Here is a 72,089-nt window from a genome sequence, read left to right on the forward strand (position 1 = left end):
CTACTCTTCCACATATTTGATTAATGTCAGGTCTCATCCTTTGGGGTCCCAAACAGCTTCTCCCTTTGTTATATGATGCGTCCATCCACAGAGTGGCTCCTCCGGTACAGGTTTCTTCTTCCATACAGAAACTGTCCCTTGTTCCCCTGGTTCTGTTAGAATTTGTGGCGGAACATGAAACTTAAACCTGTCAAAAAAAATCCTGTCTTTTCATCTTGTTCAACAGGTTCCTCTCTTCTCTTCCTGTTTTTATCATTTATCTTGATCGTGAGTGCATGCATCATTTCCATATTGTCCTTAGTTGTTCTCACTCTACCATTGTCACTGTTCTTTTGTGTTCCTAATTTCAATTGTTCATTATGGAGACCAAGTAAGGGCTGAAAAGTCAATTGTGGGGAAATCCCCATTTTCTTCAGCTTGCTGGATTTTTCCTCCTCTTTGTGGGGTCTCTCCTCCTCTTTCTTCCCCTGAGGCTCCCTCCTCAGGCCGGACTGGGCTTCCAACTGGAAAGCTGTCCATTTCAGAGAAGAGATGTTCCCATTCTTTAGGCAATACCTCGGGGTCCCACTGTAGAGGGCTTCCATCAACAAGGTCTGCCCCAACCGGTATATCATCAGGAGTAGCAGACATGTTACCCCCCCCCATTTCTGTGCTTTCTGGCCATACTGGAGGAGGCTTTGGTTGTTTGTCTTTTTTCTTTTCAGGCTCTTTTCCCCTGGTGCTTCTTCTGAGTGCGTTAGTTGATGCACTTGTCGTATCTTGGCTTGTAACTGGTCTGCCATTTTCTTGATTCCTCTCTGGTGCTTTGATCGTTTCCGCTGCTCCTGCTCCCTCTGGGCTCCCACCTGGTGAATCAGCATCCTCTGTGTCCTCATCTCTGTATGGTTGTATCCTTCTCTCTGTCAGGACTCGGGTGCAGTGGTTTAGATGATACCACGTCTTGCTTCCTTTCACTTGGACGGCCGTGTTTGTGGCTGTTGCCACCTCGTAGGGTCCTTCTCTCCTCGGCTGATCCCACTTCCTTCGGAACACTCGAACGTAGACTCGATCCCCTGTTATCACTGGGAGAGGTCCTTCTGGTCCCCTTGGATCATCAGATGTGGAACCTCTCGTCCTGGTTCAGGTTTCTGCCTTCTTTCTGTGGGGCATTCAGACTTAGAGACTTATGGCCTCTGTTCTATGACTACACCATACATTCTCTTACTTCCATCACTCATCACACAAACTGACATTCCAGCTGAAGCTGGCGAACCCTTCTCCATCTGGTTTCCTAAACATAAGACATGGAAAACAAAGGACAAAACATAACAGTATTGACAATGTTATGTGTTATGCATGACTGTATTCATGAATACTGAAATCTAAGACCATGACAATTCCCACTCTCTCTTCACCTGACTCTATGCCTCCAGGATTCTTTTCTGCTGGACTCCACAAAAATGGAAGCCCTAATTAGCTTCCTCGTGATTTTATCCAGTCTTCCCCTTTCGGCCGCAGGTTCTGAGAGGTGTTCCCAAATCATGTCATTTTTTACTTAGTTCCCCATCTGCTCTATTTCAACTGATAAGCATGTGCATAACCTTAATCAACATTATTTCTTCTTGAAGTAATTCAACACTGAATGGGCTTTCACATCGAGCCTTCAACATGATGTTTAGAGTACAACTACCCTAACATCTATCCTTTTTCACATGATACATTAACAAATTAAACAAGTAACCCCCAAACTCAACCCAGTATGTCTACAGTAGAATCTAGTCTCTCTCTCTCTCTCTCTCTCTCTCTCTCTCTCTCTCTCTCTCTCTCTCTCTCTCTCTCTCTCTTTTGTTTCACGTCCTCTGTCATGGTGTTTTCAAGCTCACCCATTATTCAGCTAGACCTTACTTCTTGTGAAACTTATGCACCCACCAAAGAGGGATATGACGATCTTTACCACTGCAGGTGCTGTAAGAAGTATATCCCCAGCCTGGTGTATCTTGATGTACACTCAGTCTCCAGAATTCAGCCCATGCCCTTCCATCTGGCTTCTTATGTGCTGTCTTTTCCTGGGGACATACACACTAACACATGGGTTATTTCCTGACAACAGACTTTCTTCTTATAGCAGGATCACTAAATCTTAATTTTAAATAACAGCCCTATGTAAACATTCTGTTATGTAAACATTCTGTCTCAAATACCTGGCCTCTTGCCACAAAAATATTCATAATGATAGCCAAATTATGGTCCCTACAGCAACTGCTGTAAGAATAACATGTAATCAGTCAAGTGTCTTCCAGTTGGAAGAATATCCAATCCTAACAAAACTAAGTCCTAAGCTTCTCAAACTTTTGCTCTAGTGTTGAAAATGCCGCTACTTATTACTTTTACCATAATCTAGGTATGTGTAATGTTCTATTTACTTTTAGAATTGTCCCTATATTTTTACAAGACCAACTGTCCTTCCTTTTCTGTGAATTATCTTGTCTATTAATATACATTGTTTCTAGAAATAACACCCCCCCGCTACCATAATCTTTATATGAGCCCCCAATGTAGGTACAGTTTTTCTAACCCATAACACATAAGTCACTACTCCTAATTTCCTTCCATATTTTGTTACATACTTAAATACTCTCTCTCTCTAAACATTCTTTTCGTTCTACGCCCATATTGGTCTCTTTCTTCTTCATCCTTGGGTGTTATCGCACAACAGACAATACCTTTTATTCAATTACTTATGTCACTCCAATGTATCACTCCAATTACAATGATATTGTAAAACAAAAGAAACAAAAACCTTTAATCTAATATTCTGCAAGTTCTGTCAATCAACCTGTCTCAGGATTAGTTTCCAGAGCTTCCTAGGCCTAGTAAATTTAAACAGTCCTATATCCAAAACATAACTAAATGTTGTTTATAAATTGTCCAACCCAATATAAAGGATAACAGTCCTTAGTGCTTACTTTAACTCAAATTTGACCTTCTCAATTCAATACATCATCCCTTTAATTATTAACATTATACTAAAAACTTTAAGTACCAGTAATATCTATTTTACCATGCGCCTTTTTTGCCTTGTTTTTCTGTCATGAGTGGCCTGGTAATAAAAGGTCATTACCCCAATCCCCTTTAGTCTTTCTTCTCCCAGCACATATCATTCCAGATACAGTTCACAGGTCATCAGACACAGTTACCCTTCACTATTCAGCCAGTAGGGTGGGTTTAAGTTTCACACACACTTGTTGTGGTGATAATCTCTCCCAAGCATTAATGCATTCTGACATCACATTCCATGATAACTCCCTTATTCTACTGGTGATCTCTCAGATGAGTTTACAGATTATGTAGTTATCAACATAACCCTTGCAGAGAACCCTACTCCAATAAACTATTTGGAGTAACTGTTATCCCTCGTTAACATATTTTTCCATTCTATATTTTATATGCAGAATGAACAAAGCACATTTACCCAAAGACCATAACCCCAGGGAACTGATAATTTCTCCTATGAACCCATGTTAAATAAAAATAAACCTATTTGAATAACTAGTCAATTCATGAAATAATAGAATTTCAAAGTGATGGTACACTTTGAATAGAGACTGTTGTTTCTCAATCATTTTATAATTAAATCCCACCTGTTCCAACAATTTCTAGTGAAGTTGATCAGTCTTCACGGGAAATTCTTAGGGTTCAGGGCATTTGACTCCATTAAAATGTTTCCACTCTCTTTTCTTTAGAAACAACTTAAATACATTTTCAAAAACATTTCCATCCTTCTGCATACCCAATTTGAAACTGAACTGAACAAAAACCCTTCCAAAGGAAATCCACTATTGCATATAGGCCAAGAACACACACGAGCTGGCCTCACTTATCCGGAACTCCAGTTATAGCCTTATCCAGATACTAAGACTTTTTAAAGTGGCCGAATATCTCTAACTGCGTTCCTCAGTACCACGGTCTCCAATGACATTTTGACCAGAGAAAATGTAGCCCTTTTTTTCTGGAAAAGAAATGTACATTTCGTTAACATTCCCAATGTTACCTTTTAATTCAACAAGCTAATGATATTACATATACTAAAATCCCCTTACTTTTCCTGAGCATGCGATAAAAGTTTTAGCCATGCACAGAACGCATAGTTTCTTCCTGGTCGGTTATCGGTATCTTACCCGTAGAAATTGAAAACACCCTTATATTACAATTTGCTTTTCTTCTAACTAATTTTACCACGTTTGCGATTTCTCATATACGTTTATTTTCCGTCTTTTGATGCTAATAATAACTTCTCCACGTATTTTATCGCCACTGAAACTGTTGTTTCCGTGCGAAATGATTCCAAGTGTGGCTATTTGTAAATCACATCTGTACCTTACTAGAAGTTTGGTAAAACGTAATCTAGTACGTATTTTATCACATATAAACTGTACTCTCTATGAACCACTTATTGATCGATCAGATTCTATACACCGCTTGGTGAAAATTCCATTCTTACTAACCTCAAAACGATTAGTTGTTGCTCTTTTGAAAAGGGTGCAAACTCCTGTATAGCAGCATTCTCTGCTACCGCACTAACTTCCAGTGTCATCTTACACTCATTTTCCCCCTTACTTGTTATCTCCACATCTGTAACTTCTTACGCTTAGATATTTTCTGTAGCTCTGTTAGACCACTCGCACGTCTGCAAGGGCAAGCAGAATCATATCTGTCCCCCATCGTAATGTATTTCTGATGATAGAATGTTAATTAACATTAAAACGCTGGTAAGTTAAGCTTCTCGTTATTGTTTTATGTGATTGTTCCAATTCATTATCTTATTTATCCTGTTTATCGGGTAATGTTGCCCTACATTATACGGTTTGCTCTTTCATATTCAAGCCGAATTGGTAGAATTAACGTGTGCTTCTTTCAGAGACTCTATGGCTTTATTAAATTTCGCTATCTCTACATTCCAGGGAGAAACAGTCCATTTGTTTCTATGCCACTATTTATTTTCCTAAACACTCCCTTTTATTAACTATTTCCCAAGGTAGGGCCACCCACTTTCCCAGATAATAATTCATTAGTCACAGCACTTAATACCTCCTATTAAAACCTACTCTATAATGTCTACAACTGTATTACTGAATACTACAGAAGCCTTAATGTCTTATTCTATTACAGCACCTCAAATATCACTGTGTTTCCCCTTTCACAGATATCATTACTATCATCATTTTATTATTTTGCTTATTCTATTACTTTACCTTTATTCAGTGCATTTTACTTTGATGTTCCTTAATTTCGTTCCCTCTGCCTAATAGTAGTTAACTGACTTGCCTAAGTAGTAATTTAAAAATATATATATGTTTTTAAATTAAGTCAGTCAGCAGCATTTAAGTCTTTGAATGCCAAGTCAATTAACAAACAGATCACTGGCCATTTTGAATCCAACCGTACCTTCTCCGCTGTGCAATCCGGTTTCCGAGCTGGTCACGGGTGCACCTCAGCAGCGCTCAAGGTACTAAACGATATCATAACCACCATCGATAAAAGACAGTACTGTGCAGCCGTCTTCATCGACCTGGCCAAGGCTTTGGACTCTGTCAATCACCGTATTCTTATCAGCAGACTCAAAAGCCTTAGTTTCTCTAATGACTGCCTCTCCTGGTTCACCAACTACTTCTCAGATAGAGTTAAGTGTGTCAAATCGGAGGGCCTGTTGTCCGGACCTCTGGCAGTCTCTATGGGGGTAGCACAGGGTTCAATTCTTTGACTGACTTTTTTCTCTGTATATATCAAGATGTCGCTCTTGTGGCGGGTGATTCATTAATCCACCTCTACACAGACAACACCATTCTGTATACATCTGGCCCTTATTTGGACACTGTGTGAACAAACTTCCAAACAAGCTTCAATGCCATACCACTCTCCTTCCGTGGACTCCAACTGCTCTTAAACGTGAGTATGGACAACTGCAAATACCTACAACTACAAATTAAATTGCTGGATTGTAAACTCTCCTTCCAGACTCATATTAATTAAACTAAAATAAATCCAAAATTAAATCCAGAATCGGCTTCCTATTTCTCAACAAAACCTCCTTCACCCACTGATAAGGGAATTTATATGTTTAAAGTAATGACTAAAGAATTCCACCCTGAAACGTATAAGACTATATTCCAGTAATACATGTGTGGGACAAGTTAAGAGGGAGAAATATGTGGAGAAAACAGAGACTACACATGATAACTCTGAAGAAGCTGACAACAGGAGGGCCCTTTCAAGGCCCTTTCAAGGAGAGTACGGCGAGAAACTGCCAAGGCTGGTAGAAAATTGATGTCTGTCAGTGTGTGTGTGTGTGTGTGTGTGGGTGTGTGTGTGTGTGTGTGCGTGCGTGCGTGTGTGTGCGTAGAGGGAGTTATAAAGACTGTTCAAATTTTGGTTGACTTGAGATCTCTCCTGAATAAACTACAACGAACCTTTTGCAGTCTTTGCCTAATTCTTATCAACCCTACCTTTACAACCTAGGGGGAATTGGTCAAAGCTATAGTGATTGTTATCATCATTGGGATTGAAAATTCTCGTGACACTCACACTGCCAAACATACCCTCGTAAAACTGACTATCCTACCGATCCTTGTCTTCAGCACTGTCATTTACAAAATAGCCTCCAACACTCTACACAGCAAACTTGATGCAGTCTATCACAGTGCCATCCGTTTTATCACCAAAGCCCCATATACCACCAACAACAGCGACCTGTATGCTCTCGTCGGCTGGCCCTCGCTACTTATTCGTCGCCAGACCCACTGGCTCCAGGTCATCGACAAGTCTTTGCTAGGTAAAGCTCCGCCTTATCTCAGCTCACTGGTCACCATAACAACACCCACCCATTGCATGCGCTCCAGCAGGTATATCTAACTGGTCATCCATAAGCCAATTCCTCCTTTGGTCGTCTTTCCTTCCAGTTTTCTGCTGCCAATGACTGGAACAAATTGCAAAAATCTCTGTTGCTGGGGTCTTATTTCTCCCTCTCTAACTTTAAGCATCAGCTGTCTGAGCAGCTTACCAATCACTGTACCTGTACACAGCCCATCTGTAAATAGCACACCTGACTACCTCCTCCCCATATTATTACTTACCCTCTTGGTCTTTTGCTCCCCGGTATCTCTACTTGCACATCATCATCTGCACATCTATCTCTCCAGTATTAATGCTAAATTGTAATTATTTTTGCCTCTAGGGCCTATTTACTGCCTACCTCCCTACTCTTCTACATTTGCACACACTGTACATAGATTTTTCAAGTTTTCTTTTATTTTGTGTTGTTGACTGTACGTTTGTTAATGTGTAACTCTGTGTTGTTGTTTTTGTCACACTGCTTTGCTTTATCTTGGCCAGGTCGCACTTGTAAATGAGAACTTGTTCTCAACTGGCCTACCTGGTTAAATAAAGGTGAAATAAATAGAGGAATTGATTGGCGAAAACTGCATGATGTAAGTGTCCATCACATTACACTTTTTTACATGTTATCTCTGTCCTGTAGGTGACAGGAAATCCACATACTCTTTCTACCATATCCTATATCCCCGACATGATTTATGTTACATGATTATTTTCGACTGAACGTTGGTGGAACGCCGCAGCGATGTGTCTCTCCAACAGCACCCTGGAGAGGCGTACTGGGAATGGACAAGCAAAATGTTTTGCGCCCCTGCCTTTGTCAAAGTGGGCACTGCTTATCATAGGGCTGCATCGGCGCTCACCTAAAAAGCCCATATGCCACTGGCTGAGAGAAATGATCATTGTTTTTGGGCAGAATTATGGGAGGTTTTATGTGTTGCTGTATGTGTGTCTTGGTCAGTTTAGCTCAGAAAATGCCGCCTCGTCAATCTAACGCCATAGGCGGCCACCTAATCCTGCCTAATGAGCGGGCTGGCCGTGCCAATGATCACTGGAAGGTGGAAACTGACTGGTTTCCATGGATATCAATATGTTACCATAGCACTAATAAACAGGTAAAGTGATATATGTTCAGAAGTTACATGATATATGACTTTTAATCATTATAGTTTTGTCTTACTAAAAAACAACCAATAACCAATAATAGCATTGTATTTATGCCCTTTTTATTCATGTAATTGAACAACACTTGAAAGTTACAATCGCTTCAGGCTCCCAATGCACTCCAAAAATCCCCAAATGAACTTTACAATCAGCTGTGGAAATCCAATGGATGTGATCATCAACAGTGGCATATTCACTTTTTTCATGAGTATGTTACGTACTGTGAGCTCTGTGAATGAGACCTGACGCTGGATTCAACATGAGACACATGTAAACTACTTGTACATAAACTATCATCATAAAGTATAATACCCATTTTATCTGTCATTCATTACATGGTGGCATATCTGTTATGTCTCCCTTCCTGAATCCACCATAGAGGTGAAAACCAGTCACTCCCCCATATCTGTACCAGTCCAGGGTATTTCAGACAGTGAAACTGTTCATCTGCTCGACCGGTAGCTGTGGGAGTGAAACTGAGATTTGCATAGACAGGGTTGGGTGGTTCTGCTTGTTCCAGAATAGAGCAGCGCTGTCACCAGATGTTCATTCTGTTCCCAGGGGGTTGGAGGTAGAGAAGACTATCTTGAAGATGTGATACATTTGTCCACATAATATTAAATGTTTTGCAATTAAGCAAAATACAGGAATGATCACATTGGTGAGAGTCCGACATATCGAACAAATGTTCAATAGCATTAGACTAAGTCTATAAATCAAGCAGGTTAAAAAACTTTCCAAGAAAGATGAATAAGGAGTACCATGTACTACATGTGTCTTGACTTCTCCTGTTAATCTGTTAACATTGTAGTATCTAGACCTCTCCTGTTAATCTGTTAACATTGTAGTATGTAGATCTCTCCTGTTAATCTGTTAACATTGTAGTATGTAGATCTCTCCTGTTAATCTGTTAACATTGTAGTATCTAGAACTCTCCTGTTAACATTGTAGTATCTAGACCTCTCCTGTTAGCATTGTAGTATCTAGACCTCTCCTGTTAATCTGTTAACATTGTAGTATCTAGACCTCTCCTGTTAATCTGTTAACATTGTAGTATGTAGACCTCTCCTGTTAATCTGTTAACATTGTAGTATCTAGACCTCTCCTGTTAATCTGTTAGCATTGTAGTATCTAGACCTCTCCTGTTAACCTGTTAACATTGTAGTATGTAGACCTCTCCTGTTACCATTGTAGTATCTAGACCTCTCCTGTTAATCTGTTAACATTGTAGTATGTAGACCTCTCCTGTTAATCTGTTAACATTGTAGTATGTAGATCTCTCCTGTTAATCTGTTAACATTGTAGTATCTAGAACTCTCCTGTTAACATTGTAGTATCTAGACCTCTCCTGTTAACATTGTAGTATCTAGACCTCTCCTGTTAATCTGTTAACATTGTAGCATCTAGACCTCTCCTGTTAATCTGTTAACATTGTAGTATCTAGACCTCTCCTGTTAATCTGTTAACATTGTAGTATCTAGACCTCTCCTGTTAATCTGTTAACATTGTAGTATCTAGACCTCTCCTGTTAATCTGTTAACATTGTAGTATCTAGACCTCTCCTGTTAATCTGTTAACATTGTATTATCTAGACCTCTCCTGTTAACATTGTATTATCTAGACCTCTCCTGTTAACATTGTAGTATCTAGACCTCTCCTGTTAATCTGTTAACATTGTAGTATCTAGACCTCTCCTGTTAATCTGTTAACATTGTAGTATCTAGACCTCTCCTGTTAACATTGTATTATCTAGACCTCTCCTGTTAACATTGTAGTATCTAGACCTCTCCTGTTAATCTGTTAACATTGTAGTATCTAGACCTCTCATGTTAACATTGTATTATCTATACCTCTCCTGTTAACATTGTCTTATCTAGACCTCTCCTGTTAACATTGTATTATCTAGACCTCTCCTGTTAACATTGTAGTATCTAGACCTCTCCTGTTAATCTGTTAACATTGTAGTATCTAGACCTCTCCTGTTAAACTGTTAAGATTGTAGTATCTAGACCTCTCCTGTTAAACTGTTAACATTGTAGTTTCTAGACCTCTCCTGTTAAACTGTTAACATTGTAGTATGTAGACCTCTCCTGTTAAACTGTTAACATTGTAGTATCTAGACCTCTCCTGTTAAACTGTTAACATTGTAGTATCTTGACCTCTCCTGTTAAACTGTTAACATTGTAGTATCTGTACCTCTCCTGTTAATCTTTTAACATTGTAGTATCTAGACCTCTCCTGTTAAATGTGCAACAAGAGGAAAAAGAACTCTGGACCACATACAGTATTTTGTCAGCCAACAATTGTGCAAGTTCTCCCACTTAAAAAGATGAGAGGCCCGTAATGTTCATCATAGGTCCACTTCAACTATGACAGACAAAATGAGAAATAAAAAATCCAGAACATCACATTGTAGGATTTTTAATTAATTTATTTGCAAATTATGGTGGAAAATAAGTATTTGGTCAATAACAAAAGTTTATCTCAATACTTTGTTATATACCCTTTGTTGGCAATGACAGAGGTCAAACGTTTTCTGTAAGTCTTCACAAGGTTTTCACACACTGTTGCTGGTATTTTGGCCCATTCCTCCATGCAGATCTCCTCTAGAGCAGTGATGTTTTGGAGCTGTTGCTGGGCTACACGGACTTTCAACTCCCTCCAAAGATTTTCTATGGGGTTGAGATCTGGAGACAGGCTAGGCCACTCCAGGACCTTGAAATGCTTCTTACGAAGCCACTCCTTTGTTGCCCGGGCGGTGTATTTGGGATTATTGTCGTGCTGAAAGACCCAGCCACGTTTCATCTTCAATGCCCTTGCTGATGGAAGTAGGTTTTCACTCAAAATCTCACGATACATGGCTCCATTCATTCTTTCCTTTACACGGATCAGTCGTCCTGTTCCCTTTGCAGAAAAACAGCCCCAAAGCATGATGTTTCCACCCCATGCTTCACAGTAGGTATGGTGTTCTTTGGATGCAACTTTGTCCTTTCTTTTTCTTTGTCCTCCAAACACGACGAGTTGAGTTTTTACCAAAAAGTTCTATTTTGTTTCAAATACTTATTGTCCACCATAATATGCAAATAAATTCATTAAAAATCCTACAATGTGATATTCTGGGTTTTTTCCCCTCATTTTGTCTGTCATAGTTGAAGTGTACCTATGATGAAAATTACAGGCCTCTCGCATCTTTTTAAGTGGGAGAACTTGCACAATTGGTGGCTGACTAAATACTTTTTGCCCCACTGTATACTACACACAGAGACGCATACAAAGCTCTCCCTTGCCCTCCATTTTGCAAATCTGACCATAATTCAATTCTCCTGATTCCTGCTTACGAGCTAAAATTAAAGCAGGAAGCACCAGTGACTTGATCAATAAAAAAGTGGTCAGATTCTAAGCTACAGGACTGTTTTTCAAGCACAGACTGGAATATGTTCTGGGATTCCCCCAATTGCATTGAGGAGTACACCACATCAGTCATTGGCTTCATCAATAAGTGCATCGATGACGTCTTCCCCACAGTGACCATATGTACATACTGGTGTCTGGTTAGACTGTAAACTCTCCTTCCAGACTCACATTAAGCATCTCCAATCCAAAATTAAATCTAGAATTGGCTTCCTATATCACAACAAAGCATCCTTCACTCATGCTGCCAAACATACCCTCGTAAAACTGACCATCCTACCGATCCTCGACTTCGGTGATGTCATCTATAAAATTGCCTCCAACACTGTACTCAACAAACTGGATGCAGTCTATCACAGTGCCATCCGTTTTGTCACCAAAGCCCCATACACTACCCACCATTGCGCCCTGTACGCTCTCGTTGGTTGACCCTCGCTCCGTACTCGTCACCAAACCCACTGGCTACAGGTTATCTACAACTCTTTGCTAGGTAAAGCCCCACCTTATCTCAGCTCACTGGTCACCATAGCAGCACCCACTCGTGGCAATCGCTCCAGCAGATATATCTCACTGGTCACCCCCAAAGCCAATTCCTCCTTTGGTCGTCTTTCCTTCCAGTTCTCTGCTGCCAATGACTGGAACGAACTGCCTCAATCTCTGAAGCTGGAGACTCATATCTCCCTCACTAGTTTTAAGCACCAGCTGTCAGAGCAGCTCACAGATCACTGCACCTGTACATAGCCCATCTGTAAAGAGCTTTTCTATCTACCCACCTCATCCCCATACAGTATTTATTTATTTATCTTGGTCCTTTGCACCCCAGTATCTCTACTTGCACATTCATCTTCTGCACATCTACCATTCCAGTGTTTTAATTGCTATATTGTAAGTACTTCACCACCATGGCCTATTTATTATCTTACCTCATTTGCACTCACTGTATATAGACTTTTATTTTCTTTTGTTCTTTTGTTCTAACTCTGTGTTGTTGATTGTGTCGAATTGCTATCCTTTATCTTGGCCAGGTCGCAGTTGCAAATGAGAACATGTTCTCAGCTAGCCTACCTGGTTAAATGAAGGTGAAAAAAATAAAAAATATACATATCCCTACCAGAAGCCATGGATTACAGACAGCATCCGCACTGAGCTAAAGGCTTGAGCTGTCGCTTTCAAGGAGCGGGTCTCTAACCCGGAAGCTTTAAAAAAATCCCGCTATGCTATCGGACAAACAATCAAACAGGCAAAGCGTTAATACAGGAATAAGATCGAATCGTACTACACTGGCTCTCACGCTCGTCGGATGTGGCAGGACTTGCAAACCATTACAGACTACAAACGGAAGCACAGCCGAGAGCTGCACAGTGACACGAGCCTACCAGATGAGCTAAACTACTTCTATGCTCGCTTCGAGGCAAATAACATTGAAACATGCATGAGAGCACCAACTGTCATGGAAGACTGTGTGATCATGCTCTCTGCAGCCGTTGTGAGTAAGACCTTTAAACAGGTCAACATTTTTAAGGCCGCAGGGCCAGACAGATTACCAGGACGTGTACTGCAAGCATGCGCTGACCAACTGGCAAGTCTCTTCACTGACACTTTCAACCTCTCCCTGTCTGAGTCTGTAATACCAACATGTTTCAAGCAGACCACCATAGTGCCTGTGCCAAAGAACACTGCCTACCAACCCGAAGCACTCACGTCTGTAGCCATGAAGTGCTTTGAAAGGCTGGTCATGGCTCACATCTACACCATCATCCCAGCAACCCTAGACCCACTCCAATTTGCATACCGCCCCAACAGATCCACAGATGGTACAATCTCTATTGCTCTCCACACTGCCCTTTCCCACCTGGACAAAAGGAACACCTATGTGAGAATTCTATTCATTGACTACAGCTCAGCTTTCAACACCATTGTGCCCTCAAAGCTCATCAATAAGCTAAGAACCATGGGACTAAACACCACCCTAGTCATAGACTGCTCTCTCTGCTAAAGCATGGCAAGCAGTACCGGAGCGCCAAGTCCAAGAGGCTTCTTAACAGATTCTACCCCCAAGCCATAAGACTCCTGAACATCTAGTCAAATGGCTACCCAGACTATTTGCATTTCCCCCCCTCTCCCCCTCTTCACACCACCGCTACTCTCTGTTGTCATCTATGCATAGTCACTTTAATAACTCTAACTACATGTACATACTACCTCAACGAACCGGTGCCACCGCACATTGACTCTGTATCGGTTCCCCCATGTATATAGTCTCGCTATTGTTATTTCATTGCTGCTCTTTAATTACTTGTTACTTTTATCTCTTATTCTCATACGTATTTTTTTAAGCTGTGTTTGGTTAGGGCTCTCGTAAGTAAGCATTTCTCTGTAAGGTCTACATCTGTTGTATTCGGCGCATGTGATTAGTAACATTTGTTTTCATTTGATTTGCTGGTTGAAGAGGATGTGGTTTCAAGTGAGAACATAAATAACTTAGCAATGACATTTCGGTCTGATAGTTTTCAAAGAAACTGTGAATCAGGCTTGATTACTGTTGGAGGAAATTATAGTTGAAATGATTAATTATGTATACATTTTATTAGAACCATTAAGTTTTAATACTATTATGTTACGGTATGAAATGTATGGGTTTTTGGTTAAAGGAGGACTGAAATTGTAGGTAAAACGAATGAATTGTCTGTACCTTGAGGGTTTAAGGGAGAAGGAGGCTATATCTTTTCAGAAAGATAAAAATGTTCTTTGATGTTCCATTAGTGGAGGTCTTTTAGACAGATTGGAATGTTTGCTTTATCAGGGGAGTAGGAGACAATCTCCAGACTTGAAGACACTGCGCTATCGTGTGGATCAGAGAGAGTGTGAGAACTGATGACGTCATTTTTATCTTCACTTTAAAATACCTGTTCTTTGTATTTTGGGTCAGTACTCATCAAGAATAAATGCTGAACTTGTTTTTAAGACTGGTCTCGATCTATTTCATGCAAAAATTATAAACTTACAACTTATTATGAAATAGATAGAGTGTGAATTTGGTTTTGGCTACAAAACATATATGAATTTAGAATTCCTCTAACAATTACTGTATGTCTATACCATTAAACAACATTTAAGACTGCAGTCTAATTATTAAAAGAGACAACAGAAATATGTGTTCCAAAGGGAAATCTTTATTTTCATCTATTCATCAAAGCATCAAAGCAAACATTCCTACAGTATCTAATAGTAACAAAACAGAACTCATCAAATCTAACACCGATTGAATCTCAGTCTACAGAGAGGATTGACACATGACCTCAAGCAAAGCCCCCTGTTACTCGACATGTCAGTGATCAAAAGACAGAGAACATCTGATCTCAGAACAGAATCAAAGCAGAGGAACCAGCAGCCTCTCTCCAACAGGGGTGTGTGACTGAGGGGTCCTACCCAGAACAGTCAGCCCTCCTCAAGGTCTTGGTGACTGGAGTCTGGGAATTCTGCTGGGCTTCTCAGGTCACCTCTCCTGCCTTGGTCCACTCCTGGCCAGTGAGAGTCAGGGTGCTGCTCCAGCTGTACAGGCCATCCTTCTCCAGGACCCTAGAACTGGCCTCCTGATTCTGGCTGGTACCGTCCACTTTCCATCTTATGGTCCAGTCTGAGGGGAAGCCATTGTTGGCCAGACATGTCAGTGTGGCTGTTGTTGTACTGGACAGCTCCTCACTAGAGGGGGGCAGGACGGTGAGGGTGGGGGCACTGTTACCTGGAACAAACAGAATACATCAACTAAGTAATTACAACAAGTACAGCAACACCAAGAGATTATCTCCATTAAAGTCCACAACCAAATAAAGTGAATTGGAAATGTCCTCTAAATATCAATGTAGAAGTTGGATTATTTAAAAGCTGTGGAGAAAACCCTAAAGTAATATGATACAAAGCAGATTTATGAACCTAACAAGTATAAAGTGGTAAAATAACTAGAGTTACTAGTCATATGGTGTCAGTTATACATGTTATACAGATATTGTTTAGGAATGGATCTGATCAGAACAACCTACTCATACTCTTTGTCTTTGTCTTCACACTAACAGTGAAGTTTACCATGAATACAATGCAACAATGATGAATACTATAAACAATACTATTAGTTTTTATACCAGAATTAGGTGTAATACTATGCAATTTTACATATCAGACATTCAAATAAACCTACAATTTATCATTTTGATTCAATAAATATTTATTTGAAAGAAGGCTCATTCAAAATCTACATTTAACCAAAAATGATTTGAGTTAAAGATAATAAAAATATAAATAAAGAATCGCACACAGACAGTAATACACAATGCAACAACTATATTCCATATTATTAAATAGTTATCATACTGGAACTATCCTCTGCAATCCATCAAACCACACATTTAAATAAACACCTACATTTACATTACATTTACATTTAAGTCATTTAGCAGACGCTCTTATCCAGAGCGACTTACAAATTGGTGAATTCACCTTCTGACATCAGTGGAACAGCCACTTTACAATAGTGCATCTAAATCATTTAAGGGGGGGGTGAGAAGGATTGCTTTATCCTATCCTAGGTATTCCTTGAAGAGGTGGGGTTTCAGGTGTCTCCGGAAGGTGGTGATTGACTCCGCTGTCCTGGCGTCGTGAGGGAGTTTGTTCCACCATTGGGGGCCAGAGCAGCGAACAGTTTTGACTGGGCTGAGCGGGAACTGTACTTCCTCAGTGGTAGGGAGGCGAGCAGGCCAGAGGTGGATGAACGCAGTGCCCTTGTTTGGGTGTAGGGCCTGATCAGAGCCTGGAGGTACTGCGGTGCCGTTCCCCTCACAGCTCGGTAGGCAAGCACCATGGTCTTGTAGCGGATGCGAGCTTCAACTGGAAGCCAGTGGAGAGAGCGGAGGAGCGGGGTGACGTGAGAGAACTTGGGAAGGTTGAACACCAGACGGGCTGCGGCTTTCTGGATGAGTTGTAGGGGTTTAATGGCACAGGCAGGGAGCCCAGCCAACAGCGAGTTGCAGTAATCCAGACGGGAGATGACAAGTGCCTGGATTAGGACCTGCGCCGCTTCCTGTGTGAGGCAGGGTCGTACTCTGCGGATGTTGTAGAGCATGAACCTACAGGAACGGGCCACCGCCTTGATGTTAGTTGAGAACGACAGGGTGTTGTCCAGGATCACGCCAAGGTTCTTAGCGCTCTGGGAGGAGGACACAATGGAGTTGTCAACCGTGATGGCGAGATCATGGAACGGGCAGTCCTTCCCCGGGAGGAAGAGCAGCTCCGTCTTGCCGAGGTTCAGCTTGAGGTGGTGATCCATCATCCACACTGATATGTCTGCCAGACATGCAGAGATGCGATTCGCCACCTGGTCATCAGAAGGGGGAAAGGAGAAGATTAATTGTGTGTCGTCTGCATAGCAATGATAGGAGAGACCATGTGAGGTTATGACAGAGCCAAGTGACTTGGTGTATAGCGAGAATAGGAGAGGGCCTAGAACAGAGCCCTGGGGGACACCAGTGGTGAGAGCGCGTGGCGAGGAGACAGATTCTCGCCACGCCACCTGGTAGGAGCGACCTGTCAGGTAGGACGCAATCCAAGCGTGGGCCGCACCGGAGATGCCCAACTCGGAGAGGGTGGAGAGGAGGATCTGATGGTTCACAGTGTCGAAGGCAGCCGATAGGTCTAGAAGGATGAGAGCAGAGGAGAGAGAGTTAGCTTTAGCAGTGCGGAGCGCCTCCGTGATACAGAGAATAGCAGTCTCAGTTGAATGACTAGTCTTGAAACCTGACTGATTTGGATCAAGAAGGTCATTCTGAGAGAGATAGCGGGAGAGCTGGCCAAGGACGGCACGTTCAAGAGTTTTGGAGAGAAAAGAAAGAAGGGATACTGGTCTGTAGTTGTTGACATCGGAGGGATCGAGTGTAGGTTTTTTCAGAAGGGGTGCAACTCTCGCTCTCTTGAAGACGGAAGGGACGTAGCCAGCGGTCAGGGATGAGTTGATGAGCGAGGTGAGGTAAGGGAGAAGGTCTCCGGAAATGGTCTGGAGAAGAGAGGAGGGGATAGGGTCAAGCGGGCAGGTTGTTGGGCGGCCGGCCGTCACAAGAAGCGAGATTTCATCTGGAGAGAGAGGGGAGAAAGAGGTCAGAGCACAGGGTAGGGCAGTGTGATCAGAACCAGCGGTGTCGTTTGACTTAGCAAACGAGGATCGGATGTCATCGACCTTCTTTTCAAAATGGTTGACGAAGTCATCTGCAGAGAGGGAGGAGGGGGGGAGGGGGAGGAGGATTCAGGAGGGAGGAGAAGGTGGCAAAGAGCTTCCTAGGGTTAGAGGCAGATGCTTGGAATTTAGAGTGGAAGAAAGTGGCTTTAGCAGCAGAGACAGAAGGAGGAAAATGTAGAGAGGAGGGAGTGAAAGGATGCCAGGTCCGCAGGGAGGCGAGTTTTCCTCCATTTCCGCTCGACTGCCCGGAGCACTGTTCTGCCCGGAGCACCTACATTTGAACATGTTAATTAAATAACATTTCATTTGAATGAAGGCTTAGTCAAAAGTAATAAAAATATATATATATATATTTTTAGGAAGGAAAATATGACAAATCGCAATATTTTCATATAGACAAAGTTTCACAAAGGAAAATACCCCCAAAAATCATCAGAAAGAAATATCAAAGAGCGTATTACTTACTTCCAACATCGAGTCTGGTGCCGCTACCAAAAGTGTACCACAGTGATACAATCACTATTACTGCTGGTACAAAAACCTCTCTGTGTTGTGTTGCTGCAGCTGTTACAGTGAAGATCACTCATACAGAATCATAATCAACACTAATACACTTTAACATCTTCCCGGTAGAACAAACACTTCATATTAGCTGTTTCTAGATAATACAAATATGAATTGTATCTTAAATCCAGATAGTAGTATTTTTCCTTCCTCTGTGTATCAGGTGTTCTCCTAGTCTGGAGGTACAGTCCAGCATTAGATCCGTGTTGCTCCATATTGTCCATATGAAAGACAACCGCAGCAGCAGTAGTGATAGTGATCCATGTTGTATAATCCTTTATTAAACATGTTGATCTCAGATTTAACATTGGTGGTAAAGTCACAGAGGACAGACAACAGTACCAGAGGAATCCTACCAGCTTTAGTTTAGAGAAGTGTTCACTAACTGATTAGAGGAACTTACATGAGAGACCAAGCATGAGTGAACAGACAGTCCATTATATCTGATCATCATCAGAATAACAATATAATGGTAGTGTGACATAAAAGTTACTATAAATTAGTTATCAGATAAAACAGTTGCTGTTTGATGTTATTAAAGGAGCAGCAGGTAGTTAGCGGTTAGAGCGTTGGGCCAGTAACTGAAAGGTCACTAGTTCAAATATCTGGGTCGACAAGGTGAAAAATATGCTGATGTGACCTTGAGCAAGGCACTTAACCCTAATTGCTCCAGGGTCGCCGTTGTCAACGGCAGACCCTGGCCTTGACCCCACTCTCCGAGGTTGTCTCAGGGGGAGTTGGGATATGCAAAAAAAAATCATTCCAATTCACACTTGGGCATAAAACTGTGTGAAATAAGACAAATTTAATTACCCACCTAATTCTTATAAAATAAATCTCAAAATGTATTCTGATGGGATACTACTTGAAACCTGAAATAGATTTGAAACATTAATTTGCATAATTAATTTGCTCCGCTGCTCTAAGAGCATTTATATCCCTGTGAGTTTAACACTTCATGACTGAGAGCTGTTCTTCATGACAACAGAATCCACAACAACCATGACTTTTATCACCATCTTCATCTGGACACTTGTCTTCTACATACAAGGTTACAATTTTCAGAATGTATTGTTGAAAATGAATTTAATCTATAGTATATACATGTACAGTATATCAATGTTAATATTTAAATTCAGAACTATTCATTACTATATGTAACATTCCATTCCTATAAATGTTTTACAATATTTTTCAGAATCCAGAGGACAGTACGTTGTGACACAGACTCCGGTAGTGAAAGCTGTTCTCCCAGGACAGACAGTCTCTCTGAACTGTAAAACCAGCAGTAATGTTTACAACAATAACTATCTAGCCTGGTACCAACAGAAACCTGGAGGAGCTCCTAAACTCCTTATTTACCTTGCTACAACACTTCAGTCTGGGACTCCATCTAGATTCAGTGGCAGTGGATCTGGGAGTGACTTCACTCTGACCATCAGTGGAGTCCAGGCTGAAGATGCAGGAGATTACTACTGTCAGAGTTTACACTGGCCTGGTAGCACTCTGTGGTTCACACAGTGATACAGAGCCGTACTAAAACCTCCCTCAGTCAGACTGCACAGTGACTGTACTGATACAGCTGGGACCTACTGCAGGTGCTGAGGGGGAAGAGACAGTGACATGGAACACTGACTGAACTAAAATACACTGAGATAAATATATCAGTGATGCTGACTATAATGTCAACTTATCCACCTTCATGTTAAATCATTCCTGAACTGACAACACCCGTAGGTCCAGACTACATAAATATGCCTTCCCTTTTGCTGTGGCTAACAAACCTTTTATTAACATTTCAGACAATAAATTGAATAGACTCCATCTATGTGAAGTAATAATGTCTCACATAATTTCAGAATAAGTACCACAGTCTCTGTTAGGCCCCTGTATTGGGTAGTGCATTACAAGTTAAGATTGAACCATATTTACTGAGATCATATAACATGATTATGACCCATAATAACAACCTGAGGTTCTGTCATACAAGAGACAGTGACATGGAACACTGGTTAGTGAAGTCAACTTTGAATCTGTTTAGAAAGCATCATTCTAACCACATGTTCCTCATCATCATCATCATCATCATGTTGTGCACCTTCAAAAGTTATTTGAAGTTCTGAAATACCCACAATACCAGTCCAATATGCAAAACAAGATGTAGAGACGTAAATAAAAGGAAGGTGGTGTTACATCAACATCAGCCCCCTAAATCAAATATGAACCTCACAACCAAACATGTGATGTGATCATCTAGCATTATATTAACTATTTTAATGAGCAGGTTACTGGCTGTTACATCTGTGATTGAGAAATGATGCTGGATCTGTGAATGAAACAAGCTGCTGGGCTCAAACAGACATGCAGTATTATCTATCATTAATTACATGGAGGCATATCTGTTGTGTCTCCCTCTCTGAAGTATCTCAGTCAGGTATTGAATTTCAAGCAAAGATTCAGCAATATTTTTTGAGATTATCTAACATTATTGTAACCCCCTAAAACGTCCTGTGGTTATGTCAAGGCAAAACGCCTCTCCTGCCACACCTGGCTCGATCCTTTCAGCACGTTCCCAGGCCTTTAATGGAGCCGATCTGAGGCTTGTTAAAACCACTCAAGACCCTGATTGGCTGAACAATCAGCCTCAACCTTTAAAATGCTGCTGCTCACACAGATCTCTCCAATGAATGGAGGTTGTGGGAAGGTGAAGGAAGCATGGAGAGGTCAGGAACAGAAGTTGGGTTTTGGAGAAACACCATCAGTGCTCTGCAAGCAATGTAGCTGATGGAGAGGCAAGAGCTTGGTGAACAGATAGATGTGATTGTGGACAGCGAGGAAGAAGGAGAAGATGTGGGAAGATGTGTGTTGAGGAAGAATGGTGTCAGACATGATAAAGAAGAATCTGGACCAATAGGAGTGACATTTCTGAGGAGGTGGACCCTTGCCTGTTGGCAGATCCATTTCTGGTTTCAGGTTGGGTCAGAAAGGAGTTGGGTGCAGTTGAATCAGTGAAGGTAACTTGTAGTGGACTTGTGAAGTTTGTGTTTCTTCTGATTAGAGGGAGCAGGTGCTCTGTGTCACTCAACTTGGGTCATGATCTGTTTCTTGCTTTGCTTTTACCAACAGGATGTAATGTAAAAATCTTCGCAGTGTGAAGTAGTTCTTAATTGTTGTGATTGTGAAGTCATGTAAAACTTTTCAGTGTGAAAATGTTCCTAGTCAGTTGCACGCGTGTCTGTGGATGGCTGAGCTCCTACAGATGTTTATCTCACACCACCTCGCCCTTGATTTAACTATCTAAGTAGCACAATGAGCTGTAAACTGGTCAAGATAACTTGTTCTCAGAGGTGTTCAGTTTTAACATGTTTGTACAGCTAACTTACTGACAAATACTGTCAAGCACTGTTAATTGAAAATGTAGCATCAAAGTCTTTGCCATCGCTGTTAATTCTCTCCTCACATCAACCCTCAGCACTTTGACGAGCAAGTCCGTGTGTTTATATGCTGACCTCACGCTTCAACAAGCTTCTGATTGGTCAGAGTCAATACCCCTGGCCACCATTGATTGGCAGATGTGTGAAGCAAATGTGTGTGCCCACAGAACTGTTTGTCGAGGTCAGGGGACACAGGTTACATAAAGAGATGCGCATGCAATTATTGTATTGGGAACATTTTCACGCTGGGAGAGATTTTACAGCATGATGTACAATCAGAAAACAATCAGAATGGTTGGACTATTTCACACTGGGAAGATTTTTACATGACACAGGGCACCATTGAAGGGGGTGAATTCTGGGTGAGCGATAAGTGTGGAGGTGGAGCAATTGAAGTTTAAAATTCCTGGTGTTTGTGACGCCCGCCGTTTGGTGCGTCGTAGATCCGGTGGTGAAACAGAGGAGTCATTGTCAGTCCTTTTGAGTTTTGAGTATATATTAGTTATCCTGTTAGAGCTTTTGTGCAGAATCCACTGTACTGTTTCAGGTGCAACGTTCATGGTCATGTTGCAGCAGTGTGTAGGAGGGAGATTCCAAGATGTGTGCAGAAGGGCATGGGACAGAGAGAGGATTGTGTAGTTTTGCTGGATAAAGTTGTGTCAACAGTAGGGGTGCTGATGTTGTTGGAGATCGTAAGTGTCAGGTGCGAGAGAGGCAGGTTGACGTGACCAGAGTCAGAGTAGTACAGAGGGTGTCGTATGCTGAGGCAATGAAGGAAGTGAAAGAGGATGGGTGAAGGGTGAGGGATCCCAGTGAGTAGTAGATTTGTGCCAGCACAGGGGGATAGGGCAGCGAGTGAATTATGCTTCAGTAAGGTTGTCTTAGCGTTCATAGCATTCGTTATCAACTGTACCATAGAAATGGAACGTGCATTTTTAGAAAATAGCTGTTGTGGTGGCAGCTGCAGAGAAGTATTTGGGTATATGAGATTTCACTTAAGAAGAGTTGTAGGGTGTGTTGAGTGGTGGTGTCCCGTCCTGCCAGGTCGTTGGCATGGTGCAGGAGTAGAGGTCAAAGTAGTGGAATGGGGTAGTGGGTTTTAATGGGTAGGTGGTAGCTGAAGAGAAATACCTGGTGTATGAGGTTTTTCACTAGAAGAGTTAATGGGGCGATGATTTGTATTTGTATGAAATAGTGGTATGTAGGGTTAGTTGGTGGGGCAAGTTTGTCCTTTTAGGAACAGGAATAAAAATATAATTTAATGTTGATATTGTAGGCAGTGACTGGCCTTACAATTTAGTACAGTAGGGGGCGGTGTGTACACCTTTAAATTAGATGTGATCCTCTAACCCAATCCCAAAGAAGAAGAGCTCTTCAACAACAGTTTCCCTGGGGGACCAATAGTCTGTTTGCATAGAGAGAACACTTTGCATTGGCAGCACATGCTTCAGTTCTCTGGGAGTGTTTATAGCCCTGTGAGTTTAACACTTCATGACTGAGATCTGTCCTTCATGACAACAGAACCCACAACAACCATGACTTTCATCACCATCTTCATCTGGACACTTGTTTTCTGCTTTCAAGGTTACAGTTTTTGGAATTTATTGTTGAAAATTAATTAAATCTACAGTGTTTACATGTACATTATATATTAATATTTATATTCAGAACTTTTCATTACTATATGTAATATTTAATTCATATAAATGTTTTTACTATATTTTTCAGAATCCAGAGGACAGTACGTTGTGACACAGACTCCGGCAGTGAAAGCTGTTGTCCCAGAACAGACAGTCTCTCTGAACTGTAAAACCAGCAGTAATGTTTATTCTAATAACTACCTAGCCTGGTACCAACAGAAACCTGGAGGAGCTCCTAAACTCCTTATTTATCGTGCTACAACACTTCAGTCTGGGACTCCATCTAGATTCAGTGGCAGTGGTTCTGGGAGTGACTTCACTCTGACCATCAGTGGAGTCCAGGTTGAAGATGCAGGAGATTACTACTGTCAGAGTGAACACTGGCCTGGTAGCACTCTGTGGTTCACACAGTGATACAGAGCCGTACTAAAACCTCCCTCAGTCAGACTGCACAGTGACTGTACTGCTACAGCTGGGACCTACTGCAGGTGCTGAGGGGGAAGAGACAGTGACATGGAACACTGACTGAACTTAAATACACTGAGATAAATATATCAGTGATGCTGACAGTAATGTCAACTCATCCACCTTCATGTTAAATCATTCCTTAAGTGATAACACCTATATGTCCAGATTGCATTAGTATTCCTCTTATGTTGCTGTAGTTCATATGTAAACATTGCCTTTAAATGTCACATAATATGTTGAATGGACTCTGTGCAACAAGTGTCTCACATCATTTCAGAACAAAATCCCCAGTCTCTGTAAGATCCCTCTGTCAGGAAGTTAATTTCAAGCAAAGATTCATCCATATTTATTGAGATGGTATAACAAAGTTATAAGCCCCTAAAACAACATGAGGTTCTGTCAAGAGCAAGACCGCTCTCCTGCTAGAACCTTCCAGCACCTTGCCACACTTTAATTTAGCCCAGTTAAATCTAGTTCGACAATCAGCCCCAACCTTTAAAATTCTGCTGCTCACACAAACCTCTTCAACAGGTTTCTTACACGGAGGAGGTGGAAATAGTTGTAGGAGTTGAGCTGAGGAACCTATGGCAGTTGATGCCCCAGAGCCTGAGAATGTCATTGAGGGATCCTGATACACTGATCCTGAGAAGGTGGATTTTGAGGTGTCTATTATGAGATGATAAATTGTACCGCCCAAACGAACAAGAAATCCAAGAAACTGGACATAATTGTATCTGCAGCTGAAAGGTTTTTGGGTCTTCAGGAATTAACAGGCGAAGCATTGCAGGGACGACTGTCTGAAGTCGTACAAAAACCTCCCTCAGTCAGACTGCACAGTGACAGTACTGCTACAGCTGGGACCTACTGTCTGAAGTCGTACAAAAACCTCCCTCAGTCAGACTGCACAGTGACAGTACTGCTACAGCTGGGACCTACTGTCTGAAGTCGTACAAAAACCTCCCTCAGTCAGACTGCACAGTGACAGTACTGCTACAGCTGGGACCTACTGTCTGAAGTCGTACAAAAACCTCCCTCAGTCAGACTGCACAGTGACAGTACTGCTACAGCTGGGACCTACTGTCTGAAGTCGTACTAAAACCTCCCTCAGTCAGACTGCACAGTGACAGTACTGCTACAGCTGGGACCTACTGTCTGAAGTCGTACAAAAACCTCCCTCAGTCAGACTGCACAGTGACAGTACTGCTACAGCTGGGACCTACTGTCTGAAGTCGTACAAAAACCTCCCTCAGTCAGACTGCACAGTGACAGTACTGCTACAGCTGGGACCTACTGTCTGAAGTCGTACAAAAACCTCCCTCAGTCAGACTGCACAGTGACAGTACTGCTACAGCTGGGACCTACTGTCTGAAGTCGTACAAAAACCTCCCTCAGTCAGACTGCACAGTGACAGTACTGCTACAGCTGGGACCTACTGTCTGAAGTCGTACAAAAACCTCCCTCAGTCAGACTGCACAGTGACAGTACTGCTACAGCTGGGACCTACTGTCTGAAGTCGTACAAAAACCTCCCTCAGTCAGACTGCACAGTGACAGTACTGCTACAGCTGGGACCTACTGTCTGAAGTCGTACAAAAACCTCCCTCAGTCAGACTGCACAGTGACAGTACTGCTACAGCTGGGACCTACTGTCTGAAGTCGTACAAAACCTCCCTCAGTCAGACTGCACAGTGACAGTACTGCTACAGCTGGGACCTACTGTCTGAAGTCGTACAAAAACCTCCCTCAGTCAGACTGCACAGTGACAGTACTGCTACAGCTGGGACCTACTGCAGGAAGAGACAGTGACATGGAACACTGAGCAGGTCAACTTTGAAAATGGTTAGAACGCATGATACAAATCACACGTTCTCCAACGTCCTCATTATCGTCCTCATCATCATCATTAATATCATCATCATGGTTGTATCTTGTTATATTGGTAATGAACTGAAAGTGTGTATGAAAGTTATTAGCCGTTTTGAAACGCATTACCAGTCCATATGCAGAGTAGATCTACAGAAGTAAAAGAAAAGTGATGTTAAATCATCATCAGCCCCTCAAACCAAATCCCTACATGCACTTCACAACCTGGTATTGATGTGATCAACTAGCATGTATTAACCCTTTTCATGAGCTGTTAGATCTGTGAATGAGACAGGATGCTGGGCTCAAACATGAGACACATTTACATAGAGACATACACTACACACTGTCATCGTGAAGTATAATTATTGTTTATCTGTCATTAATTACTTGGCGCCTTATCTGTTATGTGTCCCTCCCTGAATCTGCCATAGAGGATAAAATCAGTCACCTCCCTCACATCAGTCCCAGTCCAGGGTATGTCAGGGAGTGAAACTGGTCAACTGGTAGACTGGGAGCTGTAGGAGTGAAACTGAGATTTACATAGACAGGGCTGGGTGGTTCTGATGGTTCCAGAATAGACCCGCACTGTCACCAGATGTTCAGCCAGGGGGAAGAGACAGTGACATGGACCACTGACTGAACTAAACAGTGGAGGTCGGTGTCATTTAAGATGAGGGAGGATGATTCTGTTGTATTATGAGCAGGGCCTTATTTCTGTTACAGCATATTGGATGACTGTCATTGATATTCAATTCACCCAGTTTAACATTGATTGTTTTAGGCTACTAAATATTACTTGCATTTTCCCTATACCCATCATGAGGTTCCTACAACCTAGCCTATGAATTCAACGTAGGTGCACACAGCTCGAGAGAAGGATTTGTGGTGACTGACAGTGACACATGTACAGACAGTGACACATTCAATACCGCCTTGCACACTCTTGCCTGCATCTTGCTGACCTAGCGTGTAATCATTAGTCCAGTAGTTGCAAACTGTAAGGACTGACACCGGACAGGAGAAGCAGGTACGGAGAGTCAAACATTTATTAGGGAACAGACAAGGAAGCAAGACAGGAATAGCGTCAGACATGAGACAATAAATCCCAAAGCAGGTAATAGAGCTTTGGAACAGACAGATATAGGGAAGGTAATGACACAAGTAATTGAGTCCACGTGAGTCCAATGATCGCTGATGCGTGTGACGGGGGGAAGGCAGGTGTGCGTCCTGATGGTGGCTTGAGTGTGTAATGCTGGGGATTCTTGTTCCCTCAGGCGCCAGGTGGAAGAAGAGCGGGAGCAGGCTTGACAGCAAACAATAGTTTCTATTGGACAAATTCATGTATGTTTATTCCCGTTTCGCTCCGTTTGCTTCAGTTTAAGATTTTTTTTCAACAGAAGCAGCGGAATGAATATACCCCTGATCACATGCAAACAGTTCACTTTCGTAGCCACATACAAACAGCTCATTATATTCATTCTCGCATCTATGTGCTCTCCTCCTCTCACCTTTTCTATTCACTTGTGGACTTCAATGTTCAACAAAACAGCTGTCTGTGATCAGGCGAAAAAACCTTTCCTAGCCAAACCTTTATATCATAACCGCAGCTAGCTCACCATATTAGCTAAAGTAACGTCATAGTCAACATAGCTAATATAACTAATGCGTTAGTAAGCCCGCTACAATCATGTAGTACAGTGTACGGTCAGTAAGCAGTTTAGTAGTTACACCAGCAGGCCCCAGTGGCAATACATTAGTCAAATTAAAAGCTTACAGTGCATTCGGAAAGGATTCAGACCAATTTACTTTTTCCACATTTTGTTATGTTACAGCTTTGTTCTAAAGGCTACACACAATACCCCATAATGACGAAGTGAAAACAGGTTTTTAGAAATGTTTGCTTATTTTTTCAAAACTAAAAACAAGAGTGGTAGGAGTGGCCAGACGGAAGCCACTCCTCAGTAAAAGGCACATGACAGCCCGCTTGGAGTTTGCCAAAAGGCTCCTAAAGACTCTCAGACCATGAGAAACAAGATTCTCTAGTCTGATGAAACCAAGATTGAACCCTTTGGCGTGAATGCCAAGCGTCACATCTTGAGAAAACCTGGCACAATCCTACGGTGAAGCATGTTGGGGGCAGCATCCTGCTGTGGGGATGTTTTTCAGCGGCAGGGACTGGGAGACTAATCAGGATCGAAGCAAATATGAATGGAGCAAAGTACAGTGAGATCTTTGATGACAACCTGCTCCAGAGTGCTCAGGCAATCAGATTGGGGCAAAGGTTCACCTTCCAACAGTACAACAACCCTAAGTACACAACCAAGACAACGCAGGAGTGGTTTCGGGACAAGTCTCTTAATGTCCTTAAGTGGCCCAGCCAGAGCCTGGACTTGAACCCAATCGAACATCTCTGGAGAGACCTGAAAATAGCTGTGCAGCATCGCTCCCCTTCCAACCTGACAGAGCTTGAGAGGATCTGCTGAGAGGAATGGAAGAAACTCCCAAAATACAGGTGTGCCAAGCTTGTAGCGTCATACTCAAGAAAACTTGAGGCTGTAACTGTAACAAAGGTGCAAAAAATTCAATAAATAGTGTTTACTTTGTCATTATAGGGTATTGTGTGTAGATTGATGAAGAAGAAAAAAGGATTTAATCAATTTTAGAATAAGGCTGTAACGTAACACAGTGTGGAAAAAGTCAAGGGCTCTGAATACTTTCCTGAAGGCACTGTACCTTGACTTGGAAGAGTTTCAGTGTTGGTTTGCCATGGTTACTGTTGGCAGATAGAGAAGTTGTCCAGGAGAGTATAGGATTTAGTCCATATTATCTTCTTTTTGGACATGCAGTGCGTGGCCCTCTGGCTGTGTTGCAGGACAGCTGGGGAACAGTAGAGCCACCACTAAATGTACTTGATTATGTCAATGGTGTTTGTTATAGACTGTGCTCTGCTGGTGAAATGGCAAAAGAGAAACTGGAAAGTGCACAAGTAAATATTAAGCGTATTTATGATTGTCGGTCTGAGTGTAGACAATTTTGCTCTGGTGACCAGGTTTTTAGCACTTTTACCTATTTGTAGGTTCTTCTTTGCAGGTTAAGTTCACTGGTCCTTTCACAGTGTGCAAAGTGTCTGAACAGAACTGTCTGATTGCAACTCCTAAGCGCAGGAAGACCACCCAACTTTTTCATGTGAATTTGTTGAAACCTTACTACTCTCGTTCATCGGCATCAACCTCTGTTAAGTTAGGTGATAGTTCACTTAGAGTTTGTTTTGTCAATTCTGCATTCTCAATTGACCTAGAGTTCTTTTCACCTCATACCTTGTATGAGTGTTGGAGTTTACCCCTGGCTATCAGTCAATAAAAATAAAAATACAAAATAATTCCATCTAGTTTGCTTAAAATAAGGAATTTGAAATGATTTATACTTAAGTACATTTTAGCAATTCCATTTACCTTTGATACTTAAGTATATTTTAAACAAAATACTTTGACTTTTACTCAAATAGTATTTTACTATTTATACTACTACATAATTTTCAATTGATGTATCTTTACTTTTACTCAAGTATGACAACTGAGTACTTTTTACATCAAATAAAAATGGCGTAGCAGTCAGACGTCTTTGTCTTTGTCCTGTCGTGTCCCTTGTATATATATTTTTATATCTTTTTCTTCGCATATCTTTTAAAAATATTTTCCTAAACCTCAACTTCTAAATACTCTCCTGCATCCCGCCTCACCCAATGTGGCGTGGATCTGTTTTTTTCCTAAAGTATTTCTATTTACTTCGGAATCTCTCAACTGAAGCTAGCCAGCTAACTACATCAGCTAACCTTTAGCTCGGAAAGCTGTCGCCAGTTTGTACAACGTGACTCAAACCAAAGCATAACGGACCTATTTTGTTTTCTCTCCATATCCCCAGATTCCTACCGCAAACTCTGAACATTTTCATCTGGATCTTCGCAACTAGCTAACTGCAATCCCGAGTGACTACTCCTGGCTTCCATCCCGGAGCAAACACCAATTAGTCTGAAGCTAGCCCGGCTAGGGCCCCTGGGCTACCACCGAAGCCCACTCCTGGGCTACAATATCCAGACCCCTTCTACTGCCGGTACGGGGAACGGAACCCCGCCGATCCTCTACGACTGGAATACCGACATAATATGCCCAAGGATTCCAACAGGCCCCTCAGGCACGACGTCCGCTGAAGGTCCATTCTGCTAACTGCGGCCTGCTAGCTACCTAGAGCTACTTGGAACCCTAATAATCCTCGACGGGTCTATCGACGTCACCGCACAAAGAGACAAAAACAGACTTACATCCATCGCGATGTCCCCCAAAGGCCCTTCTGCTAACTTGCTAGCCCCGGTCTGCTAACTGCTAGCTTGCTTGCCCCGGTCTGCTAACTGCTTGCAAGCTAACCCGGTCTGTTAGCTTGCTAGCCTCGGTCTGCTAACTGCTAGCTTGTTAGCCCCGGCCTACTAACGGCTAGCTTGTTAGCACCGGCCTGCTAACTGTCTGAATCAACGTGTCTCCAACCAGCCCAACCACTCACTGGACCCATATGTTCACTTGGCTTCGCATGCCTCTCTCTAATATCAATATGTCTCGTCCATTACTGTCCCTGTTAGTGATTACTGTCTTATTTCACTGTAGGGCCTCTAGCCCTGCTCAATATGCTTTAACCAACCATGTTGTTCCACCTCCTACATATGCGATGACATCACCTGGTTTAAACGTCTCTAGAGACTATATCTCTCTCATCATTACTCAATTCCTAGGTGTACCTCCAATGTACTCACATCCTACCTTACATTTGTCTGTACACTATGCTTTGAATCTATGCTATCATTCCCATAAACCTGCTCCTTTTACTCTCTGTTCCGAACTTGCTAGACGGCCAGTTCGTATAGCCTTTAGCCGTACCCTTATCCTACTTCTCCTCTGTTCCTCTGGTGATGTAGATGTTAATCCAGGTCCTGCAGTGCCTAGCTCCATTCCCACTCCCCAGGTGCTCTCATTTGCTGACTTCTGTAACCGTAAAAGCCTTGGTTTCATGCATGTTAACAGTGTTTTACTCACTGCTTTAGCACACTCTGCCAACCCAGCTTGCTATAAACGTACCTCTGCCCCCAACTGTGCCATCGACACCATATGTGAATTGATTGCCCCCCATCTATCTTCCGAGCTCGTGCTACTAGGTGACCTAAACTGGGACATGCTTAACACCCCGGCCATCCTACAATCTAAGCTTGATGCCCTCAATCTCGCACAAATTATCAATGAACCTACCAGGTACAACCCCAAATCATTTAACACGGGCACTCTCATAGATATCATCCTAACTAACTCACCCTCCACATACACTTCTGCTGTTTTCAATCAAGATCTCAGCGATCACTGCCTCATTGCCTGCATCCGTAATGGGTCTGCGACCAAACGACAACCCCTCATCACTGTCAAACGCTCCCTAAAACACTTCTGCGAGCAGGCCTTTCTAATCAACCTGTCTTGGGTATCCTGGAATGACATTGACCTCATCCCGTCAGTAGAGGATGCCTGGTTATTCTTTAAAAGTGCCTTACTTACCATCTTAAATAAGCATGCCCCATTCAAAAAAATTAGAACCAGGAATAGATTTAGTCCTTGGTTCACTCCAGACCTGTCTGCCCTTGACCAGCACAAAAAACATCCTGTGGCGTTCTGCATTAGCATCGAATAGCCTGCGTCATATGCAACTTCTCAGGAAAGTTAGGAACAAATATACACAGGCAGTTGGGAAAGCTAAGGATAGCTTTTTCAAACAGAAATTTGCATCCTGTAGTACAAACTCAAAAAAGTTCTGGGACACTGTAAAGTCCATGGAGAATAAGAGAACCTCCTCCTAGCTGCCCACTGCTCTGAGGCTAGGAAACACTGTTACCATCGATAAATCCACTATAATTGAGAATTTCAATAAGCATTTCTCTACGGCTGGCCATGCTTTCCACCTGGCTACCCCTACACCGGTCAACTGCCCTGCACCCGCCACAGCAACCCACCACTTGCAGGAGGCCAGTAGGCAGAGCTTTTTTGGCGCACTTTGGCCTGTAGGCTATAAAGGATAGCCACATCAGTCCCCAAAACAAGTCCTCATTTGGACCTCAACCAAATGTCTGATTTCAATGGATGTGATATTCTAACATTATAACTATTTTGATACATGATGCTGGACTCAGTCATGACACAACATTAGATACTATATACACTATCTATCAGGATTGGGGTCAATTCCAGTTAATTTCAGCAAGTACAGCAAAACTCAAATTCCGGGTCTCTTCAAAGCTTTTCAATGAGGAACATTTTGAATTGGAGTTTGGGTTTGCGTTGACTGGAATTTAAATTCATTGACCCCAACCCTTCTATCTATACTACACTACATACATACACTATCTACACCAGGTATTCCCAAACTGGGGTACACACGCATTGCCGTCGGGGGTACGCCAAATAAAAAAGTGATTCACATTTTTAAAAACAATAATAATTGTTTATAAAAAAATTACATTTCTTTTCCTTCACATTTTCAAACAGTCCATTTATATTTTCCAACGAGGCTGAGTTTTTTTCCCTCGCCTGAGTAGCCTCGTTGTTAAGATTTTCCGCACACCTAAACCCATAGGGAAGGGTCCGTCTGTCCACGGTGGCGGCTCCAGCGCGGGACGTGGACCCCACTCCAACAAAGTCTTAGTCCGCTTAATTTGCGTCCTTAGATTGGCGACCCTCGCCGCCAACCTTGGCCTATTAACCTTAACCAAGGGCCCCACTGGACTGAGGGGCAGCTCCAGACTGAGGGACAGCTCGGGACTGAAGTAGCAGATCCTGGCTGACTGGCAGTTCTGGCAGATCCTGGCTGACTGGCGGCTCCTGGCTGAATGGCAGCTCTGGCGGATCCTGGCAGACTGGCGGATCCTGGCAGACTGGCGGATCCTGGCTGACTGGCGGCTCTGGCTGCTCCATGCTGACTGGCGGCTCTGGCTGCTCCATGCAGACTGGTGGCTCTGGCTGCTCCATGCAGACTGGCGGCTCTGGCTGCTCCATGCAGACTGGCGGCTCTGGCTGCTCCATGCAGACTGGTGGCTCTGGCTGCTCCATGCAGACTGGCGGCTCTGGCTGCTCCATGCAGACTGGCGGCTCTGGCTGCTCCATGCAGACTGGCGGCTCTGGCTACTCCATGCAGACTGGCGGCTCTGGCTCCTCCATGCAGACTGGCGGCTCTGGCTGCTCCATGCAGACTGGCGGCTCTGGCTGCTCCATGCAGACTGGCGGCTCTGGCTGCTCCATGCAGACTGGCGGCTCTGGCTGCTCCAAGCAGACTGCCGGCTCTGGCGGCTCCTTGCAGCTCTGGCGGCTCCTTGCAGCTCTGGCGGCTCCTGGCAGCTCTGGCGGCTCCTTGCAGACTGGCAGCTCTGGCGGCTCCTTGCAGACTGGAGTCTCAGGCAGCGCTGAACAGGCGGGAGACTCAGGCAGCGCTGAACAGGCGGGAGACTCAGGCAGCGCTGAACAGGCGGGAGACTCAGGCAGCGCTGAACAGGCGGGAGACTCAGGCAGCGCTGAACAGGCGGGAGACTCAGGCAGCGCTGAACAGGCGGGAGAGATGGCCGCCTCGCTTCACGTTTCTAGGAAACTATGCAGTTTTTTGTTTTTTTTCCGTGTTATTTCTTACATTAGTACCCCAGGTCATCTTAGGTTTCATTACATACAGTCGAGAAGAACTACTGAATATAAGAGCAGCGTCAACTCACCATCAGTACGACCAAGAATATGACTTTCGCGAAGCAGATCCTGTGTTCTGCCTTTCACCCAGGACAACGGAATGGATCCCAGCCGGCGACCCAAAAAAACGACTTCGTAAAAGAGGGAAACGAAGCGGTCTTCTGGTCAGACTCCGGAGACGGGCACATCGTGCACCACTCCCTAGTATACTTCTCGCCAATGTCCAGTCTCTTGACAACAAGGTTGATGAAATCCGAGCAAGGGTAGCATTCCAGAGGGACATCAGAGACTGTAACGTTCTTTGCTTCACGGAAACATGGCTCACTGGAGAGACGCTATCGGAGTCGGTGCAGCCAGCTGGTTTCTCCACGCATCGCGCCGACAGAAACAAACATCTTTCTGGTAAGAAGAGGGGCGGGGGCGTATGCCTTATGGCTAACAAGACGTGGTGTGATCACAAAAACATACAGGAACTCAAATCCTTCTGTTCACCTGATTTAGAATTCCTCACAATCAAATGTAGACCGCATTATCTACCATGGGAATTCTCTTCGATTATAATCACAGCCGTATATATTCCTCCCCAAGCAGACACATCGATGGCTTTGAACGAACTTTAGAGATAGAGACATACCCCAAGCGACTTACAGCTGTAATCGCAGCAAAAGGTGGCGCTACAAAGTATTAACTTAAGGGGGCTGAATAATTTTGCACGCCCAATTTTTCCATTTTTGATTTGTTAAAAAAGTTTGAAATATCCAATAAATGTCGTTCCACTTCATGATTGTGTCCCACTTCTTGTTGATTCTTCACAAAAAAATACAGTTTTATATCTTTATGTTTGAAGCCTGAAATGTGGCAAAAGGTCGCAAAGTTCAAGGGGGCCGAATACTTTCGCAAGGCACTGTAGCCTAGTCAAATAATTAACATCCAATCACATTAGCCGTTACTCTCTCGCGGGAATTCTACTAATGGTCCGTATGTAGTCAAATGTAGCTGCTGCTCATGTTGGTATCTGTACTGATGGCTAAAAATCCATGACAGTGGAGTGGTAACGCCCGTGCAAGCAGTTGCTCCCGATGCTTCTTGGGTAAACTGCAACATCCAGCAAGAGGCTCTTGCTGCCAAGAGAATGCCTGACAGCTTGAAAGATGTTTTGGACACTACAGTGAAAATGGTCAACTTTGTTAAAAACAAGGCCTCTGAACTCTAATGTATTTAATCAATATATCCGTCCCCACTCAGCACTTATATCTGAAACAAGGTCTGTGATTCCATAGCTATCAGGTTTCTACATCACATCACACAACATTTATTAATAAAGTCTGACTGTCCAGGAAGATGATTTAAAGATAAGACGCTTTGCATAGACAGCACATGCTTCAGTGCTCTGGGAGTGTTTATAGCCCTGTGAGTTTAACACTTCATGACAGAGCGGTCCTTCATGACAACAGAACTTCAACAATGACTTTTACCATGAGCTTTTTGTGGATATTGACGTTCTTCATTCAGGGTAAGATTTTACAACTTAAAGCTCTTAAAAAATGACTTTCTTATCGAAATATGTAGTCTTAATATTGTCTCTACCTTGATAGAATTAGATAAATATAAATGTACACAAAAACATGTTTGAAATGAAATTTTCCTAAATGTCTCTGTTTCAGAATCCAGAGGACAGTACACTGTGACTCAGACTCCAACAGTGAAAGCTGTTCTCCCAGAAAATATAGTTATTATAAACTGTAAAACCAGTGTGACTGTCTCTAATCATTGTTTTGGTGATTACACCTGTATGGCCTGGTACAAACAGAAACCTGGAGGAGCTCCTAAACTCCTGATGCACTCTTCAAACCAACGCCTGTCTGGGACTCCATCTAGATTCCGTGGCAGTGGATCTGGGAGTGACTTCACTCTGACCATCAGTGGAGTCCAGGCTGAAGATGCAGGAGATTACTACTGTCAGAGTTTACACAGTGGTCCAGTGTTCACACAGTGATACAGAGCCGTACAAAAACCTCCCTCAGTCAGACTGGACAGTGAGTGTGCTGATACAGCTGGGACCTATTGCAGGTGCTGAGGGGAGAAGAGACATTGACATGGAACACTGATCAGTAGTGAAGTCAACTTTGAAAATGTTTAGAAAGCATCATTCAGAACATGTTCTCCATCATCATTGTTACAAACCCCCTTTTCTGGTTATCCCCTTTTTCCACCAACAATAAAACCTCACAGTAGTACATACTCACATGATAACAGACAATGTGAGATTTATCCACACAGTCTAGGGAGGGGGGGGGGGCAAGACCCGTAACATACAGTGGGGCAAAAAAGTATTTAGTCAGCCACCAATTATGCAAGTTCTCCCACTTACAAAGATCTAGAAAATCACATTGTAGGATTTTTTATGAATTTATTTGCAAATTATGGAGGAAAATAAGTATTTGGTCAATAACAAAAGTTTACCTTATATACCCTTTGTTCGCAATGACAGAGGTCAAACGTTTTCTGTAAGTCTTCACAAGGTTTTCACACACTGTTGCTGGTATTTTGGTCCATTCCTCCATGCAGAACTCCTCTAGAGCAGTGATGTTTTGGGGCTGTTGCTGGGCAACACGGACTTTCAACTCCCTCCAAAGATTTTCTATGGGGTTGAGATCTGGAGACTGGCTAGGCCACTCCAGAACCTTGAAATGTTTCTTACGAAGCCACTCCTTCGTTGCCCGGGCGGTGTGTTTGGGATCATTGTCATGCTGAAAGACCCAGCCACGTTTCATCTTCAATGCCCTTGCTGATGGAAGGAGGTTTTCACTCAAAATCTCACGATACATGGCCCCATTCATTCTTTCCTTTACACTGATCAGTCGTCCTGGTCCCTTTGCAGAAAAACAGCCCCAAAGCATGATGTTTCCACCCCCATGCTTCACAGTAGGTATGGTGTTCTTTGGATGCAACTCAGCATTCTTTGTCCTCCAAACACGACGAGTTGAGTTTTTACCAAAAAGTTATATTTTGGTTTCTTCTGACCATATGACATTCTCCATTGGCCCAACGTCGTCCGGGTTAGGGAGGGTTTGCCGGCAGGGATATCCTTGTCTCATCGCGCACTAGCGACTCCTGTGGCGGGCCAGGCACAGTGCACGCTGACCAGGTCGCCAGGTGTATGGTGTTTCCTCCGACACATTGGTGCGGCTGCCTTCCGTGTTGGATGTGCATTGTGTCAAGAAGCAGTGCGGCTTGGTTGGGTTGTGTTTCGGGGGACGCATGGCTCTCGACCTTCGCCTCTCCCGAGTCCGTACGGGAGTTGCACCAATGAGACAAGACAGTAACTACTACCAATTGGATACCACAAAATTGGGAAGAAAAAAGGGGTAAACATATATATATAAATAAAAACAAAAAAACAAGTGGAACTGAAAATAAGTTCACCTGCCCTGAATGACGGGTTGCCACTAAATCTATGACAATATGGTTAGAAAGCAATTAATCAGTTCACATGACCATCATCATCATCATGGTTATGACTAATTATATTTGTCATCATAGCCTGAAAGTGTAAATCAAAGTTATTTGATGTTTTCAAACACAATACCTGTTCTGTGTGTTCACACAGTGATACAGAGCCATACAAAATCCTCCCTCAGTCAGACTGCACAGTGACTGTACTGATACAGCTGGGACCTACTGCAGGTGCTGAGGGGAGAAGAGACAGTGCCATGGAACACTGGTCAGTAGAGGAGGTCAGCTGTGACCATATTGTCATGATGACCAAAAAATGTCAAACCCTTAACTCCTATCAAGTACAGTAGATATAACTTTTCCCCAAAAGTATTTTATTATTTGCATGTACTCAGTTATGGGAAAAGTACCTAATTGTTATACTTGAGTAAAAGTAAAGATACCTTAATAGAAGCATGCGTTTAGTGAGTCCGCCAGATCAGAGGCAGTAGGGATGACCAGGGATGTTCTCTTGATAAGTATGTCAATTAGACCATTGTCCTGTCCTGCTAATCATTCAAAATGTAAATGTATGGTGTAAAAAGTACATAATTTTCTTTAGGAATTTAGTGACGTAAAAGTAAAAGTAGTCAAAAATATGAATAGTGCAGTACAGATACCCCCAAAAAACTGCATAAGTAGTACTTGAAAGTATTTTAACTTAAGTTCTTTAAGTTCTCACCACTGCATATATTTATTTTGCTCAAACACTCCACACAATAGCCAAACCAGTCTCGTTCCTCAAAACTGACCAAGCGTCGTTACTGTATCTGACCACTAGAGGGGAGCAGAAAATAGCTGGTGCATCTCATGTTATAACTCAATGATATTAGCTTTGGTATGTGACAGACAGCAGCTTTTTAGAAGAGTGATTCGAGTGGTCTTCAAGCTAAGACAAACATGGAGAGAAGATAGACTATTGAACAATACACCCTGCACCCTGACAAGTACTAGAACTAGAGTTTTCTAGAGACAATTCCATATTGTACCTCATATATAGTCTTATATCTCTCTCTCTAACTTTAAGCATCAGCTGTCAGAGCAGTTTACAGATCACTGTACCTGTACACAGCCAATCTGTAAATAGCACACCCAACTACCTCATCCCCATCTGCACATCTATCACTCCAGTGTTAATGCTAAATTGTAATTATTTTGCCTCCATGGCTTATTTATTGTCTTTCCTCCCTACTCTTCTACATTTGCACACACTGTACATAGATGTTTCTATTGTGTTATTGACTGTACGATTGTTTATGTGTAACTCTGTGTTGTTGTTTTTGGTCGCACTGCTTTGCTTTATCTTGGCCAGGTCGCAGTTGTAAATGAGAACTTGTTCTCAACTGGCCTACCTGGTTAAATAAAGGTGAAATAAATCAAATACATTTTTTTTGACAAGGGCAGTTTTAATTTACATTACACCAGTATATGGAACCGTATTGCATTGTGTGGTCATGTTAAACAATTTAGCCAAAGTGCATGTAACTGTTTATTTTTACCTTTATTTGACAGGGAGTCATGCTTGGGGTGGCAGGGTAGCCTAGTGGTTAGAGCATTGGACTAGTAACCAGAAGGTTGCAAGTTCAAATTGCCAAGCTGACAAGGTACAAATCTGTTGTTCTGCCCCTGAACAGGCAGTTAACCCACTGTTCCTAGGCTGTCATTGAAAATAAGAATTTGTTCTTAACTGACTTGCCTAGTTAAATTAAGGTAAAAAAAAAGACCAGGGTCTATTTTACAGATTAGCCCTGTATACACATCAATACACATCCATTTCTATATTTATTTATTTTTGCTCTTCTGCTTCCCCTTTGGTGCCTGTCTTTACCCTTGTGGCAGGATTAGACCTTCCTTCCTACCACCATAATACGTATCCCATCCAAGGTCATGTATAACCTCCCACATGATCGGTGTCCTTTATCACAACATACCATCCTGCCTGCCGACATGGCCAGCCAGTGAACCAGCTTCAAACTCGTACAGTACATAGTCAGACCTAAAATACTGTATCTCTGGTCAGATTTAGATCTAACCACAAGCTCCGCCAGGGGGCGCTAACGTTTTGTTTTTATCAAGGGACACAACGGAACGGAACGTATTGAGTATACTGAGTATTCCGCTACATATTGACCAAAAGTTGTATATTTCGTTGAAACTACGAATTTGGTCCTCAAACCTTTTTCGCGTTAATTTCAAACATTTTAATTGAAGGGAAAGTGAAAGTGGCCTTGGTTTTCTTGAGCAATCATGTTTGCTTAGGGAAGTTGGTATGATCCATCCATAGCTGTACTCGATCAAGCCACAATGAGACAGATATTTCACCAGATGTATATATGTGAAGCATCCGCTTGGCGTTTCCAAGAACAAGCCCACTGGCCGGTAGTGGGAGAACATGGAACGAGATCGATTTTGGCCAAAATTCTGCACATTTTCTCATCGATGAAACATTTGATCTCAATACACTTTTCTGTTCCCAAAACTATAATCTTTTACGAATAGAGTGGACTACGTTTTGTAGACTTTACCCTTTGTCAAAATAAAAAACGCGTTGTTTAGAGGAAGTGACAAGGCGAATTGAGTTTTGCACACACGCACCTCGCCTAACGGAAATATGCAAATTAACCAGAACGCGCCAATTGGATCTGGCTTGCTCGTGCTTGGCTCTGCCCTCCTCCTTGCTTGTTCTGCCCACTAATGCCATTTTTCCCCATTGGAAACGACAGGATGTGGTCTGTCCTAGTTATAAACAACATGGGATACTTTTATTTTGAAGACTCATGAATTGTCGTCACACAATAAAATGTTTAACTAACGTTACCAGCCTCCAAGTTAGATAGCTACCCACTCAACGTTAATATACGGTCCTAGCAGCAGTTTGGTTTGCTGGTGAAATGGATTCAAAAACTCAAGGTTTGTCATCTTTTCCTGAAAGGCTTCCCCAAAATGTATTTCTGTTCAAGCTTAGATCAGGAATATGCGGTGCAGTATGTGAAATAATATTTGGTTCAATTCACATAGCTAACGTTAGGCATGCACTAGCTAACGTTCGGCTGCACTAGCTAACGTTAGGCCTAACTGGGTAAAAGCCATAGTAGAGTCAACACCTGAAAGTGTTGCGACATAAAAGGTCTGCGATTGCTACAGGGCATTTCCATCGAAATGGACCCATGCGCACCAACATGTTACGTTAATAGGAGCATATCAATTTCAGTGTCAAATGAAAGCTAAGAGTATATTTTGGGGAAATGAAGGCATGATAGATACATTTTTCAAAAATTTTCTATCTTAAATATGAGTCCTAAGTAAATACTTTGATTTCTGGATAAACTGAAGGGGTCTTAGAAAATGTGTCTTAGAAAACATCTAGCCTACCAGGAAACTATTAGAAATACATCAAAACACAATAATGTTGACGTAAAGACCCCTACCAACTAATGGCAACATTTTAGTTTTTAATGAATTATTTACCTTCTGTAAGTTTAATAAATATTACCTTGTAATTCCTTTACCAAAATTAAAGTAAACTGAAGTAACAAGAAAATGGTAGACTTAACAATTTAGTTATAGTGATTTTACAGATTTGTGTGTTAATTAATTATTAAGTGATTAAAACTTGTAATTCTATCACCAAAATGGTATGAAATTACCCCAACATTAGTAACAGAATTACTGCAACTGAATTGGCTACAATGGGAAATTGTAATAGTCACAAAGCACAGTTGGGTCACCTGCTACTGACCTCCACTGGCGTACTGTTATGTTCAGATAAGTTTTTTTATTTTATTTTTTGTTGTCTTAACAGTCATGACTCTGGACAAAACCTCTCCTTTCCTCACTCTCCAGTTAATGCCACCTCTCCCAGCTCTTACTGAAACCTACCCTTGAGCCCCCTCTTTCCAGTTACTGTAACAAGCATCCTATCCCACTGAGCACCGACCAACACTGGACGTCCATGGACGTTGAAAAGTAGTTGATATTTGGTCAGTCCACCCTGACCTTGATGTTAATGTACACTGACGGACTGGATTGGAACAAATGGATAGTACAATGCTGAGTACTGTACAGTGAGTAGAGCTCAGTACAATAGTGTACTGTACAGTGAGAAGACTACAGTACAATATAGTAAAGAAAAGTAGAGTACAGTGTACTGAAATATACTATACTTTATTCTACTGTGCTGTATTGTACTGCGCTCTGATGTCCAAACTTGTAAAGGTTTACAGCGGAATCGCCCCTTCATCAATTTTCAGTCATTTGAAATGAGTTGTCTACGTATACCCATTTTATTCTTGAAGAATATAACTTATACATGCCTCATGAACTTCGTTCAACTGAGCTACAGATTGTTACACCAGATAATGTCATTTAACCAAAGATGTTTTGGTATCCATTACTGGGAGTTACAGGATAGGTACTGTTGTGGTGTAGCACAGAGAATTTTCGACCAACTTTAGCTTGGCTATATGGTCTTTGTGGAAACCAGGAGTCTCATAAAATGTCAGTCTAGTTGCAAGGGTTTTTATTAATTTGATGGCTTAAGTTATGTTAACAAATTCCTCCCTTTTGTTTTCATGACAGGTCTCAATCTCCCTCTATCCTCCTTGTGTCTCCTGGTTCCACCAATACGCTTGATGTCTGCATCTATGTGGCAAGTGGCTGAGCAGCGTAATGTGATGCAATATGGGAAGCTGGAGGAATTTGTGACTTTGGTGACAGAGATGGTCCCAGAGCTGCTGAGCTCCAGGCAGAGGACCCAACTCATCCTGGGACTGAGAGCAAGGGTGAGAGAGGTGGAAATGTTGAGGGTTGGGAGGATGTAAAAGTGACACGTGGGATGAGATTCAGAACTTAATTCCTCATAAGCGCCTGGATCTTGAAGGCCAGGAATGTGGACAAAAGATTGTTCTTGTCACATTTTCATGATCAACTTCTGTTGTCATTGTCTTAAGACTTCTTAGTTTGTGTCCCCTCTGTCTTTAAATGGTCAGCGATCTGCTCCCCTCACTACTCCCCCTATGAACATTTCTCCCCACCCCCTTAGTGGTCACTTAACTTACCTGCTGTTCCCCCTATGGATATTTCACCCCCCCCCCCCCCAAATTACTTTTACTCTGCCCCCACCCCAATTATACTGAACAAAAATATATGCGCAACATGCAATGATTACATATATTTCAGTCAATTGAAATAAATTCATGACTCCATAATCTATGGATTTCACATGAATGGGCAGGGCCGCAGGCATGGGTGATCCTGGGAGGGCAAAGGCCCACCCACTTGGGTGCCAGGCCCACCCACTGGGGAGCCAGGCCTAGCCAATCAGAATTAGTTTTTCCCCACAAAAAGTATTTATTGCAGACAGAAATACTCCTCAGTTTCATCAGCTGTCCGGGTAGCTGGCTTCAGACGATCCCACAGGTGAAGAAGCCAGATGTGGAGGTCCTGTACTGGCGTGGTTACACATGATCTATGGTTGTGAGGCCAAATTCTCTAAATCAATGTTGGATGTGGCTTATGGTAGAGAAATTAACATTCAATTCTCTGGAAACCGCTTTGTTGGCAATTTCTGCAGTCAGCATGCCAATTGCGTGTTCCCTCATGTTGAGACATCTGTGGCATTTTGTTGTGTAACAAAACTTTCCCATTTTAGAGTGGCCTTTTATTGTCCCCATCACAAGATTAAACGGCATGTAATGATCATGCTGTTTAATCAGCTTCTTGATATGCCACCAGTCAGGTGGATGAATTATCATGGTAAAGGAGAAATGCTCACTAATGGGATGTAAACAAATTTGTGCACAAAATATGAGAGAAATACGTTTTTTGTACATTTCTGGGTTCTTTTGTCTCCGCTCATGAAACATGGGACCACCAATACATATTGTTTGTTTTTGTTCAGTATACATTCATCACTGTTAGTTGTTAATATATAATTTTACTTTTTTATTATAATTGTTATAGTTTTTATTTTGCTTGGTCCCCACACCCGCTCAATGGTAATTTAGTCTGCCTGCTGCTCCCCTATGGTCATTCCCCCTTTCCCCTCTACAGTCTTTACTCTGCCTCCACCCCAATGGACATTTTATTTATTAATCTCTGCTACGGTTGTTATTATGTATATAGTTCTATTGGGGTTTTTTTATGATCATTTTCATTAATTTATTTCACTTAGTCCTGCATGTTGGAGCTCGGAGCCTAAGATTTTCTCTGAACCCTGCGATCACACCTGCAACCCTGTACATTAAACACTCAATGTGTAGTGTTTCCATTCCTGCATATTAAAGTGTGCCTGCTATTTCAGTTGGTTCTTGAGTTGTGCTGTGGTAAAGAGGACATGGTGGACCATCAAACCATCCAACGCCACTTGGATAGAATCCAGTCATGCACAGTAAAGCACAAAGCGGTAAGTTGTGTGCAATACACCACAGAGTATGTGGATTATGTTAAATCTCTATCACAACATTTATTTTTTGTAATTATAGTTCTTAACTTACTTTTTTGGGGTGTAATTACATGTTCAGAGAGAGAACAAGAAAGTGGAGGCATCAAAGTCTAACTTTGGGGAGTTGGTTCAAACCTTGCTGGAAGACACAGCGAAGAGGGAACACTTTTTTCAGGTGAGATAATATCGAACATCAACTTTTCATAGTTGGGTAGTTCTGTGTCATAATCAAGCAAAAGTGTTGGAAATGCCTGAAGAGCAAGCAGGCAGGCCGCTGCCATCAATCCACGGTTTCTGGTTAGGGAATGTTTTAATCGTTGCTATGGGAAAGACATCTTCAACGCACGTTCTAATGAACTCGCACACCGAATCAGCGTATTCGTCAATGTTATTGTCTGACGCAATACGAAACATGTCCCAGTCCACGTGATGGAAGCAGTCTTGGAGTGTGGAATCAGCTTGTCGGACCAGCGTTGGACAGACCTCAGCGTGGGAGCTTCTTGTTTTAGTTTCGTTCTGTAGGCAGGGATCAGCAAAATGGAGTCGTGGTCAGCTTTTCCGAAAGGAGGGCGGGGCAGGGCCTTATTTGCGTCGCGGAAGTTAGAATAACAATGATCCAAGGTTTTGCCAGCCCTGGTGGCGCAATCGATATGCTGATACAATTTAGGGAGTCTTGTTTTCAGATTAGCCTTGTTAAAATCCCAATCCCCAGCTACAATGAATGCAGCCTCAGGATGTAATAGTTTGCAGTAGTTTGTAGTAGTTTGCAAAGAGTCAAATAAAGTTCGTTCAGAGCCATCGATGTGTCTGCTTGGGGGGGAATATATACGGCTGTGATTATAATCGAAGAGAATTCTCTTGGTAGATAATGCGGTCTACATTTGATTGTGAGGAATTCTAAATCAGGTGAACAGAAGGATTTGAGTTCCTGTATGTTTCTGTGATCACACCACGTCTCGTTAGCAATAAGGCATACGCCCCCGCCCCTCTTCTTACCAGAAAGGTGTTTGTTTCTGTCGGCGCGATGCGTGGAGAAACCAGCTGGCTGCACTGCCTCCAATAGGGTCTCTCCAGTGAGCCATGTTTCCGTGAAGCAAAGAACGTTACAGTCTCTGATGTCCCTCTGGAATGCTACCCTTGCTCGTATTTCATCAACCTTGTTGTCAAGAGGCTGGACATTGGCGAGAAGAATGCTAGGGAGTGGTGCACGATGTGCCCGTCTCCGTAGTCTGACCAGAAGACCGCCTCGTTTCCCTCTTTTACGAAGTCGTTTTTTTTGGGTCGCCGGCTGGGATCCATTCCGTTGTCCTGGTTGAAAGGCAGAACACAGGATCTGCTTTGCGAAAGTCATATTCTTGGTTGTACTGATGGTGACTTGACGCTGATCTTATATTCAGTAGTTCTTCTCGACTGTATGTAATGAAACCTAAGATGACCTGGGGTACTAATGTAAGAAATAACACGTAAAAAAAAAAAAAAATGCATAGTTTCCTAGGAACGCGAAGCGAGGCGGCCATCTCTGTCGGCGCCGGAAGTAAAAATGCTGTGCCACTGACACGGCCTGCAATGAAAACATACGGTCTCTCCTTCACTGCAGCCGAGGTGAGTAAAACATTTAAACGTGTTAACCCTCGCAAGGCTGCAGGCCCAGACGGCATCCCCAGCCGCGCCCTCAGAGCATGCGCAGACCAGCTGGCTGGTGTATTTACGGACATATTCAATCAATCCCTATACCAGTCTGCTGTTCCCACATGCTTCAAGAGGGCCACCATTGTTCCTGTTCCCAAGAAAGCTAAGGTAACTGAGCTAAACGACTACTGCCCCGTAGCACTCACTTCCGTCGTCATGAAGTGCTTTGAGAGACTAGTCAAGGACCATATCACCTCCACCCTACCTGACACCCTAGAACCCACTCCAATTTGCTTACCGCCCAAATAGGTCCACAGACGACGCAATCTCAACCACACTGCACACTGCCCTAACCCATCTGGACAAGAGGAATACCTATGTGAGAATGCTGTTCATCGACTACAGCTCGGCATTTAACACCATAGTACCCTCCAAGCTCGTCATCAAGCTCGAGACCCTGGGTACTGGACTTCCTGACGGGCCGCCCCCAGGTGGTGAGGGTAGGCAACAACATCTCCACCCCGCTGATCCTCAACACTGGGGCCCCACAAGGGTGCGTTCTGAGCCCTCTCCTGTACTCCCTGTTCACCCACGACTGCGTGGCCACGCACGCCTCCAACTCAATCATCAAGTTTGCGGACTTGGAGGTGGTGATCCGACACGACAGTGGTAGGCTTGATTACCAACAACGACGAGACGGCCTACAGGGAGGAGGTGAGGGTCCTCGGAGTGTGGTGTCAGGACAATAACCTCACACTCAACGTCAACAAAACTAAGGAGAGGATTGTGGACTTCAGGAAACAGCAGAGGGAACACCCCCCTATCCACATCGATGGAACAGTAGTGGAGAGGGTAGTAAGTTTTAAGTTCCTCGGCATACACATCACAGACAAACTGAATTGGTCCACTCACACAGACAGCATCGTGAAGAAGGCGCAGCAGCGCCTCTTCAACCTCAGGAGGCTGAAGAAATTCGTCTTGTCACCAAAAGCACTCACAAACTTCTACAAATGCACGATCGAAAGCATCCTGGCGGGCTGTATCACCGCCTGGTACAGCAACTGCTCCGCCCACAACCGTGAGGCTCTCCAGAGGGTAGTGAGGTCTGCACAACGCATCACCGGAGGCAAACTATCTGCCCTCCAGGACACCTACACCACCCGATGTTACAGGATGGCCATAAAGATCATCAAGGACAACACCCACCTGAGCCACTGCCTGTTCACCCCGCTATCATCCAGAAGGCGAGGTCAGTACAGGTGCATCAAAGCTGGGACCGTGAGACTGAAAAACAGCTTCTATCTCAAGGCCATCAGACTGTTAAACAGCAATCACTAACATTGAGTGGCTGCTGCCAACACACTGACTCAACTCCAGCCACTTTAATAATGGGAATTGATGGGAAATGATGTAAAATATATCACTAGCCACTTTAAACAATGCTACCTAATATGTTTACATACACTATATTATTCTTCTCATATGTGTACGTATATACTGTACTCTATCATCTACTGCATCCTTATGTAATACATGTATCACTAGCCACTTTAACTATGCCACTTTGTTTACATACTCATCTCATATGTATGTACTGTACTCGATACCATCTACTGTATCTTGCCTATGCGGCTCTGCACCATCACTCATTCATATCTTTATGTACATATTCTTTATCCCCTTACACTGTGTATAAGAAATTAGTTTTGGAATTGTTAGTTAGATTACTTGTTGGTTATTAATGCATTGTCGGAACTAGAAGCACAAGCATTTCGCTACACTCGCATTAACATCTGCTAACCATGTGTATGTGACAAATAAAATTTGATTTGAAATGTAATGCTCCCAAGCGTGTGTTGTGTGTCAAGTTGGGTACTATGACAAATATCAAGAATATTAGCGCAAATGGACAAAACAAATATTTTATTAAACTAATGCATTTTGACGGTAACATGTTGTAGGCAAGACCATTCACCTAACTGTGTAATAGCTCTCTACATTTTCATTAAAGGAGGTGTTCCCAGTGCAGTACGGTACTAAGTATGACACAGCACTGCAGATTCTGGTGTGGGAGTTCTTCTCCAGACTGGAGGAGCTGCTGCCGGTGCCCAGCTTTACACAGGTACTGATATGACTGCATCTTCATCCTATCAATTCAAATGTTTAAAAAAATGTTGCGTTTACAGTTGTGAATTAATGAATGAAACCCCTTTAATAAATGGACTGAACATCAAGTTTCCAGTGGGTAGAAGTTTTTCTCTCTCACCCTCAGACAGCATCTTGTCTCAGCCTTGCATTCTCTGACCTGGAGGAGTGTGTTCAGTCTGTCTCTGACCCTGAGCACTTGAAGACACTGCTACAGCATCAAAGACACCTTGGACACCTAAATAGAGGTAGGCAGCCTTCAGGTTATCTATTTCCACTGGGGTAAATTCTTTGACCTTCTTTAGATTTGATTTGATTTTCCACCAATGAAATGTGCTTTGTTTTGTTAAAGATGTCTTCACCTTCAATGTTGCACAAACTGTATTCACCTCCAAGGTATTAGTAAATAAAATTGGTTTGGATTCTCCCTCTTTTTCAGATAATTTGTTCTACGACTCTGACACCATCCTGTCCGCTCTGTCCCTCACTTCCTTGGTAAACTCGAAACAAACTTCAGTGGAGGCTCGAGGTCGTGACACTAGGAAGAAGGAACAGGAGGGTGGAGAAGAGTGGCGACCAGAAATCAGTTACAATGGAACTGATCAGGACGTTGAACGACTTGAAGAGGCTGGTGAATCCAGTTCTGGACAGCAGAAACCAGGATCATCACTACACGCTCGTCCAGTGGCCATAGACGGTAAGGACATTTGGAGCAGAGCACATTACATACATCTGTGCACTGTTCATGGCAATTGCCAAACTGTGTTATTGATAACTGGTTGTTATTATTAGTTGTAACAATATTAAGTTAAGCGACAGGGTTTTTTCCATTAGACTAGTCAGGCTACTTTTATCTGCTGTTTCCGTTGTGGCTCTAGCTACTCCACCAACAGAGCTTTATTTGAGCCGGATCCTGCCGGAACAGGAACATGTTGTACCGGATCTGGTACCTCTCGTGGCATGAAACATCATTTTCACTGTTTGCTCTTATTAGAATTTCTACATTGCAATCAGAGTTAAGTACTTGACTATTCCCCAAAGGTTAAGTCTGTTTGTTTGGGGAGGATATATTGGTACCCTAAAGCCAAGGATTTAATGGTTGAATTAAGTAAGACATTAATTCATATGACATGGATTCATTTTTAGCTCTAATTCTAGGTTACCAATGGGCAATTAAGATTGTAGATTTTAACAAGCTACACAATTCAGTATTTCATAATATATTCCCTTCAGACCTGTGTTCAAATACTACTTGAAATCTTTGAAATATGTTTAGCGTTTGCTTTAGCCTACCTGGAGTGCCAGATGGGCAGGGTTTGCAGTTTTGTGACTACTCTATTGGTTCCATTGTGAAATTATTTAAAATTGTAGGCTATTTGAAGTTGAAACCAGGTCTGCTTCTGTAACTGGTGGGGTAGTTGTTACTGTTGCTACCACAATTCCTAGAAGCCGACATGTTTCAAAATGTTACTACCACATTGTTGGGAAGTTGTGATTTAACAATGAGTTGACCTCTTTAGAAAAACACATCTGCTTGAGCTGCTCTTTGTCAAGTTCTTCTATGGGGGTGTATTTATGATGGATGAGTTGACCGTGGTCTGGCCATTGCATGCTGAAAATACCTATTATAATTGTCAGTCACCAGCTGAAATGGAGAACCATCTGGGAAGATGCTGTGTAATCAGTCACCACAATAGGTTTTGAGTACATTTACAATAATTGTTTGCTAGCTAGCCAGGGTTATGACAGTTGTTTGACAATATGCTGTAACAGTTGACCGTGGTCCAGGGCCAGCTTGCCCTATATGCAGACCATGCACTACGCATTGCTGACTTTAAAAAACAAGGAAAACACTGAGTTTGAATAGTAGAATTTCATTAGGAATTTATTAGGACCTTATCTATGGATTTCACATGACTGTGAATACAGATATGCATCTGTTGGTCACAGATATAAAATGCAATTGTGTTCATTGTCCATAGCATATGCCTGCCCATACCATAGCCCCACCTCGGGACCTCGGTTCACAATGTTGACATCAATAAACCGCTCGCCCACACGATGCCATACATGTGGTCTGCGGTTGTGAGGCTGGTTGGACGTATTGCCAAATTCTCTAAAATGACATTGGAGGTGGCTAATGGTAGCGAAGTGAACATTCAATTCTCTGGCCACAGCTCTGGTGGACAATCCTGCAGTCAGCAAGCGAATTGCACGTTCCCTCAACTTGAGACATCTGAGGCATTGTGTTGTGTGATAAAACTGCACATTTTAGAGTGACCTTTTATTGTCCCCAGCACAAGGTGCACCTGTGTAATGATCATGCTATTTAATCAGCTTCGTGATATGCCACCCCTGTCATGTGGATGGATTATCTTGGAGGATAATTGCTCACTAACAGGGATGTAAACAAATTTGTGCACAACATTTGAGAGAAATAAACATTTTGTGTGTATGGAGAATATTGGTACCATCTCATGAAAGATGGTACCAACACTTTTTACATATTGCGTTTATATTTTTGTTCAGTGTACTTCCATGTGCTTTTTACTTGCAGAACCGGATAGTGACATGCCCTCCCAGGTCTTCTCCTGCCCCCAGTGCCCATTCTCCCACAGGAGAGAGGTGAACCTTCAGCAGCACATCAGGAAGGAACATCCAACAGAGGACAGCAGGAACCTGGACTCTGGAGAAGCTGAAAACTCACTGCCGTCCAGTCAAACAATACAGAGACCCTCAAACAAGACAACCAAGAAGTACATCTGCTTTAAATGTGGAAAGGGTTTCAGAAGCCCATCGGACCTGAAACGACATAAGGGTGTTCACACAGACATGCAGCCGTTCCATTGCAACCAGTGTGATAAAAGATTCAAAGCGAAGGGTAGTCTAAAACAGCACCAACGGGTTCACTCAGGAGAAAGGCCTTATGATTGCTCACATTGCGGCAGGGGGTTTAGGACATCGGATATCTTAAAATCTCATATACGCATTCATACTGGGGAGCGACCTTATGGGTGTACAATATGTGGGAAGAGATTTATTCAACGGCAAGTACTAACAAGACACATCAGGATGCACAGTGGAGAGAAACCATACTTGTGTAGCATTTGTGGAAAGACCTTTGCTTGCTCAGGGGAACTGATGGTACACTCAAGGATCCACACAGGGGAACGACCGTATCATTGTGAACAATGTGGGAATACTTTTAGTCTAGCAAGTAAACTGAAAGTGCATCAGCGAAGTCATACAGGCGAACGCCCATACCCCTGTACACAGTGCCCCAAAGGCTTCTCCACCTCCACCAGACTAGTGAAACACATGCGAATTCATACTGGGGAGAGACCTTACCCATGTGTAAAGTGTGGCAAAAGATTCTCTGAAAGGGGAAACATGAGAATACATCAACGAATGCATGAAAAAGAGAGAAAAGGTCGACAAATGTATTGATAAACCATAAGCTTTTGAAATGTTCTTTGGAGATTCTGCTCTATATAGTTCTCTGCTACATTTTCAGGTGATTGTGACATGTTTGTAGATCTTCTAATTTGTCACAATACCAGGCGGTGTAACTTCAGAGATGATTGGCAAAATTTGTGTTCTAAATATTGTAACCGTTCTGTAAAATGTTAGTTACGTCTGGTTATATGCGAACAGATTAGATTTTACCCTGAAATAATTTCCCGAGTTCAATGCTACCAAGTTGGAAAACTAACAATGGGCAAAAACACTATTATAAACCACATTTCTAATATAGCAGGGCATCTTAAACAATACCCTCAAATAAAAAGTGACATTTTGTACTTTTGCCTCATATTTATAGTTTACACACCTGGCACCACCTCTGTTGTTTCCTATAAACCCAAAATATATTTAGATTAATTGAACAATTGCTTAATTCTATTTAGCCTTTTTCCACTCGTTAACTATATGCAGTGCCTTGGAAAGTATTCAGACCCCTTGACCTTTCCCACATTTTGTTAGGTTACAGCCTTTTTCTAAAATGGATTAAATTGTTTTTCCTCATCTGTTTACGCTTTGTCATTATGGGGTATTGTGTGTAGATTGCTGAGTTTTAAAAAAAGTATCCATTTTAGAATAAGACTGTAATGTAACAATGTGAGAAAAGTAGAGGAGTCTGAATGCACTGTAGGTGATTTGGTGGTAAACACCAGATTCTATAAAAGCACCATTATTGTACTAACAAAGCTAGCTCGTGGTGTGTAGGGTCCAGTGATTTGTGTACATCTATCAGCTTTGCCTTTCTCCCAGTGGCATTAAATGCCTCCATGGAATTTACGGTGAGCACTGAGACAGTTACACATGTTGTTTTAGCTCTGTACTCCAGCACTTTCAATTTGAAGTGATACAATGACTATGAGGTTAAAGTGCAGACTGTCAGCTTTAATTTGAGGGTATTTACATCCATATCAGGTGAACCTTTTAGACATTGCAGCACGTTTTGTACATAGTACCCCCATTTAGGGGACCAATAGTATTGGGACAAATTCACTTACACTGAGTGTATAAAACATGAAGAACCCGTTCCTAATATTGAGTTGCTCTGAACTCTGGAGGAGCTGAGAACTCACTGCCATCCAATGAAACAGTAAAGACCTCCTCAGCCAAGACAACGAAGAAGTACATCTGTGTTCCACCAAAGGGAACATGAAAGACCATAAACGTGTTCACACAGAGGAAAAGCTGTTTCATTGCGACCAGTGTGAGAAGAAATTCAAAAATCAAATGGTACTCTAATACTGCACCAAAATGTCCACACAGGAGAAAGACCATATATTCTTTGCTCACGTTTTGGCAGGGGGTTTATGACATCTGGGACCTTTAACTTCCCTTATACTTACTCATACTGGGGAGAGACCATTCACCTGTTCTATATGTGGGAGGAGATTTATCCAACATCAATTACTAACACGCCACCTCAGGATGCATACAGGGGAGAAATCATGCTTACTGTATGTAGCGTTTGTGGAAATACATTTTATTCTTCAAGGGCCTTGTTGGTACACTCATGAACACACACGGGTAAATGCCCCCACAGATGTCAACTTTGTGGGAAGATGTTTAGAATGTATTGGATACTCATGTTGCAGCTCCCATTCCCCTGCTCTCATTGTGAAAAACGCTTTATCACAAAAGCGCCCTTAGATGACATGCTTATTCATACTGGAGAGAAACCTCATCCATAAATAAAACTCATAGGCCATAGTTCAGGTAGTTGTCTTGTTCGAACTTAACATTTCTTCATAGATGTTCATTTTCAAACTCTGTTTGACTCTCTCAAAGCCTTTGTTAAGTTCTTGGTTGTTTTTCATTTAAATATAGACTCAACCACAATCTTGTATTTTTTGTTAATTGATGTGTCCATTGTTGAAAACCCTGGCCTGGAGAAATGGTCCATACAATCCAGGATCCTTGAGACGTCCCAAATCTGACGTTACCCCATTGAAGTTTACATTTAAAATGGTTAAGGTAAGGGTTATGTAGGGGTTATGGTTTAGGGCAGGGATATCCCAAGTATCCCAGATAGCACTTACCCTGGAAAAATGTGTATGTGAAGGCAGATATGTGTGGAGTCTTTATTTTAACCTTCATTGTTAGACATTTGACCATTCTAGATAGCTTAGTGCCACTGGATAGTTGTAACAATATGCTTGTGTCAACTTCCAGGGATACTCACATGCTCTACCTAAAGGTGTGCATACACATGTGAAATAGGGGCATCCCTCTCTTTCTATTCTGGTTAGAGACAGTTTGCGCTGTTCTGTGAAGGGAGTAGTACACAGCTTTGTATGAGATCTTCGGTTTCTTGGCAATTTCTCACATGGAATAGCCTTCATTTCTCAGAACAAGAATAGACTGACGAGTTTCAGAAGAAAGTTCTTTGTTTCTGGCCATTTTCAGCCTGTAATTGAATCCACAAATGCTGATACGCCAGATACTCAACTAGTCGAAAGAGACCAGTTTTATGGCTTCTTTAATTAGAACAACAGTTTTCAGCTGTGCTAACATAATTGCAAAAGGGTTTTCTAATGATCAATTAGCTTTTTAAAATTATAAACTTGGATAAGTCAACACAATGTGCAATTGGAACACAGGAGTGATAAAGTGTTAAACAACTGAAAATATGTTATATTTTAGATTCTTTGCACACTCTTGGCATTCTGTCAACCAGCTTCATGAGGTAGTCACTTGGAATGCATTTCAATTAACAGGTGTGCCTTGTTAAAAATTAATTTGTGCAATTTATTTCTTAATGCATTTGAGCCAATCAGTTGTTGTGACATGGTAGTGCTGGTATACAGAATATAGACCTTTTTGGTGAAAGACCAAGTCCATATTATGGCAAGAACAGCTCAAATAAGCAAAGAGAAATGACAGTCCATCATTGCTTTAAGACATGAAGGTCAGTCAATCTGTACAATTTCAAGAACTTTGAAAGTTTCTTCAAGTGCAGTTGCGAAAACCATCAAGCGCTATGATGAAACTGGCTCTCATGAGGACCACCACAGGAAAGGAAGACCCAGAGTTACCCCTGCTGCAGAGGATAGGTTCATTAAGAGTTCACTGCACCTCAGATTGCAGCCCAATAAATGCTTCACAGAGTTCGAGCAACAAACACATCTCAAAATCAACTGTTCAGAGGAGACTGTGAATCAGGTCTTCGTGGTCAATTTGCTGCAAAGAAACTACTACTAAAGGACACCAATAATAATAAGAAGAGACTTGCTTCGGCCAAGAAACACAGGCAATGGACATTCGACTGGTGGAAATCTCTTTTGGTCTGATGAGTGCAACTTTGAGATTTTTGCTTCAAATCGCCATGTCTTTGTGAGATGCAGAGTAGGTGAACGGATGATCTCCGGATGTGTGGTTCCCACTGTGAAGCATTCAGGAGGTGTGATGTTGTGGGGGTGCTTTGCTGGTGACACAGTCTGTGATTTATTTCAAATTCAAGGCGCACTTAACCAGCATGGCTACCACCACATTCTGCAGCGATACGCCATCCCACCTGGTTTGCGCTTAGTGGGACTATCATTTGTTTTTCAACGGGACAATGACACAAAACACACCTCCAGGCTTTGTAAAGGCTGTTAGAACACGAAGGAGAGTGATGGAGTGTTGCATCAGATGACCTGGCCTCCACAATCACCCGAACTCAACCCAATTGAGATGGTTTGGGATTAGTTGGACCGCAGATTGAAGGAAAAGCAGCCAACAAGTGTTCAGCATATGTGGGAACTCCTTCAAGACCATTGGAAAAGCATTCCAGGTAATGCTGGTTGAGAGAATGCCAAAAGTGTGTAAAGCTGTCATCAAGGCAAAGAAGAATCAAGAATAAAAAATATAAAATTAAAAATGGTTTGGTGGGGAATTTTGTAGTAAAAACTAATGCGTGATAGTGATAAGGACAGATGTAGTGTGGGAAAATTGCTTTTTTTTCCCTCGATCTGTCCACCTTATCGCCTCTATAATGTAAATAAAACACTATAACTAGTTTATATGTCATTGCATACCTATTTTAAGGTTTGTGTCGAATTTGAATCGGGTTTTTATGGCGGTGCTAAAGTGATCGAAGAAGTAAACAGCGGCTTTGAGAATAATGACGAGGTATTCCCACCCTTACCCACGTCACTGTCCATTTCTTATTTTTAAAGGAAGATAGAAGTGCTACATCTGGTGGAGAGATTGTAAGACATAACTAGTAGCTTTATGCGTGCTGTACGTTACGACATGACACGTCTAGATGTAACGGAGTGTCCGTTTTTTTCAACTTTTCTCCAATACTATAGAGCCATTACCATGTCGATCAACGCTTGAATAGGAACCTAGTTCACACCCCCGATTTTGAAGTCGCTACAGTCCCATTAAGTTTTCTTTGTAGCTTCGTTTGAATGTCGCGGTTGTGCACATTTGTACGGAATGGGGTGAGTTTACTTTACCTAGTTGCCAGCCAGCTAGCTACTGCTATCATAACTAGTTATGTGTGTAATACCATAGACTTATAGACCGGTAATTATCGGTATTATCAAAGAAGATTATCTAATAGTTCGACTGAAGAAACCACTATTCTTGGCACTGGGTTCGCGGTTCAAATGAGTGCAATATCAACGCATCATCAGCATCATCAGTATCAACATACATCAGTACGAGATTAATGTAACATTTTCTTTTTGAAAAATTAAGTCAACTGTTTATCGCAATCGGCTTTATTCAGAACATATGACAGTGACAATGATTCATTTAGTCATAAAATGAGAACGTACTGTTTTGTTTGCAACAGGCTAGCCTTACTGTTAATCTTTTAAAGATGTGCAATTACTGCCTCTTGTTTTGTTGGTTTCCATAGATTTCAGCAGACAGAGTTGAGAGTCCTGATGACAACCTGGATCAGACTCCCTTGTTTTCAGACCAGGCAGGTAAATCAATATTAGTGGTTTGTAGTTGGCTACAGGTATTGTGTAGTTGGCTACAGGTATTGTGTAGTTGGCTACAGGTATTGTGTAGTTGGCTACAGGTATTGTGTAGTTGGCTACAGGTATTTTGTAGTTGGCTACAGGTATTGTGTAGTTGGCTACAGGTATTGTGTAGTTGGCTACAGACACAATCCTTATGTTACCATACTGGCTCCTTTTTTATTTTACTGTAGGTTCACTGTTCCCTTTATCATCGTTCCGTCTCCTGGTTCCACCTCTACGCCTGATGTCAGCTTTCATGTGGCAAGTGGCTCAAGAGTGTAATGTGATGCAGTATGAGAAGCTGGAGGAGTTTGTGACTTTGGTGACAGAGATGATTCCAGAGCTGCTGAGCTCCAGGCAGAGGACCCAACTCATCCTGGGACTGAGAGCAAGGGTGAGAAGTGGGAGGGTGGAGAAGGAGTGGAGGGATGGGTGTTCAGAAATGATCTTAGTCCAATGACTATTATTCTCATAAACTCTACTTTCAGATAGTTTTAGAGTTGTTTCGTAATGAAAACCCACCGGACCCCCAGACCATCCAACTTCATTTGGACAGAATCAAAATGTCTTCAGTACATGCTGTGCATGAGGATGTATGTAACTTTCGGTGTCTAAAGTAGTCTGGATGCTGTATCATTCATTTTACATGCCCAGTCACAGAGTAGAAATGAGTTGGAGTCTTCAGTCTAACTTTGTGGTGCTGGTCAAAACCCTCCTCGAAGACCCTTCTGAGAAGAAGCACTTCTTCCAGGTTGGAAATACCCTAATGAATCATAGTTGTCGCTTTCAGAGTCAATAGGCCAGCATGTTCCAGCAATGTAAAACTCCGTAGTGAAATGTTGCTTGTTTTACTGTAACTGATGAAAGGCCACACAAAATGAATAATCCAGCAAGGTGTTGGTTTCAACAACGTTTGTTTTATTTTTCACTCTCAGGTGGGGTTCCCAATACGTTACGCCCTCGGTATGACACAGCACTGCAGATACTGGTGTTGGGAGTTTCTCTCCCGACTGGAGGAGCTGCTGCCTGTACCAGACCTCAGAGATACAGGCTCAATATCTTAATAGCATGAAATCTTTAGAGATGGTCAGGCTTGTCATGTTATTTCTTCAGTATCATACGCTTAGGGGTGTCATTGTTTTAGTAATGGCACTGTATAAGATCCAGTCTTTGGGAACAGAGTTTCTTGTTCATGACTGTCCTTTTTGTCAAGTAAAGTTGAATCCTTTGTGATTAATGTAAAGACACAGGAGAGGAGTGCTTCTTTGATTGAAGACCATGGTGCTTGCCTACGAAGCAGCAAAGGGAACTGCACCTCCTTACCTTCAGGCTGTGCTCAAACCCTACACCCCAACCCAAGCACTCTGTTCTGCCACCTCTGGTCTCTTAGCCCTCGCACCCCTACGGGTGGGCAGCTCCCGCTCAGCCCAGTCAAAGCTCTTCTCTGTCCTGGCATCCCAACTACACCCCCTCCACTAACTGTATGTCACTCTGGATAAGAACGTCTGCTAAATGACTCAAATATACAATCCATGAGGTGCTCTATGATTATGGGGTGTAAAAACCTTTGTGAAAACAAACTTCCAGAAGTAAGCAAGGCACACTTGTAGTGGAAGCATGTATAAACCTTTGTTTACAGCTTACGAATGGCAAGAATGAAAAAAAAACACCCACCTAATATGATGAATGTTCTGTGAGAGAGTGCTGCAGAAACCTTTTTAATGTTCCTTTTATCCTGTCAGACAGCATCTCAGCCTTGCCCCCTCTGACCTGGAGGAGTTCTGGCATTCTGTCTCTGACCTCGAGCACCTGAAGACACTGCTGCAGCATCATAGACATCTGGGTCACTTGAGCAAAAGTGAGTCTTAATAACAGGATATCAACCGTGTGCTCTTCTGTAAATAAGTGGAGTTGCATTTTTCCTTTCCTGAGATGAATATTCTCCAACCAGGTCACAGACAACATCTTGTCCACATTGTCAATTCCTCAAATTCATGGCCTAAAGTCAAGTCTCGATGGACATGAAGGCATGAAAGGGAGCACAGAGGGGTGGAAGATCAACAGTGAGGAAGGAGGAGAGTTGCATTTTGAAAAGAACTTGTAGGATGATGGATGTGAAAGAAATGGAGACCCTGAGAGAGGATTGAAGGATGAGGATGATGCAAACTGGACTTCCCATCTGAGTGAACCAGAGGACTCGGATGGTAAGGAAATTCAGAGATTCATAATGATAGTCCATTTCCACCATGTATTTTTAAGTGGTTTTATGAAAGCCTGACTTGTTAAATTACCTAAAGATATTATTTGCAGTTTTAACGCTCCTTGACATTCAGGTGAAAAATCAGGAATTGCTTCACACCACTGTCCGATTTTACACTTATGATAATGAATTAGAGTATCAGTTCCTACTTATTAAACCTTCAAATATAGAGTGGCTGTGTCTATTGTTTTGGAGAAGGACATTTTTGTGCTTTTGAGAGCACCACAATGAAGGCTGTGTCCAACAATGGCTGCCACCGATAGCGGATACCATTAATTTCAATGGGATGTTGGTTGGCAAGCGACTTTAACTGTAAGATGCTGAAACTTGCTAAATAATAAGCTAATGTACTTTTAAAAAATGTCTGGCTGAATGAACAATATAGCTCTCCCTAAATCGGGCACATTCAGCATGACGGCAGCGTGCTAGCTCATTTACAACTGGCAGAAATGTCCAAGTGATTTGCATTTGCTGCATCACAATACATGCTGTTCTGGTCCAAGATCTTGGAAATGCATAGTTGAACCCAGGTCTGATTGTAATAAAAATCACTCATTAATTGTCTGTGGTGACTCTAATTAGTAAATTAACTAATACTACAGCATGTGTATGTATATTATGTACATGATGCTACATTTATTATCCGTCATACACTTAATAAAAACTTTAAGTGTGGGAAAGGATTTACTCGGGTGAGCAACATGAGAATATGTTTGAAAACTCGTAAGACAAACTCATTTGTCAGACTGACGTGATTTTATTTTACACTCGTGCTAGGTGTTTGTATTTCTCCTTGAGCTCATTGTATTATAGGTAATGTACAATGAACAAAAATAGAAACTCAACAAGTGTTAGTTTCATGAGCTGAAATAAAAGATCCCAGAAATCTTCCATATCCACAAAAGCTTATTTCTCTGAAATTTGGTGCACAAATGTGGTTACATCTCTGTTAGTGAGCATTTCTCCTTTAAAAAGATAATCCATCCACATTTAATTGATTTTTTTTCCATTTATTTATACAGGTTTTTCTCAGTGAGATAACATCTCTTTTCTAAGAGAGACCTGGTCCAATAGCAGCAGGGGGAACAATGTTTCAGACAAAACAACTTACATAAACTAACACATCATTAAACAAAACTATAAAGACACATACAGTACAACAAAAACCTTTTACATTAACTATTCTTGACTAAAAACAGCTGGCCTAAAAACAATGATACTCTTCTATGATATAATCATCAATCAAGTGTTTAAACTCCACCAATGAAACTAGATCATCAAATTTGAAAATGTTCAGGAGAGAATTCCAGGACCATGGTGCTAAGTAACTCAAACTATTTCTACCATGACCTGTTCTAATTTTTGGTACTGTTAGAAGCAAATGAGAATGGGACCGTAATTGATATTTATTTACCGACCTGACTAAAAAAGAACAGATTAAATGGCATTTTACCCAATATGGCCTGATAAGTCAGTGTATACCAATGTTTAAGCCTACGCACGGTCAATGATGACCAGCCAACAGCGCTATAGAGATCACAATGATGTGTTAGATGTTTTTGATTTATAATGAACCTGAGGGCTGCATGATACACTAAATCGAGTGATAGGTGTGACATATCAAAAAGCTGATTAAACAGGGTGATCATTATACAGGTGCACCTTGTGCTGGGGACACAAAATGGCCACTCTAAAATGTTTTGTCACACAACACAAGGACCTGTACACAAATGTCCCTGTTTTTCCATGGCCTGCATGCTCACCAGAAATGTCATCCATTAAGCATGTTTGGAATACTCTGGTTTAAATACGATACCGTGTTCCAATATACAGAAACATCACACCGCCATTGAAGAGGAGTGGGACAACATTCCACAGGTCACAATCAACTCCTTGCACAACTTTGTGCAAAGGAGATGTGTCGCGGTGCATGAGGCAAATGGTGGTCACACCAGATACTGACTGGTTTTCTGATCTACTACACCCCTACTTCTTTTTAAGGTATCTGTGACCAACAGATGCATATCTGTATTCCCAGTCATGAAATCCCTAGATTAGGGCCTAATTTATTCATTTCAATTAACTGATTTCCTTAACTCAGCAAAATCTTTGAAATTGTTGCATGTTGCATTCATATTTTTTAAATTCAGGAGTAAAAATTTGCTTAACAAGTTGCAAGGACTGACTCTGTGTGCAATAAAAGTATATAATGTTATTTTTAAAAGATTAGCTCATTTCTATACCCCACACTAAATGATCTGTAAGGTCCCTCCGTCGAGCAGTGAATTTCAACAACAGATTCAACCACAAAGACCAGCGAGGTTTCCCGGTGCCTCCTAAAGAAGGGCACCTATTATTAGATGGTTAAAAATGAAATAAAATGCAGACAGTGAATAGCTCTTTGAGCATGGGGAAGTTATTCATTACACTTTGGATGGTGTATCAATCACTAAAAAGATACAGGCGTCCCACTCAGTTGCCGGAGAGGAAGAAAACCTACTAAGGATTTCGCCCAACGAGTTCAATGGTGACTTCAAAACAGATTTTAATGGCTGTGATAAGAGAAAACAACATTGTAGTTACTCCACAAAACTCATCTACTGGACAGAGTCAAAAGAAGGAAGCCTGTGTAGAATACAAATATTCCAAAACATGCATACTCTTTGCAACAAGGCACTGAAGTAATACTGCAAAAATATAAAGTGTTATGTTTAGGACAAGTCCAATACAACACATTACTCAGTACCCCTCTCCTTATTTTCAAGCATACTGGTGGCTATATCATGTTATGTGTATGCTTGTAATTGTTAAGGACGGGAGCTTTTCAGGATTAAAAAGAAACAGAATGTAGCGAAGCATTGTCAAAATCCTAGGGGGAAGCCTGTTTCAGTCTGCTTTCCACCACACTGGGAAATTAATTCACCTTTCAACAGGACAAAAGCCTAAAACACAAGTCCAAATCTACACTGAGGTGATTCTACAAAGTATTGAGCCAGGGGTGTGAATACTTATGTAAATTAGATATTTCTGTATTTCATTGTCAATACATTTGCAAAAATGTCTAAAAATAATTTTAATTCAGGCTGTAACACAACAAAATGTGGAATAATCAAGGGGTATTAATAGTTTCTGAAGGCACTGTTTGTTGAAATATGGGTGGTATTACACTCCGTTTCATTCCTTTAAGTCAAAGTTGTTCAAAGACTTCCTCCAGCTACGTCATCGGCCTCAAACCTTGCTTGAGGAACAATATAGAAGCAATAGAGAACAAAATACGTTTTGTTAAGTAAATCAGGTGACAGATCAGGTGAAAAGGAGACTGGAGTGCCACTTTAACAAAAAAACGTGCAAGATCTTATGTTACCCCTGCCATTCAACGCTCTCCAACATAAAAAAGGTGCTTAACCTGTTCCATAGTGTGTTTGTTGTTCTATAGATATATGCTGCTTTTCTTGCCTTACACATGAGCTTTGGTCACACCCATATTTACATGGTCCACTGGCACTGGATAGGCCTACATCCTTGCTGGTGAAACAGTAAAAGGCTACTGGCTTTGGGATACAGTCCTGCATTACTTCAAACACTCAAAGTTTGATTTAATAGAATTGCAAACTTTGGGAGGAACAATGCGTTTTTTCACAAAAATCCATCCTTCCATCACTCTGCCACTTTTTGGAATCGTACTTTTGGGGTATGTTGCGTTTTCTGTGTTTTATTAAGTCAAATTAGTGATATCGGATCTTTGGAGAAACTTCCATCATAGAATAACATCAGAATACAAGTGTTCTCGTTCTGAATACATCAGAACAACATCAGAATACACTTGTAATGAAACAGGCTGTATGAGTGTTGTCATATTGATGGTTTCCACGATGATTATATTATCATTCATTATGTCAATCTATGAATTTTGCAAGTACCTCGTATTGCTTACACTGCCAGAAATATTTAAATCTCATCTTTCTAGTAAAAATGATTTTATAATTTGCTGAGGTGAAGTCAATTTTGAGGACACGAGCTCAAGTACACAGTATGATAAAGATATGTAGATATGAACAATCATATGATTTATTTTCTATTCAACAAAAGTGTGGGAATTGGGCTTGAAATTATTGAAATGCTTTCTAAATATAGTAACAATCAGATTTAAATTACTTACTATAATATTAAACCTTTCTTATACCTGTAAAATACATATAATCATACTTAGTGTTTTATTTTCGTCTGGCATTAAGGCGTCGCTAGTGTCAAATGCATGCTCTTTGGCGTTTAAACTAGCGCTCTGCTATTTTCCATCGCTGGCGCCTAGGTTAGTAGTTTACCAGTTTTAGATCAACTGGTTTGCTTGGAAATATTTGAGGTGTGGGCTTAACAAGGTTCGCCAACGTGCGAGTTTCAAGCAGCGATATTGGTGATATTTAAGACTCTTAAAGATGGTTTTAGTGGTAACGTAATTGGTTATGGCATTGATTTAGCAAGCGGAGGGGCAAAGTAGCTTAATGAGTAGCCTATAACCAATGTTTTAGTAAAATAACACGAGCAGTCAACAGACTTTCACATTTTTTAAATGAGTTTTGTCCATGTGACCTCTGTGAAGATTTTGGAGTCATTAGGTCTATGTGCACTGCACATTGAATATAAGGTGCCAGTAACTGTATGAAGTCAGTTTAGGGACGTCAAGTTATTACTATAGACTGGCCATATCAACGGCGATGGTGGGCACATTTTATTATAAGGTTTGGGTCGAACATGCAGTGCATTTTCGAAATGCAAATTGCTCCTATCTATATCAGTGCCAATTCCAGCCATGCATTAACGTATTGTAGCAATGCAGTTTGAAAAATGTGGACTGCAAACATGTTCCAACATATTTAGCAAATATGGGGCAGGCTATTTAACAATCTAGGTTATAACGGACTAACATTCGAGTCACTTTCTAATGTTTAACATTCTTAATGTTGGAAACGAACATCATTATTGTGTCATCCAGAGTCACATTTATTTATTTTCCAAGCCATAGCACACACTATTTTAGATAGCCGACAGCAGGTTTTTAAAGGACCAAAGCGTTCGATCTGATCCGTGTTTACCATGGAAAACTGACTAAAATGCAGGTATCATCACAGCCCCAGATAACTTCCTGCTTTCCAACACATTTTACCATGGGGCAAAGAGAAAAATGTCCAGTTTCATAATGCTATTCTACACATCTTGTCATGAGCCTTGGAGATAATTTTGTCACAACTTGTTTATTCATCAAAACCCAGACATACCCCCGAACCTTTAGTGTTACCAAGATTTACCATTGGGTTATGTTTGTTAAAATAGAGCCCTTAGTAACAATACAAAATTGGCACAATTTCATATAACAAAAATACAACATAATGTCATTGAATTTAAACAAGATAACCTTCACTGGTCACGGAGGGGGTAGCCTGCATCATTCTTCGGGGGTGGAACCTAAACAAGTTTTTCTGCTCTAGAACAGGAATTACAGTGCTTTCAGAAAGTATTCACACCCCTTGACCTTTTCCACATTTTGTTGTGTTACAGCCTGAGTTGAAAATGTATAACATTTAGATTTTATATCACTGGCCGACATACAATACCCCGTAATGTCAAAATGGAATTATGTTTTGTTTTTTTATGTGTTAATTACACTCAACTAAAATATTAACTTAACATGTACACTGTTGGGCCCATGTTTCATGAGCTGAAATAAAATATCCCATATTTCTCTCAAATTTTGTGCACAAATTTGTTTACATCCCTGTTAGTGAGTACACACAAAAGTGTGTTCCAGTGGAGCTAAGCACAGTCAAAATCCTAGAGAAAAACCTGTTTGTCTGCTTTCCACCAGACACTAGGAGATGAATATACCTTTCAGCAGGACAATAGCCTAAAACACAAGGCCAAAACAACACTGGAGTTGATTACCAAGAAACCATGAATGTTCCTGAGTGGCTGAGTTACAGATTTGACTGAAATCTATTTGAAAATCTATGACAAGATCCGAAAATGGTTGTCTAGCAATGATCAGAAACTAACTTGACAGAGTTTGAAGAATAAAAAAAAAAAAAAGTATCTTAGAGACTTATCCAGAAAGACTCAAAGCTGTAATCGCTGCCAAAGGTGCTTCTACAAAGTTTTGACTCAGGGGTGTGAATACTTGTGTAAATTGATATTTATGTATTTCATTTTCAATAAATGTAAAAAAATGTTTAAAAAAACATATTTTCACTTCGTCATTATGGTGTTGTGTGTAGATGTGAGATTTTTTATTTATTTAAAACAATTTGAATTCAGGCTGTAACACAACAAAATGTGGAATAATCAAGGGGTATTAATAGTTTCTGAAGGCACTGTTTGTTGAAATATGGGTGGTATTACACTCCGTTTCATTCCTTTAAGTCAAAGTTGTTTAAAGACTTCCCCCAGCTACGTCATCGGCCTCAAACCTTGCTTGAGGAACAATATAGAAGCAACATGTTTTTTTTAAAGTAAATCAGGTGACAGATCAGGTGAAAAGGTGACTGGAGTAGCACTTTAACAAAAAAAGTGGAACAGCTTATGGTATCCCTGCCATTCAACGCCCTCCAACATAAAAAAGGTGCTTAACCTGTTCCATAGTGTGTTTGTTGTTCTATAGAGATATGCTGCTTTTCTTACCTTACACATGAGCTTTGGTCACACCCATATTTACATGGTCCACTGGCACTGGATAGGCCTACATCCTTGCTGGTGAAACAGTAAAAGGCACAGATTCTACTGGCTTTGGGATACAGTCCTGCATTACTTCAAACACTCGAAGTTTGATTGAATAGAATTACAAACTTTGGGAGAAACAATGCATTTTGCACGAATATCCGTCCTTCCATGGCTCTGCCAGTTCTTTGAATCATACTTTTTTATTAAGTCAAATTAGTGATATCTGATCTTTGGGGAAACTTCATCATAGTCTTAGAATAACATCAGAATACAAGTGTTCTCATTCTGAATACATCAGAACAACATCAGAATGCAATGTATGAGTGTTGTCATACTGATGGTTTCCACGATTAAGATATCATTCATTTTGTAAATCTATGAATTTTGTGATGTCCACTTTTGATAATCATGATATTTAATTATAATATACTTCTGTTATTAGCTCTTCTCACATTATTGAATTACGTCCACACGTTGTGTATGCACTCTGATTACGCACCATTGTTCTTCTCTATGTGTGTCAACACTTGTGTTTGCACAGAGCTGATAATGGCATTTAACCAAAATGTATGCTTCTCTGCATATCACTTCTTTTTACATATATGTTTTTGGGCATTGTCGATATCATAGCTGATGTACATGGTGTTAATCAATCCTCTTTCTATCTCCTTTTTAGAGTCCTGGTTTTAACATATTGTTACTCATCATTTGGGTAAGATCGGAACTTGTTTAGTGTTCATTTGTTTGTATCTTTGTCAATGATATAATCCAATCTTGAGAGAAATCCCATCCCGTATATAATCCCATCAGAAAGACACTATGCCGTCATCTATTTTATAGGTGATTGCTGAAATGTAGCCTTCTAAAAAAAGCCCAGGGGGCTCATGACAATGAGAGTCAGGACCACAGATTAAGATCTAATTTGAGATCACATTTTCTGATTACATTACCATTGTAAATATGGAAATAATTACATTTTGTACTTCTTTTCTGTTTGATTTGACATACTAGTTAAGTCACCTAAAATGTTAATTTTTTCTTCAACAGTGAGGTGAAAAATAAGGATGTCAGAATTCTAGAAGTTTTGGGGTAAGATCATTTGTGTTACTGACATAATAAACAAACAACTTATTTTTGTATATTTTTTTTGTGAACCCCTAACCCTCCACAACCTCTCCTGATGCTATCATTCAGTATTAACACAGTATTAACTTTGACCCCCTCTGAAGGTTGTGTCAGCAGGACCCTGTCAATTTCAGGCGGGAAAACTGTAGTTGTAGGACCCGGGACATGCTGTCCCCACAGGGGTGAGACTCTTCTTTGGTCTACTCTACTATAATAATCTCACCCGATACCACCTCTTTGCAAAACTCACCAACTGCAGCCATTTTGAAAGCAGTACGCTATTTTACAATGTCATTTTTTGCATGGTCTTTTCAGACTCCTGTATAAGCAGCCCAGTGTGTTAAAGGGGTAAGTTATTATGAATGTATTATTGTTAGTAGTAGACATAGTATCAGTAGGAGAAGGTGCATTTGGAAGTACAGGAAATGTAGTCACTATGAAAGAGTTGCTTAAGATGCATTGAATATCTCTGGGCGTTCACAAGCTTTTAACATATCTTTTTTTTTTTCAGGCGCACCAATGTGGTAACTGTTACTCCTTGGTTGGCACCAATTGTCTGGGAAGGCACCTTTAATCCCTTGATTGTTGACAGCATTTACAAGCCTATGCACCTCAGCATTGCCACAACTGTCTTTGCTGTTGGCAAGTAAGTAGTCTCACACACATCAGCCGTCCCTACCAGGATGTCTGGTAGCACTGAGCCTCAAATGTAGAATAACATTCGTAGTTGGTCATCAAACATTTCTGTAAAAAAAAACAATGATAAAGCCTTGCATTCCTATTTTTTTCTCGTTGTTCCCATTTTTAACCATTTCATGTGTCTGAAGGTAGAACTCCGCATATCCGGCAGGCCCAGAGAGAAAATCAAGTGCACGTATAGGTCTACCGCTGGCCAATCAGATACCTCATATCACCGTGTCTTTATGGTTTCCTCGAGCCTTAGGCTGTATAAAGAAGCCTCAAGCACACAGCAAAGTTTATACTGTGAAATTTCGAAACCTGTAAAGTCATGACTAGAGAGAGACTCAAGGGCACATCGACATATTTTCCACACAGTCTGCTCAGGGATTTGAACATGCAACCTTTCAACTACTTAACCACTAGGCTACCATGAGTAACAACATGAATTGGTGCATGAGGCAGAAATAATGCAGTGCAACTTGAGTTTCGCCATCAGCTGGAAGAATGTCCCCTTTTTGTCAGCAGAGCGAGGGAGAGCAGAGGGATGATGAGTCGGATGAGAGACAGCCTCACTGCTGCTCTCTCCCTCCCTCCCCTCAGAATGGCCCCATCAGATGCAGACTATCAATCCAGTAAAATAAAATTTTAAAAAATGATTATGCTCACTCAGCTGTGCCTCAAGTAATATAACAAATTATATATTACCAGTGTGATCATGTACCTACAATTTTGAAATATAATTTCAAAATGGTCTGAGAAGAACAGCATTGGAATGGCAATTCAAGCATAGCCCATATGCAGTGATGATCATGTATTGGGCCTATAGCCTATTGCACAAACCACATTGCTACAGAACTGTTTTTTTATGTTATGTTGTTTAGGCATAGTCATGGGCAGAAGGGGTGCTGAGGGTGCTGCAACACCCCCTGATAAATTGAAAAACATCTTCCTGCGGCCATATTTTTTAAGTCATCTGAGTGGTGAAGCTTGGCTTGATGCTGTCAAAACAGGTACTACGTAATCATATTGGATGATAAATAACCAAGCTATGGCAGCCATTAGTCTACTATAGCGCCCGTCGGCTTGGTTGGTTGCTGTCTCTCGTCTCTCCCTCCCTCCTCCCTGTTCCCTGTGTCACTCACTCACACTCACAGTAGCCTACACATAGAGCATGGCCCCTGCTAGACCATCGCTTCTCTTTACCTTTCTCTACCTCCTGGGTACATAAAAATACATGTCACCTGGACATGTACAAGAGTGACCAGTAAAAATAGGTTTAAACTTAGTTTGCACTTGCTCTGGTTACCTGAGAAGAAATGTAAAAAAAATGTACAACCCACACATTTTGTTCTTAAGTGTTCCTCGCTGTTACGTTCCACACTTTGACTGCCAAACTTTGAGTGCCTTAGTCTCCACTACACCCTTTTCCCAAACTAGCGAGTCTCAGTCTCAGCAGGCCTACCTCAAAGTTTAAAAATATCTTGATTTAGATTATACAGTCGTGGCCAAAAGAATGACACAAATATTTATTTCCACAAAGTTTGCTGCTTCAGTTTCTTTAGATATTTTTGTCAGATGTTACTATGGAATACTGAAGTATAATTACAAGCATTTCATAAGTGTTAAAGGCTTTTATTGACAATTACATGAAGTTGATGCAAAGAGTCAATATTTGCAGTGTTGACCTTTCTTTTTCAAGACCTCTGCAATCCGCCCTGGCATGCTGTCAATTAACTTCTGGGCCACATCCTGACTGATGGCAGCCCATTCTTGCATAATCAATGCTTTTAGTTTGTCAGAATTTGTGTGGTTTTGTTTATCCACCCGCCTCTTGAGGATGGACCACAAATTCTCAATGGGATTAAGGTCTGGGGAGTTTCCTGGCCATGGACCCAAAATATTGATGTTTTGTTCCCCAAGCCACTTAGTTATCACTTTTGCCTTATGGCAAGGTGCTCCATCATGCTGGAAAAGGCATTGCCCGTCACCAAACTGTTCCTGGATGGTTGGGAGAAGTTCTCGGAGGATGTGTTGGTACCATTCTTTATTCATGGCTGTGTTCTTAGGCAAAATTGTGAGTGAGCCCACTCCCTTGGCTGAGAAGCAACCCCACACATGAATGTTCTCAGGATGCTTTACTGTTAGCATGACACAGGACTGATGGTAGCACTCACCTTGTCTTCCCCGGACAAGCTTTTTTCCGGATGGCCCAAACAATCGGAAAGGGGATTCATCAGAGAAGATGACTTTACCCCAGTCCTCAGCAGTCCAATCCCTGTACCTTTTGCAGAATATCAGTCTGTCCCTGATGTTTTTCCTGGAGAGAAGTGGCTTCTTTGCTGCCCTTCTTGGCATCAGGCCATCCTCCAAAAGTCTTTGCCTCACTGTGCGTGCAGATGCACTCACACCTGCCTGCTGACATTCCTGAGCAAGCTCTGTACTGGTGGTGCCCGATCCCGCAGCTGAATCAACTTTAGGAGACGGTCCTGGCGCTTGCTGGACTTTCTTGGGCGCCCTGAAGCCTTCTTCACAACAATTGAACTGCTCTCCTTGAAGTTCTTGATGATCCGATAAATGGTTGATTTAGGTGCAATCTTACTGGCAGCAATATCCTTGCCTGTGAAGCCCTTTTTGTGCAAAGCAATGATGATGGCACGTGTTTCTTTTCAGGTAGCCATGATTGACAGAGGAAGAACAATGATTCCAAGCACCACCCTCCTTTTGAAGCTTCCAGCCTGTTATTCAAACTCAATCAGCATGACTGAGTGATCTCCAGCCTTGTCCTCGTCAACACTCACACCTGTTTTAACGAGAGAATCACTGACATGATGTCAGCTGGTCCTTTTGTGGCAGGGCTGAAATGCAGTGGAAATGTTTTAGGGGGATTCAGTTCATTTGCATGGCAAAGAGGGACTCTTCATAACATTCAGGAGTATATGCACATTGCCATCATACAAACGGACGCAGCAGACTATGTGAAAATGAATATTTGTGTCATTCTCAAAACTTTTGGACACGACTGTACATTATGTCATAATTACAGAAAATTGAGTTATCCTCTTGCCATATGAGACGGGCAACTGAAAACTACATGGTTCTCCTTGTATTTTAGGTATGTGCGCTTCCTGCGTGACTTCCTAGAGACTGCCGAGAAGCATTTCATGGTGGATTTCAAAGTGCACTACTACATCTTCACTGACCGGAGGGAAGATGTGCCAGCGGTGGTCCTCGCTCCCGGTAGAAATGTAACCATCATCCCAGTCCCTGGCTCCAACCGCTGGCAGGAGATCTCCTCCAGGAGGATGGAGATGATCCAGACCGCCATCGAGAACCAGATAGGCAAGGAGGCGGACTACATCTTTTGCTTGGATGTGGACACGAAGTTCCACGGACGGTGGGGGGCAGAAACATTGAGCAGGCTGGTGGCCACTATTCACCCAGGTTACTATGAGCAGACCCACGAGCACTACCCTTACGAACGCCGTCCTGCCTCGCGGGCCTACATCCCCGCGGGGGAAGGAGACTACTACTATGGAGGCGCCACCATCGCTGGCTATGTGAGGGACGTGCACAAGCTGACAAAGTACTGCCGCAAGCAGCTGGAGGCCGATGCCGCCAACTCCATCGAGGCGGCATGGCAGGAGGAAAGCCACCTGAACAGATATCTCCTTTACAACAAGCCCACTAAGATTCTGTCTCCGGAATACCTGTGGCAGGACTTCAAGGCCAAGAACAACGAGGTGCAAATAATCCGCTTCTCTCAGGTCAACAAGAACTATGCAGAGGTTCGGCCCAACGTGAAGAAAAGAAAGTAATGCTGTGGCCAGTGTCACACCAAGATTCAGGATCTAGGCCAGGGAGGAGGATGCTGCTATTTGTATACATTGAAGGTGGCTGGATCAGTAAACAAGCTTATGTTGTTCCGTTTTTCTCTCAATTAGTTTATATCCTTTACGGCTAAAGATGTATTATAGACATGAAGGGCTGTTTCCATGTAGAAATGTTTGTCATAGGAGCAGAAGTGAGGATAGAGGGTGAGTTTGTGAAATGAATGTGCAATTAATACTGATAATACATGATATTTGTGATATTTGTGTTACTTGTGTCATTCTTTGTTTTTATATATATATATATATATATATATAGCTCAAGCCAGCGCATGTCCAGGCCCATCTGAAGTTTTCCAATGACCATATGGATGATCCAGAGGAGGAATGGGAGAATGGGTCATGTGGTCTGATGAGACAAAAATAGAGCTTTTTGGTCTAAACTCCACTCGCCGTGTTTGGAGGAAGAAGAAGGATGAGTACAACCCCAAGAACACCATCCCAACCGTGAAGCACGGAGGTGGAAACATCATTCTTTGGGGATGTTTTTCTGCAAAGAGGACATGACGACTGCACCGTATTGAGGGGAGGATGGATGGGGCCATGTATCGCGAGATCTTGGCCAACAACCTCCTTCCCTCAGTAAGAGCATTGAAGATGGGTCGTGGCTGGGTCTTCCAGCATGGCAACAACCCGAAACACACAGCCAGGGCAACTAAGGAGTGGCTCCGTAAGAAGCATCTCAAGGTCCTGGAGTGGCCTAGCCAGTCTCCAGACCTGAAACCAATAGAAAAACTTTGGAGGGAGCTGAAAGTCCGTATTGCCCAGCGACAGCCCCGAAACCCGAAGGATCTGGAGAAGGTCTGTATGGAGTAGTGGGCCAAAATTCCTGCTGCAGTGTTTGCAAACCTGGTCAAGAACTACAGGAAACGTATGATCTCTGTAATTGCAAACAATGGTTTCTGTACCAAATATAAAATGCTAATGAATTACTTAAAAATCATACAATGTGATTTTCTGGATTTTTGTTTTAAATTCCGTCTCTCACAGTTGACGTGTACCTATGATAACAATTACAGACCTCTACATGCTTTGTAAGTAGGAAAACCTGTCAAATCGGCAGTGTATCAAATACTTGTTCTCCCCACTGTGTGTATATATATATATATATTGCTCTCCGGAAATAGGGTTGGAGAACCCTGCCTTAATTCAACGTCTGTACCGCATCAGAATCCAAAATATAAGCTTGTTGTTCTCCATCTTTTATAAACAATGTAATCATAAAAACAACAGCACTGTATTGTCTCAAAACATGGTTAAAACTATCATTTTGATCTCATCGATGGTCAATGTATGAATTTGAGAGCATGTATTGATTTATATTATCCTTTTCCCTCTGTATTACTTGTGACCCGCACAAACACTTGCTGTGGCATCTCCCTTGGGTCCATTCACCATTTGTTGAATTAATATGAATATCAAAGGCATCATTATGACCAACACAGGTGCACGCAGGTACACACAGTTGCATACAGTTGTGGATAACTTACGTACGCACAAATATCATACCCCCCCAAAAAAGACACTAACCTCCCTTGTTATTGTAATGGTGAGAGGTTAGTATGTCTTGGGGTATGATATTTGTGCATCTGTAACTTTCTCACTTATCATTATTCACGATTCACTCAGGATCATCTGTAAACATGGTGCCATCCCCATTAATGTAGAAGTGTTTAGAAACATATTCTATTCTTATTCTTATTTACAATAAAAGTGATTCCGAAATTACACAATACATTATTTACCATTCATTTCTATTTGGCACAAAACTATCTCAAACACAACCAAAACAAAGAGCAAATGTGTCCAACAGAGTCACAAGCTTGATGTAGTCATTGTGTGCTATGAAT

The 72,089-nt window shown here is 41.9% G+C and overlaps 2 protein-coding genes and 1 gene segment (V, D, J or C); 2 read left to right on the forward strand and 1 right to left on the reverse strand.

Annotated features, from left to right (window-relative positions):
- Positions 1 to 14,598: 14,598 nt before the first annotated feature.
- LOC135515288 (Ig lambda chain C region-like) lies at positions 14,599 to 18,251 on the reverse strand (the record flags this gene model as incomplete). The annotated part of the segment is given in 2 exon segments: positions 14,599 to 15,187; positions 18,134 to 18,251. Coding segments are annotated over 2 exon segments (369 nt in total), but the record flags the coding sequence as incomplete, so codon positions are not given.
- Positions 18,252 to 39,611: 21,360 nt separating this feature from the next.
- LOC135515735 (zinc finger protein 239-like) lies at positions 39,612 to 52,456 on the forward strand. The gene is made up of 8 exons (XM_064939432.1): positions 39,612 to 39,798; positions 41,467 to 41,669; positions 43,190 to 43,291; positions 43,410 to 43,505; positions 46,971 to 47,081; positions 47,232 to 47,352; positions 47,544 to 47,801; positions 49,662 to 52,456. Exons 1-8 carry the CDS (start codon positions 39,780 to 39,782, stop codon positions 50,549 to 50,551), a joined length of 1,800 nt encoding a protein of 599 aa, XP_064795504.1. The 5' UTR covers positions 39,612 to 39,779; the 3' UTR covers positions 50,552 to 52,456.
- Positions 52,457 to 61,314: 8,858 nt separating this feature from the next.
- Positions 61,315 to 71,974, forward strand: LOC135515736 (globoside alpha-1,3-N-acetylgalactosaminyltransferase 1-like). The gene is made up of 7 exons (XM_064939434.1): positions 61,315 to 61,529; positions 65,223 to 65,258; positions 65,594 to 65,635; positions 65,776 to 65,853; positions 65,987 to 66,019; positions 66,183 to 66,317; positions 69,465 to 71,974. Exons 1-7 carry the CDS (start codon positions 61,465 to 61,467, stop codon positions 70,165 to 70,167), a joined length of 1,092 nt encoding a protein of 363 aa, XP_064795506.1. The 5' UTR covers positions 61,315 to 61,464; the 3' UTR covers positions 70,168 to 71,974.
- Positions 71,975 to 72,089: the final 115 nt, after the last annotated feature.

This window comes from Oncorhynchus masou, chromosome 27, assembly GCF_036934945.1.
Source record: "Oncorhynchus masou masou isolate Uvic2021 chromosome 27, UVic_Omas_1.1, whole genome shotgun sequence".
Classification (NCBI taxonomy): Eukaryota; Metazoa; Chordata; class Actinopteri; order Salmoniformes; family Salmonidae; genus Oncorhynchus; species Oncorhynchus masou.

Excerpts from the sequence above, each read along its gene's own strand:
- LOC135515735 (XM_064939432.1), top strand. Across the intron at positions 43,292-43,409 it reads GCACAGTAAAGCACAAAGCG|AGAGAGAACAAGAAAGTGGA; the intron begins GTAAGTTGTGTG and ends TTACATGTTCAG. Across the intron at positions 47,353-47,543 it reads CCTTGGACACCTAAATAGAG|ATAATTTGTTCTACGACTCT; the intron begins GTAGGCAGCCTT and ends CCTCTTTTTCAG.
- LOC135515736 (XM_064939434.1), top strand. The coding sequence starts at position 61,465 with ATGCGTTTTTTCACAAAAATCCATCCTTCCATCACTCTGCCACTTTTT. Across the intron at positions 61,530-65,222 it reads TTTGGAATCGTACTTTTGGG|AGTCCTGGTTTTAACATATT; the intron begins GTATGTTGCGTT and ends TCTCCTTTTTAG. Across the intron at positions 65,854-65,986 it reads GACATGCTGTCCCCACAGGG|ACTCCTGTATAAGCAGCCCA; the intron begins GTGAGACTCTTC and ends TGGTCTTTTCAG.